We start from the raw sequence: 72,089 nt of genomic DNA on the forward strand, positions 1-72,089 counted from the left end.
TAAAAATGGGAGTTCAGTGAGGGGCTAATGAAGACATTTTAGGGGTTCAGAAGATGGACTTTTCAGTTTAGATATAGATCAATAGAGGTGGCTGAATTACATCACTCTGTAAGTTGTCCAGACAGACTATTGTGAGTCATCTCTTCGGTAGAGATAAGGAAGGTGAAGGGGACCAGTGGAGTGAGACTTTCATTTGGATTTCTTTCTTGGAGGGTGCCGGAGTGACTGAAGAGACTGTGTGCAAAATGACAAACCTCTCTCTGGGGGAAGTCACCTAGAACAGGTCTCGAAGCTAAAAATCTCAATCCCTCTTGCATTAAACTCACTGATCCTGTAGCGCAGGGAATGGGGAAAGTTCAAGGGAGAGCAGGGCCCATTGAGAGAGGACGTCACTAGCGACTCAAAGGACTGAAGCTCACAGTTGCGGAGGACAATGTCAATCTGTCAGTCAGAGCCAGGGAAGAAAGAGCATTTCAAATGGAGTTCCTTCCTGGAGGAACTGCTAGGAAAAACCTGCTAGGGAAAAAAAAGAGCAAGCCCAGATGGCCAGAGCCTAGGGGAATATGAGATGGGACGAAAGGAAGTCAGGCAAAGGAGATAAAATAAATTCCACATGCGCTGCTTCTTATTACCACTTTTGTACAGTTGCTATGGGAACTGTATTTCGGAAGCTCTCTGTGCAAAGCACCCAGTGCAAAGTATTTGGGGCTGAAATGACCAGTCAGTTTGAGCCAACTGGTTTAATTGATTTATTTCCAACTCGTGTTCCTCCCCCTCACCCCTCAACCCCAGTCAAAATTGCTGGCTGCTTAACTAGATTCAGTGGCAGCTTGCGGCAATAAAATTGGTTTACCTGTTATGTACATTTGTGTTCTAGCTTAATGATAAGCTTAATTGCAACCTGCCTTCTGTACTAGGGTCCCGCTATTTCTGAGATTATAAGCAGCTCTAGGACAGCTTGCATACTGATTGGGAAGGCAGGGAAAGACTATCTGAATAATTTATACACTGATGCCAGGGATCTAGGTGTACACACACACACACACACACACACACACACACACACACACACACAATAAAGCACTGGACCAGAGCCCAGGCAGCAAAGCCCAAAGGAAGCAGGAGCAAGCCCTGTACAAGAAAGGATGGTACTGAGATGCTGGTGGGAGGTAAGGGTGTGCGGAAGACTTGAGTCCTTGCATCAGGCTGATCACAGGCCAGAAGCTGCTTATAAGGAGGTCAGAGGACAACCTCAGTACTCTTCCTTAGGAGCCTTGTTTATTCAAACAGGGTCCCTCACTGGCCTCGAGAACACCCAGTAGGCTAGGAGGACTGGTCAGTGAGCTCCTGGGATCCATTTGGGTAGAGATACCTAGCACTGGGATTGCAAGCACATGCCAGCATGCCTGGATGTTTCTTTTTTCCTCAGTTTCTGTGTTCTAATGGAAGTCCTCATGTTTGTGTCTTCATGGTTCCTACATGTCTATCTGCTTCTTCCCACAATGCCAGACAGGCTGCTCTGAGGTCAGAATTCTGGGCTAACTAATGATCAGAACAGTGTCTCAACTTTGATCCACTTCTATCTCTGTCTCCTCTCCATGCTTCTCCTCCAACAGAAGGAATAAAAGGGAATGAAGTTTTATTATCAGTGAGAACTTGTAAAGTCAATATTCATTTATCATTTTATGGGTAAGGAACTCTGATGCTAAGTGAACCTTTACAAACAGAACTGCCTTTGATGTCATTAGGCTTGAAGATCTTTTTCATTGTTGTTATAGATTGTCCTGCCTCCTAGTCTCTAAGACACTGTCTTGTTCTCTAATTCTGGGCTACTCCACGTGACTCCAAGCATGTGGCTTGCAACTCAGATAGCTTCATACTGCCATCACTTCATTCCTTTATCAAATGAGCTGTCCCTGCGCCTATTTCTTCATAGTCAGATAACACACCTTCCCCAGTAATGAGTCCATGAGGGTCTCAGCTTTGGAAAAATACCTTAGACCTGGAAATAAGAGACTGTCTAAATAAGAATTCTTAATGAGAGGTCAGAGAGATTGAAGAATCAATTCTCTTGTTCTAAAATGTGTTTATTTCTTTTTCTAGAAGCTCAAATGTGTACCCTGCTCTAAAGAAAGTCAGGTTTGTTGTCAGTATTAGAAAGGGTCACCAGTGCCAGGTGTGGTGGCACAGGCCTTTAATCTCAGCCATAGGGAGGCAGAGGCAGGTAGATCTCTGAGTTTGAGGCCAGTTTGGTCTACAGAGTAAATTCCAGGACAGCCAGGGCTAGACAGAGAAACCTTGCACTAAAAGAAAAAAGAAAAGAAAGGAAAGAGAAAAAAGGGTTCACTGATGATTAATCACTAACATGTCCCTTGAGTTTATGAAGGCCTTTAAAAAGATTGTCTCCTTGATTTCTACCTCAACTCATAAGGTAGATAACTTGCTTTAGTTTTGCTTTCTGTTGCTGTGTTGGACACAGACGAAAACAACTTGAGGGAGGAACAGGTTTATTTGGCTTTCAGGTTATAGTCTGTCACTGAAGAAAACCCAGGCAGGAATTCAAATCAGGAATCTGGAGGTAGGAACTGAAGCAGAGACCATGGTGGAATGTCGCTTGCTGGATCTCTCTCCCTGGCTTCCTCAGCTTGCTATTTTATATAATCCAGGACCACCCGCCCGAGGGTACTACCAACTACAGTGAACTGGGCCTTCCACATCAATCATTAATCAAGAAAATAACCCACAGTCGGGTCCAGGGGAAACTCTGAAGGAGGTAACTCCTCAGCTAGGGCTTCTTCTTCCAAAGTGACTCCAGCTGATGTCTAGTTGACAAAACTAATTAGCAGAGATGTTCTACTCAGCAATTAAGAATTTAAAAACTTAAAAAATCTAGCCTAAATGCTCAGACTACAAATTCCACCTTCTTGCTATATTTTAATAGGAGCCCTGGCCATTTAAATCTGCATTTTTCTATTGCTCTAGCTGGTGGTTTTGAAGGCATCAATTTTCCTTTCTTTCATTTTCTACATAACTGCCCGATAAACTATGAACTTAGAGTTGGATTCGCATCTAAATAATGAATTACACTTACATCTACTAAAGTTTCTCTTATTGTTAATAAAACATTTCAAACCCCAATCTTGCATAGAAAGATTATTTTAAAATTCTACATTTCTCCCCCAGTACAAGACAAGATCTCACACTGAGACTGGATATCCAAGGGCACTGTGTACTGTGAATAGGTTGGCTAATTGATCTCTGATGGTATCAGGTCATTGTTCAAATGGAACTACATACATAAATTGGGGCACTAACTAATGTAGTCTCATTGCTAACTTGTGTTTATTTCTCTCTCTGTGTGTGTATGTCTGTATGTATGTATGTTTTTTGCGTGTGTGTGTGTGTCTGTCTGTCTGTCTGTCTGTCTCTCTCTCTGTGTGTGTGTGTGTGTGTGTGTGTGTGTGTGTGTGTCTGTGTGTGTGTACATACACATACACACATGAGTGCATACATGTGTGAGCACTGGCTGGGCAGGGATATCAAAAGGGTGAGCGATGGGAAACATCATCCTGTCCCTTTGAGTCAATTCATGTGTTAGCCATGAACGAACACTGTCAATGCTCCCAGGATTTGATCCCTGCTCTTTCATATTAGCATAGATACTAATTTTAAGAATTTACTTTGGCAGATGATTGATTCGTAATTTGGTTCAATCACTTGTGGCTGTTATTTTCACACAAAACCAATTAATAACCATTGGAAATGTTCTAATTTAAAGCCAGTGTCTGCCCAAGAAGAATGGATTTCTCCGTGAATTTTCATAACGATTTGATTATGACTAGAATGGGACATATCCTAAACATCTAATTCAGCGATATAATGATGAACTGCCAGGGTGCATGGAGAGGAGAGTACTTTACAAATGGAACACTCTTCCTCAGGACAGGCTTCACGGCATTAGCGGAGCACTGCCACCAACTCTTCCTTGGGGCTGGCTACAAAAACCAAACAAACATAAGGCAGGTTTTCAGATGCTAGAGAGGAAGGAATTTTACAATCCTTAGGGTAGATTCTCCTGAGGCATAAGAGCTAGGATTCTAGATCCTAGTGAAGAAATAAACATGATTTTCTTCCATGAAAAACTAAGTTAATCTGTACGTAGTTCCAAACTGAACTAGTTTGGGTCCTGGAGACTTGGAGTGTTCTAAACTGATAGAATCAGTTTGCAGATTAAAATGACAAGCTTGGACTGTCTAGTCTGTGGTTATGAGGTTCTTATCAATGGGACAAAGGTCTAGATTCCAAGGCCAGTTTTGAAAATGGTTTAGTAATTCTTCCTTTTCCTCCCAGGCAAGGGAAGGCAAAGAAAAAGGTCACGTCTCTACCTTCCAGGAAAGGACTAGCAGACCCCTGAATTCAGCCCCTTACACAAGTTCACAGGCTGCCCTGACCCCAAGACACAAATAACTAAGGATAAGCATGGTCTGCTGGCAAACTCAGGGCAAGAAAATGGTGAATAGGTCCAGGGCATTAGAAAAATGAAAAGGACATCAGGGAACCTCTGAAACTGAGGACAACAGGAACAAATGTAGGCCGTCTTCAGGCCTGGCTTCTCCTGGGTCTTCAGTTCCAGTGAGACACAAAGAGGAATCAGGCCTGTGATTGACCATAGTTCGCAGACAGAAATCAGGCCTGTGATTGACCATAGTTTGCAGACAGGCATCAGGACTGCGATTGACCATAGTATGAAGACAGGAATCAGAGCTGCCATTGACCATAGTATGAAGACAGGAATCAGGGCTACGAATGACCATAGTTTGCAGACAGGAATCAGGCCTGCGACTGACCATAGTCTGCAAACAGTATCATGTCTGTGGTTGACCACAGTCTGCAATGTAGTGCCACTGCAATGCATCTTATTCTCCGATCTGCTCTCCTGACCCTTCCGGAACCTGTTTCTTGCATCAATTAAATGCAAAAACAGAGATCTCTTAAATAAGAGTTGGTGTTTTCCCAGTGAAACTTAACTGGCTCTATGGAATTTCTACCTTGTGACCAACATTGTGAGGGACACAAAGTCAATGGTTTATGAACCTGTCCTGGAGGAATGAGATGAGTACTCAATAATATTTGAGCCAAGATAGAAGACAAGTGTGGTAAGCGAGATGCCCAGGGCCTGGGGTGGGGATGGGAGGAGGTATATCTCAAGTGGAGGGATAGGAATTGCACCAAACAGTCTCACTTCACCCTACAGAACAAACCAACTTTTTCAGACTTTCCAGGGTGATTTCTTTGTTTCAGTTGTTCAGAGTAGGACGCTAATCCCTCCTGATCCGAGGGCTCCATATCCACAAATTCAACCAGCCTTGATCAAACGACAGTTTTTGTGATCGAATTTGAAAGAATACGTATGATAACCAGATAGCATGTACATAATAATTGCATTGTATCAAGTATAGTAAGAGGTGGTTTACAACAAACAGAAGGATGCGTGTGGTTACAGACAGACATGATGCCGATGACATTTTTTTTAAATAAAAAACTGGAGCAGTCTCAGATTTCGGAATTCACAGGGACTCTAGAACCAATAAATACACTGTGGCTATGGAGGGACAACTGTCTTACAAATTGTTCCAGATGGTAAGGATGGCAGGGTCTAGGCGCCATTCCTCCAGCTGAGAGGAACACTCTTAGAAGGCAAATTGCACATTTTGCTTGCCACTTTGGAGAAACCTCCCTCCCCTTCCAACTCCTTTCACATCTCTGCTCCCAAATTCATGACCTTTTCTTTATTGCTGTTGCAAGTATATGTGTGTGTACATGTATATACATGTATTTACAACCTACTGAATCCATCTAGCATTGCTCATATGTGTAATGTTCCAGGGATGACTACTGAGAATTGGTTAACCCCGGAGAAAACTGATTCTCTGCCATCTGTATGGACATATTTTTCTTTGTATGGGCTGCACACTCTGCGCTACCCCGTGTCTACACCCTCAACCCCACGTGTCAAGAAATTGACCCATCAGACAGATATCCTAAACTAAGACTTGTACACAGCAATCCTCCCCAGCAAAGTTTAAACCTCATCGAGGGAGGGAGAAGATGATCAAAGATACCATTCTACAAATCTAAGTAGTTCTTTCTTACCCAACCCATCATTCAGCATGACCAAGGCATGGGGTTTTCTCCTGATCATGAACCAGTGGCAAACACCACCACAACCTCTCCTGGCTCCTAGCAATGGCTGAGAGAAAACTCACTGTTCTCTTTTCTGCCAAACGAGGATCAGGAAGGTGACAATCCACAGAGACAAAGTGGAAGCTTTTAAATGTCCCCTCTGGTCTCATTTCCTACAGAGTGACTTTTAACTGCTGCTTCTTTCTGTCCAATTTTAACCCAAATGTTTCACGTATCCTCTCTCCGACTTCCCTGAATAACTAGCCCTTCCATAAATAACTAGCCCTTCTCTGCCCTTCTGTCCTCCTTATTTTCACCTCTTAGCCCAGATAGAAGATGCTTTCCAGAACATGGTTGGAAAAGGAGGCCAGTGCAATATATGTGAAATTTCCATTTCCTGAAACAGCAAGTTTGGCCCAAAGCAAAATAAATCAGTATACTCTCTTGGCCTGAGCTTCCTTCTAGGGGGTCCTTCTCTTGCTCGATGCTGACACTGCAGTGAGCACACCCTGGAAACTTACTCAGCCTCCATGCCTTTTGAACTTTCCAGCCTCTTATTTGCCTAGTAAAATCTTTATAATTTATTTGACTTCTGGTAAGTCTTTGTGATGCTCTTAACACACGAACTACAATGTGTTATATATATATATAATGGGGATTTGTTAGTTCTTCCTCTCATGTTTTCTAAGGTTGTGGGGGTCAAGCAATTCTAGGTGTCAGAAAACAGAAAAGGAACACTCCTGAGCAAGGTAAACTTTTCCTAGGTTACTGGGAAAGAAATCAACTGACCTTTTCCTTTTTCTCTTTTGCTTCCCAGGCTCCAGAGAAGCCTTCAGTGCTTACCATGAGGTTTCATTAAAATAAGCCCATAACAGAACAGTAGTACAAAAATACAACGTGGTCAGTTTCCCTCGGGCACATAGAAAGGTTGGCTCTCCACCCATCTCACCACCACTACCCTCAAATCATCATAATGCTGTCCTCAACAAGGGCTAAAGGATGCAGAAAATCCAAACTCCAACTCCAACTGACCAGATGGGGAACCAAAAAGGGAAATGGAAATATTTATCAGTCTCCCCAGTCTCCCAAATAATCCTACCCATAGATCAAACCTAACCTGAGTAGAGCCAAGGGAGGGAGAGGCGCCTCAGGGCATAAGAGCCACTACCATCTTAACCAGAGAAACTGAGATCACACCCAAGGGACTGTCACAAGATGATCAGACTTACTGATGTTCCCTCACAAAAGGAGGGGATCAGGGAAGGGCATTAAACCCTCGAGTGAGATTACAGATACTCACACACCCCTGCCCCAACCCAGGTCTCAGCGTTATGGGAGCGCCTATGAGGTACCAGGTTAACTGGGTGGGGCATGAGGCGGGGGTGGGGGGATGGGGGACTGCATATAGGTAGCTTTGATGCTGCAGCTGTTTAGGGTCACTCAGGTTCCTGTAAGTAACCCCTCATCTGCCTTAGTAAAGTCAGTGGTTCACCAGGCTAGACCAGGGTGGAATCATCTTTAGTTTCTATTAATGCTTTCTCTGAGGTAAATACACATTTGTTGATGTCTCCATAGGAAACATTACTATAATAAAAATTTCATCCCAGGTAAAAAGGCCCAAGCCATTCTCAAAAACCAGGCTTTGGGACAGGTTATTTCCAGAACTGCAGGTCACATGCTAACTTCTACTTATCCTCAGCCATCTTTTCAAGGACATGCACAAATTACCACAAGTCCAATTAGCATAATGAGACGGTTGCAAATTAAACACATCCCTAGAACATCGTCTGTAAGAGCCACTTGTAAACGTCTTGTTTCTTACTGTGCACGCTTGGTTTCCATAGAAAATATTTTTGTTTCCTTCAAAAACATTTGTAACCAGTACACACTCAGCTGATCAAGTTGGAAGGATAAAGAAACCAAAACCATAAGCTTCTTATACTTGAGTTTCTCTCCCTCTCTCTCTCTCTCTTTCTCTCTCTCTCTCTCTCTCTCTCTCTCCCTTTCCCTCTCCTTTCCCCCCTCTTTCTCCCCCCCCTCTCTCTTTCGATTATTCCATAATTGGTACTTACTAAGACCTTTCTACCAAAATTGTTCAAGGGTTTTCTGGTTCTTCGTCTCTTAGATTCCTGTGAAACTCAATAACCAATCATTGCTAAATTCCTCCGGAATGGTTTCTATTGTAGCCTGTATAGTTGACGTGATTATCTCCTGGGTAATACTCTCCCCACCTCCACCTTTCATCCGCTCTGTGTAGGTGACTGCTGCTTGACCCAGGTCCTTTTCAGCTGTCTTATCTCCATGGCAGAAGCAACTTCAGTTTTGTTTTTGTTCCTTGAAGTCTGGGTTCTCTCCTAAGGCTGTAGGTATACTTTGCAAGGTTTTGCTGCTGTCTGTTGCCGCCTGAAGCCTTGAACAGCTGATACTTCTTGCTCATCTCCTCAGCAGCTCCAACAACATCTCCTCCACAGCTCCGTCTGCCACTTCTGGTTCCGTTATACGACATTCAGGATTTCTAGCTGTGAAGCATTTCCTGACTTCACTGTAAACAGTACTTGGTGTATTAAATACTAAACATTTAATTTTCCTTGTTTTGCTTTGTTTCTGGGGAAGAAAAGAGTAGGCCCCAAGCTAATCTTTCACGACTGTGCCCAGACAGCCTGCCTATGTGGAGCTATGGGGAAAGCAAGGCAGAGTCCTCTATATACTAAAATTACTTAAAGCGATAACATCTTCTCTTGGAGGGTGAATTGTGCAGGGGAAGAACGGCTCACTCGATGGAGCAGAGAGAGCAGGTAAAGTGTGAAGAGGTGTCGTTGAACTAAGAGAAAAGGGGCTGCTAAGGCACATCCCACCCTCTCCACTTCCGAGGGTCTTCCTGTGGTGCATTGAGATGAAGTCCTCAGCTACCAAACATGTCAGCTGATGCAGCCAGCTGTGGCTCAGAACCTGACAGCCCATCAAGTTCAGCATGCAAGGGCCTGTTCCTGTGAGGGACAGATTCTGTCCCTGCTTCTCTGAGTGACTTACTCCGTTCTTGGCTTATTTCTTCCATTTTACAAAGTAAAAGGCAGTGCTTGCTTCGGCAGCACAGGTACTAAAATTGGAACGATACAGAGAAGATTAGCGTGGCCCCTGCACAAGGATGACACGCAAATTCGTGAAGCGGTCCTTATTTTTGCATGGACTGGCTTTGTGGGAGCCTGGTTTGTTTGGATGCTCACCTTCCTAGACCTGGATGGAGGGAGGAGGACCTTGGACTTCCCACGGGGCAGGGAACCCTGACTGCTCTTAGGACTAGAGAGGGAGGGGGAGTGGAGGGAGTAGGAGGAAAATGGGAGGTGGGGAGGAGGTGGAAATTTTTAATAAATAAATAAATAAAATCAGAAAAAAAAGTAAAAGGCAATAAATATTCTGCTCTCAGTACTCAGGAGTCCCTTTACTTTCATATGCTCTCATGGGGCAAGTGACTCAACACTCTACTTCAGTTTCTGCTGTTTTTCCATATGTATTTGAATTATTCATAATATATATGAATAATATAGATATTTCAAGAGTTTCATACATGATCATGCCGTATTTACATCATTTCACTGTCTCACTCTCCCACCTTGGATTCATGATCCCTTCTATAATTATTGGTATACACACACACACACACACACACTCACTCACACCTACTGACTGCATTTAGTATTGCCCTTATATATATGTGCTTTGTCTAACCAGCTAGAATTGGATAACCTACCAGGCTATTAACCTATCAGCTTCACAGAGTAACTTGAAAGAGGTGGTGGGAAGACCAGAAAGGACAAAGGATCAGCACACCTGCTGTGAGAAGGTGACATCTTTTGTGTTCATAGTCCACCTGTCCTTCCCACTACCTGTTGGGTGTCCCTAGTAAGGTTCTGCAAGCAATCCTGACTGACCACAGTTAAATTCATTAGCACAGTGGAATCTTCCATGATGAACATACTTTTCTCAATTGTTTTATATAGTTCTTGAATAAAATTGAACCATTATTTTTCAAAAATCTGGGTTGCAACAGAACATCACGTTAATCCAAGTCTGCTAGTCCTCATTAAGAGGTTGAAATAATAATATACATATACTTGTACAGCCAATATGCTAGTTGCTCATGACTATAGATGAGTATTTATTTGGTTTTTGATTTTGTTTTTACTGCTACAAATGATGCCGGGATAAGCATCATTATTCACACTCCTCTATGCCATCAACAGAATCGTCAATAGCAGAACAACCAAGAATGCCATGATTCCCTTGGCTTGTCTTTACTTCTCCATCCAAGTCAGTACCATTCCTGTCCAACCTGAAGACAAATGTCCCCACGGTCACCACCACCTGCCACAGCGGTCCTGTGATCCTTGCTGTGGTTCTGACACCCACTCCCTCTCGCCTGGATGATGGTAGGAAGTTGACTCTCCTTTTAAAACACATTGGTTTCGGAGTGCTACATTACATAGCATTGTCCCCAAATATCACCAGTCCTTTAAAAACTGTGCCTTCTCTAAAATGAGGATAAGGTATGCAGCCTTCCTCAAAATTATTTTATTATAGCTTGGTTTTTTGTGTGCATAGCAAGTCTTACAGGTAAGTATAAAAATGATTTGGAAAGTGTTGTTCTATGTGACTCACCATAGCCAGCTTAGTAGACTTTGTTCTCACTTTTTAAGGTAAATTCATGTCACATAGACACAGTCATACATCTCTACTTAGCACTTAAGGACCACAATCCAATACTGCAGTTGAAAACTATTATTCTTAGGTGTCCATGGTAAAATAAATTGAGTAAGCCTTAAATAAAATGTCACAATTTCAGGCAACAATGATGGGGAAGGAAATTGAAAGGAGCATACAGTTATATACAATAAGACATAAGCCATTCAATTTCATACACAATGCAGAATTACAACTCCTAAATAGTAGTAAAATATATTTAGCATGACTGTATCTATGTCAAACCAACCACTTTAAAAGTAAAAGTTACTATTCAAATAGATCATATCATATAACAAATACTTAGGAAAGAAATAAAAAGAAATAAAAAACTTTTAACGAACAGAGAAATAAAATAACAGAGAAAATAATATAGCAGAGAAAGAAATAAAAAACTTTTAATGAACAGAGTCTCTTCCACAGAAAACTCTAGGTGGTTGGCACACACAGCAATGCTTGTTTCTAGGTTCTTTCTTGTTCTTCCCCTAGAATCTTCTAGACTAGGAACTACATTTGCTTAGGTTCTTTTTTATTAGGCAACTGGCTGTACCTGGCTAAGGAAGGGGCTGGTAACACAGCAGAGAGAGGAAATAAGGAGGAGACAGAGCAGAGACCCCTCTCTTATCTGTCTTACTAGCTGTCTTCAGCGGGTGTCCCAGTGACTCAAGCCATTATGTGGAGAGCACGTGCCTGGGAGGCCTAGGTCCTCTGCAGAGCTTTCCTGGACTCTGTGCATGGTCCCCACCCACTGTCTTTGCAACATTAGAGTAGTTACAGACTCCTGCTATTGCTGATCTCCAATTTCCTTGCCTTTCTCCAGTTCTTTCTTTCCCACACCTGAACACTCTCCTCACTAACACCCCCCAATATGAGATGTCAAAGTGGTCCTACCCATAATAGCCACTATAATGGAAAATGGAGTGCATGATATATTTTAGGAGATTAGTGAGGAGTCATGTCATGACCCAATATACCTTATTAATGATATTATCTCAATGTAACTCTGATTCTCAAATGATTAAAATCACATAAATATATGACATATAATAAAGAGCAGGGGGAACAGCTAAGTTGTCATTGATGAAGAATGATGTCTGTTTACATGCTAATATGGACACCATGAGTTCTATAAGTCTAGATAAAGAATGTTATCATGACATTAAAATAGAATGAGTCTACCAGCATGATGATGAAACTAGAGCTATAGAAGCAGTCTATTTGATATAAGGCTCCAACTCCTTGGCTTATTGGATTCAGGGCTAAAATTAAGGTACTATCTCTCTTGCTTTTGCATTCCCTCATCTATGAATTAATTAATGAATTCATTGACATAGTAAATTTTGTGATTGAACCCATGTAGCTTCTTATATGTTTCAGGGACTGCTTGCTATAGAGATTTGCATTGGTATGGATGTTGGTTTATTGATACAAGCTTTAGGTCAGTTTTGTTATAAGTATATTTCTGCTTTTGATTAAGGTACTATAATTGTGCAGTTAATTTAAAAATGTAATGTATAATTAAGAAATATGTTAATAGGTATTATAATAAATATAATAGTTAAGCTTGCAGTCATGTTAGTTAGATTTTCTAGATGTATAGAGATATATTTCAGTTGGATAGGTATTCTTCAAATCTTTCAGAGACCTTCAGAATATAGCATTTAAAATGTTTTAATAACTTAGGATTTTCATGACAGTGAGACACAATTGCTCCTGGCAGCATTGCTCTATTCCCTAGAGAATGTTGAGCACCGAAGACACTCCACTCCAAGTTTGTTTCCTTCTTGGCAAAATTGGTCTTTGGGCAAGGAACTGCCCATCCCTCAACCACTGACAAGGTACGTGGTATCCAGAAATGGAAAAGCAGGACACAAGGAAAAAGACTGTCAAATTTTGCCAAGACAGGGTAATATGGTATTGAAAAATTTCCTGCCTCTGAAAATGGTCTGTCAGTTAATCTAAGCCTTAGTCAAAGTTGGCTGCTTCAATGTTGCAAATGAAATTTTGGATGATTGTCCAGGTAGCCAGTTGTATCTATCATTTGTTGCACATTTTGGAAGTTGCTTGATTGCACTTCCTGCTTACTCAAGTAATATTATTTCCCTTCTCTGGTTTTGATGGAGTTGAAGACTAGATAGTTGTAGGTACTTTCCTCTCATGACTTGGCCAAGTTATTTATTATACAAAATTTAAACTCATTAGGCTAGGATAATTATAGAATATATTTGTTCTTATTGTATATAATTTTGTATTAGGCTTAGAACTCTCTTATTTAAACAAAACAGGGAGGTAGTTTAGGAAATCCTACAGCTAGTATTCTTTAAGTTAGCTGCCCACTGGGGCGTGGCCTCTTATACTATTTATGCCAATGTAGAGCATGCATCTGGCCTCTTTTCCAGCTGTGGGATTCGATTGCTGTTCTTTGTTCCAGCAGAGAATATAGATTTGTGAGTCTACCCCCGGAAAATAACCATCTATTATTCTCAATTCTGAGCTAGTGTGGGATTTCTTTTAAGCGTCCTTCTTCAACTGCTCACTAACTATGGCCAGGTTTGACCACTGTCATCCTTTTTATTATTGTTAGTTCTAGGTTATAGAAGCTGTGAGAGTCAAGAATAGAATCTAAGATACATACAAGGAAGTATTTCTGTGTGAATCAGGGGTCCCCAAAATAGCGCTTTCTCTTTCTCTCTCTCTCTCTCTCTCTCTCTCTCTCTCTCTCTCTCTCTCTCTCAAATAATCTTAGAGGTGAAAATTGTCTTTGTGCAGCATGAAGACATCATTTTATCCCTATAGTCTTATAGAGCTTGTTTTATATTGGGAAGGGAAGGGAGTGGAGTGTGCTTGTTTTTCTTCTAAATCTGGAGTGAGATTGAAACAGTGCAGCAAGACCTTCTGACTCTGATCTTCGTTTGTTTTGCAGCCCTAGGGCTTGAACTCACAGCCTGGAGACTGTAGGACAAATGCTCTACCACTGTGCTACATCCCCAGCCAAGACCCCCTAGGGAAACACAAAGAGGATTTTGTTTGTTGCGGTAGGTGCTATTGCTGCTTCCCCAAATACTTCCAGTTTCACCTCCATATCCCGATTTGGTGGAGCCACATAACAAGACTTGGAAAATGCATTTTGATGGATGATACGGTTCGGTTCATTCGAGGGCCAGAGCTGAACTGCTGCCGCTAGGGCCTTTTTCTCTCTAGGGCCACAGTCAGTCTTGGAAATGGCTGCTGTTTCACTTGTCTGAGTGATCATAATGACTGGAAATGGAACACAAGAAAGACACAAGCTTTGTGTGATAAGTCACTGGCATTTGGAGGCTATTTACCACTATACCGTGACTGAGTCTGTCTGATAAATTTAAGAACTAAAAGAAGTAGCAAGAAATATAAGCACAGATTATCATGCCCAAAACCATAATGCATTCATCACAGCTGTAATTATTTTGGGTACCTAATCATTTTTTCACATTGGCAAGCAATTAAGCCTCTTGTACTAAAAAGACCTGTGGCCAGGTCAGAGAGAAGGGGAGAGATAAACTCAGATGTGGCCTTGCATAGTGTTTCACATTTTGAGACTTAAGGATTTAGGACACTCAACTTACATATGCAAATGTCAGGAAGGCTGCAAACTTCCAAGGTACAAGACTCGCCACGCCCTAGGAACATTTTCTTCTAATGCTTCAAGGAAAGAGAAAAGTAAATTTAAAACTGAGTGGTGGTGGTGAATACCTTTAATCTCAGCACTCCGGAGGCAAAGGCAAGAGAATCTCTGTGAGTTAGAGGCCTGCCAGTTCTACAGAACGAGTTCCAGGACAGCTGGGACAACACAGAGAAAAACCTGTCTCAGTAAAAGAAACAGAAAATAAAAATACAAAAGACTAGCCAGGCAGTGGTGGCGCATGCCTTTAATGCCAGTACTTGGGAGGCAAAGGCAGCCTGATCTACAAGAGCTAATTTCAGGACAGACTCCAAAGCTACAGAGAAACCCTGTCTCAAAAAACTGTGACAGTACCTGATATATTTTATTTACAATGAAGAAAAAGAAAGTATTATTTTTAAACAAACAACAGAATTTAAAATAATTGGGTCCTGTGTGATAGAGGAGTTACTTCTGTGTCCCCAGTATACTTCCTAATAAAAACTGAGGTTTTAAAAGCTCAAGAGCTTACAATAAAAACATAATAATCATTTATAGATATACACCTTAAGATGGAGGCTAAGAATGTCATGATAATATACTTCCAACTATATGGCTGTGGATCCATTTCTTACACTGTCTTTTACCTCGAAAAGTAACTGTCTTCTTGAATCGAATTTCATCATGGCTTCATGTCCCATAATGCATATCTTTATTTCATCTCTACACATTTGCAAAACATATTTAAGTTTTCATTGTTTTAGTTTTATTCAAAGGGTATTACTTGCCATTGAGAAAGCCTTGACATAAAAAAATATAAATCATCAGAATATTCTGTCTGCCCATATGGAATCAAACTAGAGTTAATAACATGAACAAAACCAGAATAAACTTAATTACATGGAAGTTGAACAATATACTTATATAAATTATGATTAAAGGAATTCCCAGTTTGTGCTGGGAATATACCTTGGCAGAGTGCGGCTCCTTGTGCACCAAGACCTGGATTTGAACCACAAAGTTTGAAGACAGAAGGATCAGGAGTTAAAGGTCATTCCCATCTACATAGTGAATTCAAAGTCAACCTGAACTACATGAGATCCTACCTCAAATTACAAAAAAAGGAAAAAAAAGAGAAAGAAAGAGAAAACAGGAGAAAAATTAAAGAAAATAGAACGCATTTAGAACTGAATAATGGTAAAGAGAACATTTAAAATAAATGCTGAAAGTGGGGAGAATGTCCACAAACACAGAAGCTACAGATACCTGAAGAATGTCAACCCAATCAAAACTCCAGCATGGATAGGAGAGGAACTCAAGAGCTCCTACCTCTAATGGCTACTGGCAATTGATAGCTACTGAGGAGGGGTGGATAATTTTGAGGGTGTGGTCACTAATAGGTTGTCCGTGTTCAACTGGATGGTCCTACACTCAAGCACATATAGGTAGCACTTAATGGACCTAGAGGGCTATCAAAAAAAGAAAGAGGACATGAAGTTAGGAGGTAGACTTATGGGGAAGATTTGGGGAGAGTGGAGAGGGAAAATCAAGGTGGATATGATCACTGTTCATTGAACACACATATGACATTTGTAAAAAATAAAAAGTTTAAAAGGAAGTAAATAATAAAAATAAACTAATCTGCTAGAAATTATAAGGTAATTAAAACAACAATCCAAATATTTTCTCACAAAAATGATCAGTTCGACAAAAGAAAAAGATAGAGAATCACAAATGGAAGTGAAAACAGAAACACACAATTTCAATTTCAAATATTTTGGAAACTATGTGAAAGAAAGTGCCAAGATGATGGCCCAATCAGTAAAGCTTTTGCTGAGTATGCATGAAGTCCTGAGTCCAGACCCCTGGCACCCACATAAAAACTGGATGTTGTAACCTGAGCACCTCTGTTGAGTGAGGGATTCTACCTCAAAATACAAAGTAGAGCGGGAGAATGGAAGACATTCTATGTAGACCTCTGGCCTCCATATACACAGGCACATAGACACATGTGCACCCTAGGGCATGCATATATGCACAAACAGTGACACACAAGTACTACACACACACACACAGAAAGAGAGAGAGAGAGAGAGAGAGAGAGAGAGAGAGAGAGAGGTACACAAGTCATGTTTAATTGGAAGCATCTTATGTAACTAACCTTCATGCAAAAGAGATTAATTTATTTAAGTTTCTCAAACATAGAAGCTATTAAAACTAAAAGGAAAATGGTAAAAGTCTTAAAAGTTTTACATCTATTTAAAATAAAAGACTATTTATTTAAAATCCAGACAAAAAGAAAAACTCACACCCAAATGGGTTTGTGGGAAATTCTTCTAACTACAGAAGAAAGCAATAGCAGAATCTCGCACATGGTCCTCAAGCATAAAGAGAAGTGGTAAGATTCTAGAAAAAATACAAGAGAGCATTTCCATGCCCTTCAAGTAGTCACAGACTGCCACGACAGAATCCAAAAAAGTACAACTCATAAAATAAAATTCTGATAACCTAGACTTCATTAGAATTAAGATGTTCCATTTGTCACAAGATACCATCAAAGGAAGGAGAGAGTAAATTCCATAACATACTAAAGGCGTATAAAGTATCTCTCTATGTAAATATATGTCTATAGAGACACGTATATAGATATGCCTGTATAAAAATAGATCTGGAAAGGACCTGAAATCTATAACATATAAAGAATTTGTAAATCAAAACACAAATACTGAAAATCTAATAGAAAAACTAAGCAAAAACTTGAACAAATTCTTCAGAAATGATGCTGCTTAAAAAGTCAATTGGCAAAAAGCATAAATGGTCGCACAGTCAGAGCAAATTTACATATGTCAGATAAGCACACAAAAGGATGCTTAGACGTCAATCACTGGGGATCACAAATTGAAACCATGGACAGTAGCAAGATGCACTGGCAAATGACTAAAATGTAAAAGCAGGAGTATCAAATGCTGATAAGGATGTGGGAAAACTTATAAGCCACTGGGGAGCTGTAAACTAGGGCAACCAACTCTGTAAAGCATTCTGAGGGGTTCATGACAGGCATTTATATCCAAGGAAATAAAAGCTTATGCTCACCCAAAATGTGTACGCAAATGTTCAGCATGACTTTATTCACAATAGCCCCAAATTGAGAGCAACACAGCTGTCCATCAGCGGGTGAACGGCTAACAAAGCTGTGGTGTGCACATACCACTTATCATCACTGAGTAGTGGTATTCTTAGGGAAGCAGAGCCTTCTCAGGAGGTTGTCACTTCCCATGCAAATTAGTAATACAGAAGATCACCATTAACACACCCTCTCATTATGTGGATCAAGACAGTTATGGGGAAAGGCATCTAGACATGACGGACACAAAAGAATGCAGTATTCTGGCAACAAAAGCAAGCACTAGGGACATAAAGTGCTAAGAACCAACACATCTCCTTTATTACACTTTTGGCAGCAGAAGTGACAGTTCCAAGCAAGGACCAGAGCACTAGACTTGAGGACTTGACATCCACAAAATGTAAATGACTTGAAAATTTAGTTCTGTCACTTGTCGTTATGAGTCCTCCCTTCCTGCTCCACTTCATGCAAATCTTTAAGCCACACATGGTCCCTTGGTCTTAGTTAGAATTTGTTTTGCTGTGAAGAGACACAATGACCACAAACAACTCTTATAAAGAAAATTTTAATTGGGGTGGCTCACTTACAGGTCAGAGATTCAGTCATTATCATCACAGTGGGAAGCAAGGCAGTGTGCAGACAGACATGGTACTAGGCAAGGAGTTGAGAGTTTTACATCTTGACTCACAGGCAACAGGAAGTGGTCTGTCTTACTGGGTATGGCTTAAGCATAGATGAGAACTCAAAGCCCACCTCTGGTGTGGGAGGGCCTCCTGTCTATGTGTTGCTTTTATTGGTTAATGACTGAAGAAACTGGCTTTGTCTGATTCGGTAGAACTTAGCTAGGCAGGGAAAACTAAACTGAATGCTGAGAGAAAGGAGGCAGAGTCAGAGAGAAGCCATGTAGCCCCACTGGAGACAGACACCAGAACTTTAGCCTGTAAGCCACAGCCACTTGGCAATATACAGATTACTAGAAATGGGTTAAATTAAGATGTAAGAGTTAGCCAATAAGAAGCTAGAGCTAATGAGCCAAGCAGTGATTTAATTAATACAGTTTCTGTGTGATTATTTCAGGACTGAGAAGTTGGGAACCAACAAGCAGCCTCCTTACAACATACCTCCACAGTGACACACTTCTTCCAACAAGACCACACATACTCCAACAAGACCATGTCTCCTAATAGTGCCACTCCTTATGAGTGCCATTTTCTTTCAAACCACCATAGTGAGTGAAAAACCCCATTCCTTCATAGAATAATGGAGAGATGTTTGGGATAATAAAGAAAGTGACCGTATATCTCTGGAAGATATTGAAGCAAGGCTGTTTTAGATTCATTTCACGGCAGATGAGAATGGTTTCTTTGTTAACTAACATGTCAGAAATGAGTTTGCCCAACTGAAGAAAATCTAAAGAAGGAAATAAACCACTTCGACACAATGTCTCTGCAAAGTCTTACCCAAGCAGCAACTATCAGTTTGTAGGATCTAGAATCGACTTTGATATAAATTCTGAGTATGTCTGCGAGGGATTTTTTCTAGATTAGGTTAATTGTCATGGGAAAACATTTCTAAATGTGGGTGGCACCATTTCCTGGATTGGGGTCCTGAGTTGCATAAAAAGAAGAATGCTGGCTGATAACAAGCATCCTTTGCTCTCTGCAGCCTCACCAAGGACACCCTCGCTGCCCCAAACTCCAGATGCCAAACGTTTCATGCCATATTGGACTGTAAGATAAAAAACCATTTTTTCTCTAAGTTACATTCCTCGAGTATATGGTCATTACAATAAGAAGAGTAACTAATACACAAGCCAGCTGAGATTTGTACTAGAAATTCAACATAAAACCTGAAAGGCCAGGTTCTCAAGGTTAGAAAAAAAGCAAACACCATGCTCCATCATTCACCTAGAACATTAAAAATGAAAGGAAATGACTGAAATGCATCCCTGCTCCCAGGCCAAACTTATTTTCTATATTGTTTTGAGTCCTCTCTAACCCCGGTGACCCTTTAAGAGTTCAGATGTGTCAGGCATGGTGGCACATGCTTTTTAATTCCAGCACTCAGGAGGTAGAAGCAGGAGGCTCTCTCTAAGTTTCTGGCCTACACTGTGTGTTCTAGGCCAGTCAGGGCTACATAGAGAGAGACACTATGTCAAGACAAGACAAAACAAAAATAAGCAAACCAAACCAAACATACAAATAAGAATTCCAGAATTAAGCAGGTGAATTTCAGAATATTATCACTAGACAAGGTTCTAGAAATCACAGTGACTACGGTGAGTGCTGAGCACGCAGCATCTACTGTTCAGACAGAGAAACTTTAGGCAAGAGGAGAAAAGAAGACCATGCATGTAAAACGGCTCCGAGGTATGTAAAAGGCTCCAATACCTTAGCTATACTAATTTAGAGTATATTTGAAAACAGACTGAAGTCATCAGCAGACAGGTTTACAATAGAGCTTCAGGGAAGCCATCAATAAGGTCATGGCTGAAGCAGACTTAAGCAAAGCCAGTCCCCAGCCATCTAGAAGGGACACAGCAAAGCTCGGGCAAAATTGAGCCATTGCATCTTCTTCCTTAATTTATGCCCTACCAGGTCACCTTCTGCTTTGCTCCCAGGTTTCCCGTTATAAGGCTGTTTACACCACTTTTTCCACAAGGGTGGGAGAGCTAGCAAAAATGGAGGGGTTATTAAAATATTAGGTGGGAATATGTGATAATGAAGCCAACCACTGGTGGGCCTCTGAAGGGAAAGCCAGCTGAGGGAGTCTATGACGCCTTGTAGAAAAAAAAAATTATAGAGGAGCGGCCTTAAACTCTAAGCCACTGTTAGGTAAAATATGGTGTCCCTCCCAACCCTATGATCAATCTGGACAATCTGCTTTTGAAGTCATTGACTATGACATCCCATCTCAATCTGGGCAGAGACTTCAAACTACAGTATAAGTTGCAATGCCTGTGATAGAAATTATCCTGCAGGAATCGGTGTTGATGTGAGACAGTAGAATTCAAAGACGCAGTCGATGACTTGAACAAGTCCCGCCCCAAAAGCGACAGAGTTGCCGTGAGGCTCAGCTGACTTTTATGTTGTTGAACATTGAGTTCTACAGTCAGAGGAAGAAATGTGTTACGGTGCTCTTATTCTTCCCGTGAGTATTTACCGAACGAGCATCTGCTGTCTGCCAGACACACCCTGCGCTAGGTGTTAGAACACAAGAATTCCAACCAAGCTCCCGTCCTCTTGGCAGCTAGACTCTGAGAGAAGGAGATGAAATTAGACCAATGATAATTCTCTTGCTTATTAACAGATGGGGCGAGCCTAGTTGGATCACTTGGAAGGAGGAAAGAAAAAAGACGAAGCTGAGGGAGACGCTCCAAAGGTCAGCTGGGGAGGTGAGTCACAAAGGCAGATGGAGCAAAGCGTGTACTACGGAGCAGGATGGGGACCAGGTGGAAGGGCTGGCTCCACTGTCTCGGAGGTATGAAGTATCAGAGCCTTCCCTGGTGCCTCTGTGTCAGAAGGATGGCCGCAGGCCCCACGCCCGAGCTCTGTAATCATTGCGCGAAATATGCTCACGGCACACATAGCACTCGCCAGCGCTGCTTGTCCTCCCTTCAATATTGACAGTGACTACTGCTAAAAATAGCTGTCTCAACAGCAAGCCCAGTGCTTTCATCTCTGCATCCCTCTGCCTTGATATCATTTTATTTTTTTTCCTCCTCTTTTCTTCCTTACCATAAGAAGTTTCCTGGAAAGTAGGTCAGACTCCAGCAAACTCTCAGCGCTGTAGCTTCGAGATGAAAGAGGGGGCACAGGGAGCCTTTCAGCAGCTCTGGGTGCCCATCCAGGCTTCCAAGGGATGACAAAATATTTCCATGAGGATTTATTTAATTTTGTCCCCAGGCTTGTTCATAATTCTGACCATCTGGTACTGGAGGTTTCTCTATTTTTAATATTTCTACTTTGGGTGTTGTGCTTTTTTAACCTATTCTAGGATTAGTCGCCCCCTTCCAGCCACCCCCACGCTCTCCACCAACCCCTGATTTAATTTGCTTGAATGTGTTCTTCTATATGACAAGTTTGCCACAGCCTCTCACTCTGATAACCTCAGAGCTGTAAAGCAGAGGCATCGCAAGTCACATGAAAGGTCACTGCAAAGTCAAATGTCATCCTTGACACCTGGGCCACTGTTCTAGCAAGACCACCCCAAGGGCACATGCTGCGAGCGGGGATAGAACGTCCTGGAAGGAAGCGCCCCTCTCCCAAAGTCTTAACAATCACTCTCATCAGCGCTGGTCAGGTGGTTCTCCCAGAGAGAAGCAGCCTGAGCTATTCACACAGGTCCCTATAAGGCAACTGTCCTAGCAAGACTGCCCAAACGGTCACCTGGAGTAGTACTGTCTTGAAAAAGTCGATTTCCCCAAGAATAACTCTATCAAACGAGGCCACTTTTTTTCTGGCTCATCATTTTATTGGTTCAGGGTTGGACTCCTTAAGAGTCCACAGATAATGACTTTGGAGAGTGATAGAGAAATGTCCCCTGTCTAGGATGTCACAGTCCCTTGTGCTCGCTGCTCCCTGGCTGTCATCTGTTCTTCACACATCTACTCAGTCATTTCCTTATCAGTCCCAATACTCTGTATCTCCGTGGGGTTTCCATAAAAATGTTGGCGTAACAGAGGGGAGTGGCTGGCAACCAAGTGTCGAAAATATCACCGAAAATCATAAAGACAAAGAGTGCAGAGGACTATAAGAATCTTGGAAATGGTGGAGGGCAAGAAAAGCAACGGATATCTGAACAAAACTCCCAGAATGAACATGGCCATTCTCTTTCTCGGCCACCCCCACAGGCTTCGTTTTTCTTTTTCTTTTTTTTTTTTTAGAAGATAAGGTCTCTTTTTTCTTCCCCTTGTTTCCTGCATTTTCTAAACACTTCTGTCTTTCATTTATGAACCTGCTAGCCACCAGAGCAGCAATATACATGGCAGATATTAGTCCCATTTCACCAATAATGGAACTAAAGATCTGAGAAGTGATAAAATGTGCCCGAGATCACACAAGTGGCAAATTTAGCAAGAAGAATCTAGATCTTTCTCCTTTTTTTCTCCCATCTGAGAGGGCACCCTGGTTTGCCATGCTCATTTTTTAAGAGGAATGGTTCAGGGCACTCAATAACAAGAACAGAGAGAATGTAGGGTTTGGAGTGTAAACTCCGACCTCGAAGAGCATGTTGTTTGTGTTCCTTGGCTTCTGTCACTGTGACAAAACCCTGGAGAAAGCATCTTAGGGGAGGAAGGATTTATTTTGGTTCATAGTTTAGGCCCATGGTCACTTGGCTACTTTTTTCTGGACCCACATTTGATACGACAGAACATCATGGCGAAAGGGCGTGACAGAGAAGAGGTCTCTCCTGTGACAGACAGGAAGCTGAGGAGGACAAACGAAAGGACAGCGCCGGGAATAAGATACAACCTTCCAAGGTGAGTTCCAGTGACCCCAGTCCTCTAGCTGGGCTTCGTCTCCCAATAGTACATTGACCATGACTTAATCCATTTATGAATCTACCAGTGAAGTCAGAGAACTCGGGAGTCAACAACCTCTCCAAGGCCCAGCGGCTGGCAGCCAATCCTTCAGCACATGTGTCCTCAGTACACATGTTTACAGTCAAACCATAACATGGCTTTGTTTCAGCCCATGCTTGCATAAGATTTACATTCCTAGGAAACAACTTGAAAACTCCTGTTACGAAACACACAGTGGAACTTGACAAAATGCACCATTCTTTTAACTGTACGACTAAGCTCTTAGGAAAGTAAGAAACATCCTTGGGAGCCAAAAACCAAACATAAAACCGAAAATCCTGAAAGTGTGCAGCCACACTGAGTCAGTGGGGCTCAATTCTTACCACATTATGTCATGTGTCCTTCTATATATACAACACAAGCATTTGAGGGCTCACATATATCACAGGCACGCATATACAAAGTTTATTTTAAATGGCAATAATAGCGCATTTCAAGGGTAAAGTATGGTTAATATCAGCAGAGTGCTTCAAAGGCACATAAAATAACAATAGGACTTATTAAAAGGTATTACCTATATCTGCTATGTGCTATGTTTAATACAAGAATATATATATATATATATATATATATATATATATATATATGAGACAAACCAAGTATATAGGTAGATCTGAAGTGATTCTAAAACCTATAAGGGCAACCTAGAAGATATCAAAGGATCAAAGATTTGCAACTTCATGATAGAAACGTTCGACAACACCCTACCAGTCTACCATCCCCCATGCTGACCTTGTCAAGTACACACTGCCACAGTGTCCAGTAACTGAATTCAGAGGAAGGAAAAGTATCAGCAAAACTACTGTGGGTCCTCCCTTGCCTTCAGTTCAGTTGCAGAAGACGGCAGAAACAATTACACCTTTCAGATCCATCATCCTAATTGCTGATTAAACAGAATCAGGTGACGTCCCTTTCTCCTGGGAACCTGTTATAGTTAACAAAACCAACACAGCTCTAGTCAGCAGGTCCTGTCTAAAAACAAAACAAAACAACTCCAAAGAGCACAGTGGCAGCTCAGTCCAATAAAAGAGATTCTAAACACATCGATCGACGAGGGGCCAGGCTCCAAGCTTCGGTAATTCTCAGGCCAGAGTTCTCCAGTTCTTAGCTTCTGCGGGCAAAGCTGCTGGGATTGGACAGGCTTCTCTCTCACGTGGCTGTGTATTATTCCATCATAGTACTTTCAAAGTCTATTTTAAAGAAATGCAAATAGCCACTATTTTAATCTCCTAGTAAATAGATATTTTCTCCCTCAACAGAAGCAAGCCTAGCATTTTCACAGCTTCAGGTTAGATTAGTTCCAAGATAATAACTGTTCCCTATTCCCCTTCTTCTGTGCTTTTGAGGATAAACCCACGAATTGAAATAACAGAATAAAAGGCCCAGTATCAAGTAAAATTTTTTTTCTTCTTTTGACAGTGGATTTCTTTCCTGGGAAATGAAATACCTTCGCATTGAAATAACAGGCCAAGGTGGTTTCTCTTCATGAATGGAGCGTTGAAAAGTCCACATTCAGAACCTATTCAGCTCTTATTTATCACCATTGTTGCCAGGGACGAGTTATCAGAGTCAGTCCATCTCCTCAGAGCTACTGCATGTAACCAAAAAGCTCAGTTTGGAACCAGGGGACTTGTGTTTAGGTCTCAGCTCTGCCAGTGTCTGGCCATATGACCTCGAGAATGTCACTCTAGGTCTCTGAGGCTTCAGGTGCCCATTGCACAAAGGTAGAATGTGAGGTCTAATGGAGGTCTACGTCCCCTTCAGTGTCCAGGAGTTCTTTATCTCCTGTTCTACAGCATGTCCAGAAATACTCTGGGGCCTAACTTCTTCTTCCAAAGACGAGGTATCAAGCATTGAAGACATATTTATACAGCTCCTAGTCTATCTAGCTAGATGATGTATTTCATGTCGGACAAACAAAGAGATATAAAACAATGTCCTCGCTGTCACAGGCATACAACCCATAATGGCAGATAAACATGTTGAGAAGAAATTTCAACCAAAAGGGGGTAAGCAGGAGTTGTGAATCCTTTTCACAGAACCGCCGTTTGGAATGCTGAAGAACACAATGGACAGGATGGGGTGTGTGCTGGAACTTGAGGCTGAAGCAGATGCTCGTTCTGAGTAGAAAATGTCCCATTTAGGTGATAAAGGAAGGGTACAAACCCCCACAACCTTTAGAAAGCCTCATATTTAAAGTAATAAAGGAATTGTGTGAAATACTAAAAGCAGAGGGATGAAGGAAGGCAGGCCTGCACAAGGAGGAGCACAGGAGAGAGCTTGTGACTCATTAGACTCAACTGCCTTCTCTTATGGATGAAGAGATGGGCCTGGTCAGCCTGCTGGAGGGAAAGTGAACTGGGAGCAGCTGAAGGTGTCTCCTCCTACACACACTGTGTTGAGTTTTAGAAAGGGTTGAGATAATACAAGAATGGGCTGAGGTCCTTAAAAACGGAATGGGACCCTTCTCCCAAATTGCTAAGTATAGATAAATGAAAAGAGTTTCCCAAGTTGATCCCCCAGCACCAAGTAGAAGGTAAAATTAATCAATACAGTTAGCCCCAAAATTCCAGTGAAGGACACTCAGCACAAGGGCAGTCATAGACCTGCTCCACGGCATCACTGACACCCTCTTTCTGGGGAATCATCAATACAGCTTTCTTTCCCTTTTTAAAATAAATACTTCTTTTTCTTTTGAGATTCAAATGCAATTACATCATTTCCCCGTCCCATTGCCATCCTATGTAGTATCCCTCCTGGTTGTCTTTTAAATTCATGACCTTTGCTTTCTTAATTGTTATATATGTATAAGTACACACACACACACACACACACACATTCCTAAGTACATATACACAACCTGATATCAGTCTATATACTATTACTAGTATGTATGATTTCAGGACTGACTCCTTGGTATTGAAAAACCAATGGGTATACTCTTCCCTAGGGAGGACTATTTCTGCCAATCTCAGCATTCCTTACACCTCTAGTTCCTTGAGTAGGGTTGAGGCCTCACACTCATTTCTCTGACCACTTTAGCATGTCTACTGTTGTCCTCGTTCAGTTCGTGTTGGTAAGACTCTATGAGTGTAGCTCCCGACAGTCCTAGGAGACACAACTTAAGGCAAACTCCCTGATTCTCGGGCTCTTCTAATCATTTGGGTCTCTTCCACAATGCTCCCTGAGCCTTAGGTGTGGGACTGTTTTATATACACACATATATACATATCGAGATAGGGTTCCATGACTGCATTTTTATTGGTTGTGCTTTTCTGTAATGATCTTCATCTGCTTCAAACTAAAATGGGTCGTACTGAGTGAGGTATCCCAGACTCAGAAAGGCAAACATCTCCTGCCCTTCCATTTTTAATTTGCTCGCTAGTTTCTTCTGTTTGTTTGACTTGAGACAGGTATATGCCAACCTGACCTTAAACTGGGTACAGCCTGGCCTTAAACTGGGTACGTAGCTAAAGATGACCTTGAACTTCTGCTCTTCCTGCCCCCACCTCCTGAGCCCTAGGATTCCCCTCCTTTGCCTTCTGCAGCGCTGGGAGTCAAGCACAGGGCTCCTCGCCTGCTAGGCGTGCACACTACTAAAGCTACATCTCCAGTGCTATTCCATTCCACACTGGTGAGACCATGGGAGATAAGCCCTGTGATCTCATATCTCCATTTTCCCTGCCAGGCATCAAGGAAGTCCCTCATCCTATTGATAAGTCTGTGGCTCCTTCTGCCACTCAGAGCCTTTGGACAGGAGGCAGATGCACTGTGCGCAGCCCTTTGCCCCACATCTCTACAGCTCTGGGGTTTATTTTGTCCCAGCGCTCGTACTCAGCCTCTCTAAGCATCAGAGAGGAGCACCCGTTGCCTGGGAGGCCCTGAGCTAGACTCTGCCTTCAGATAAAGCTCCCCTCATAATAAACTAGAGCATCCTAGCAGCAGCCACGGTGAGAGAAAGGACAAGAAGAGCAGAACCTGAAACCTTATAATGCTTACCTGTCCCATTGTGACAGGATGAACAAACAAACCAATTTTAAATGCTAATACTTCCCCAGATTATATTATGCAAAATGAGACTGCTAACTGCCAACCACTCACTATCTCCATTCCTCACAACCTTCTGAAGGAGGCACTACTGGTGTCCACGCTTTAGAGAGAAGGCCATTCTACCCCAAACAGAAAACAACCACATTTGATAGCTCACGAATGATGGTGTCAGAATGCAAAGCCATATGAGTCTGTTTCTAGAATACACATCGCTTAGGAAACATGGTAGTTTGACACCACCAAGGGGAGCGAGCAGATTGAAAACCAGAGAATGAAATCCTCTAAAAGACACTGCTGATGCCTAATACGTTAAGATGCTCTGTGACACACTTCCATTCCAGTTTCCTGGCAGAGAACAAGTGTCAGTCTCCCTTAGGGTTTTAAGTGACAGTGTGTGTGTATGTGTGTGCACATGTGTGTGTGTGTGTGCGCGGTGTGTGTGTGAGAGAACAGAGAAAGTGCATGTGTGTGAGTGTGTAAGTGTGTGTGTCACTTTCAGTACTTGTGTAAATATGCTTCATTCTCTCTTCCTTCATGATGTAATGAATGGGGGCCTTGTAGTCAGGGCATAGACAGGAGCAGGCAGTCAGGGAAGAGGTCAGAGGGAAGAGAGAAGATAACTCTCTCACTTAATGAGTCGATGAAGGTTTCTATGGTTACAAATCACAGAAACTATCTCCAACTACCTTATACAAATAATTATTTATTAAAGGATATGAGTTCATACACAAAATCTCCTGGAAGGTCAGAGAAACAATAAAATGCAGTCACGAATAATGGCAAAGTCATGCCACCACGCTGTTTCACCGGGAGCATCATCTAACGCCACTCTGGGCCTGAGGATTGAGTCGTAGCTTCAACTCAGTAACTAATGCTCAGTATGGCATGGAAGCTTGGAACCTCTGACTTCAGGAGCCTGATGTAACACCACCACCCTTGCCATGGTGGTTTTCCCACATTTTTATTTTATAGAACTGGCTTCCGGTTGAGTTTGGCCCAAGTATCCTCCTTGCAAACACTAAACCCACATGCAGAAACACGAGTCACAGGGGAGACTGGGGAGACAGATATATTTGTCTTCCACAGTGGAAGTCTGACTTTAAGGCCACAAGTCAACCTCACATAGGAATATGAAAAGATGCTGACTGACAAAAGCGTAGCCATAAGATAACCATTCATCTGGTCACCTTCCAGAGAGAATGAGGACATATTGATTTGTCTGCATGAAAGTATTGACAGGGACAGAAACCCAGAATGGCCCACAGTGGAATTAATTACTTTCAAAATAATCAAGGAAGAAGAAGTAACCAGTACCAAACTACTAATTCCCTCTCTTCAAAACACATGGTCTACCTCTATTTTTAAAACACACTCAAGTCATTTTAAATAAAATAACATGAGCTGACTGTCAAAAGCATTCTCGATGGAGTCCTTTTGCGAAGTGAATAACTGCCTCACAGTGTGTTTATAAGCCCTGGTTGGTTTACTCTAAGTGGGACACAGGCATTCAATTAATGAACTAGAAAGAAAAGGATAGTGGTTATTAAAGATGCAAAGAGTATCTGGTGAAGGATAAAGTGTCTTTGGCTGAAACTTATGACCTGGTTATTTAAGAAGACTTCCTATGGGGGGGCCCTCTGGCAAAATACCAAGGTTCACAGAGACCCTGGGAGACTCAATGGTGGAAGAGGGAACCGTCTTATCATACCAGAAGGCCCTTGAATTAAATCCCTTTCAATAAATGATTCAACACCTACGCCCTATCAACATTTCTGTGTCCCTTTGACATACAAAACACTGGCCCGGACTCACCACTGCAAAGACAAGCAATCGGCCCAGTTCCTGCCCATAAGGGCATCTGAGCTCAGTTTGAAAGATGAGAAAGTAGAACAGGGAAGACAAAGGAAAAAGTTACTACAGTGCAAAGGGACAAAAGTGTATTGTGTACCAAGGCAGCGAGAGTAAAGTACAGTGTAGGTCTAGACAGCTGAACAGGAACAGACTAGGGACCTACAGGCAGTGACATACAAACCACAGGACACACACGAGAGTGGGGGAGGGGCAAGCATGACATTGGGTCTATAGGTGTTCATCTATACAATGAGTATACTGGCCACCCTGACCCTCACTATCATACCGTGGCTTATTTCTGGTAAATCAGAAAATACTTTTGAGCCCAGCGGTAGCAGACATCCTGGCTATACGTTTGCTGAGGAGCTGAGAAGGACAAGGAGAAAGAGTTGTAGAATAAAACCAATGTAAGAGTTAGCTCAGAGGAAGTATGAGCCCCTAGTGGGGCGGAAGTAGGGAGAACAGGAATTGGCCTAGGAGAGCAATAGATGATCTCATGTAGGGTGTACATGTAGCCACTAGGTTGAGTTATGTTTTAGACTACATATGCAAGCAGAGGCCAGAACCTAAGCATATTACAGAATAAAGACTAAGAAGAAATTCTAGGCTGGGCCACTGTGGATCCAGCCTCAGAAGTCCTTTGCCTCTACCCCGTAGACCACAGGGTCATATTTAACACCAGAAAGGACTCCATGTTGTACGATTACAGTATGTCCTGCCCCAAACATGTGCCCTGCCTTTCTGTCACTACCGCCTATGCCTCCACATCTAATTCATGCCTCTAGATCTCTGAGACTTCATTTTGCTTCATCCCCTCTCAACTACAATTCAAACACCCCGGAAAGGGAAGAAGGCTTATATCCTTATCGGTCTCTGCTCAATTATGCTTCTCTTATCAGAAGCTCTCTTATCTTCGCCAGCTTCTCCTGGCGTCATCTTCATAGACCTAAGCCTTTGTTCATCTTTGCTCTCCCATCCCGGTTTCTCATCTTCTGAGGGCAGAGACCGGCTGTGTCTTTTTTCATCTTTGGCATCTCAACCGCTAATCCCATGCCCTGTATACCGAGTGATAGATATTAGATGGCAGATCTTCCATGAGGAGCTGAGACCTTAAGCAAAGTCATTTAACCTCTTGAGCTTCCTTATCTCTAACCTATCTGCCAGAGGAAAGCATTAAAATCCACTCCTCGGGTTGTTAAGAGGCTTGTATGGGAGCATAGCTGGCAAACTCTAAGTCACTGTACAAAAACAAATCAACATTTGCAAGCTGCCAATGTAACTCCTGGTGAGTAAGGGTGCGTTGATCAGGTGAAGGAACAAGGGCGCATCTCTGTTCTCCCCTTTCCCTCTTCCTCGGGAGGGGAGAACAGAGAGGCGTCAGAGGCCAACCCAGGATAAGGACATTGGCGTCACAGACAGGCGGGTGTATCTCCTTCTGATGCTGAAGCTTAGAGGGAATTGCATCACACTCTGGTTCTGGGGCCTTTCTTGGGGAGAGACATCAGGCGTGCCACACTGCCAGACCTCAGCTTCTCAGGCAATCTCCAATCTTTGCCACCTCAGACTCCCTCCTTCCCTGCCCCAGTCAGGGCTTACTACTCCTGCGTCAACCGTGCTGCCCAGTTGCAACTTATTTTCATTTACCGGGATTTGGTTGCTTCTCCGGGCGTCTGCATCTGTTTCGCTTTGAATCCGTTAACTAAATATATATCTGCTGAGCTCCAAGTATTTTTACTTCTTTTCCTTCTAGCTCCCCAGCCAATTTTGAAACCTGCCTCTCTAAAACAGTCCATTTATAAGTGGGTTGATTTGGAACATCCTTAAGCAAAGTTCGCTCTCGTTATTTCTATAAACCCATTCTCATTATTTCTATAAGCCCCCTCATTCCTTTCTGCTCTTCTCCCTAAGAAACATCAGCTCCATGTAGAAAAACAAAACAAAACAAAAGGCACACACAGTGTGAGGGCTATGGAGACACGATGAAGAAAGTCATGGAGAATGTGGTTAGTAGGATGATGCCCAGGAACAGATGTCGGAACTGAAGGAAGGAAGGATGGCAACAGGGACTTCTCCTGAGGCATCAGCAATCACCCCTAGAAGAGGAACTGCAATAAAGCAGTCATTTAGGAGAAGTAACCTTTGCAGGAACACTAGAAATTATTAGATAAGAAAGCAGTGGAGGACCACGGGTCAATATAGAATAGATGCTTCAATTGTCACAGCGTAGCACAGGATGCCCTCCAGAGGACAGACAGCTCTGAGCCTCCGTATTGGCATCTTTGACTATAAACTGAGAATTAACGGCAAGGGTGGCCACATCTTAGCTCAAGTTAGCTCTCCGTCCGTCTGTTACCACTTATCTGGGTCAGTGATAGTTAAGAATTGAACAAGTTAGAAGGAAAATTGTCTAGCTTGGTTTGGGCCTTTTATTTCCTCTTCCAATTGCAGATAAAGCTGTCATGCACCTGTACCACAGAAGCCTTTGGTAGCAGCCTGGAAACCTATGTATAAAATTTAGCCTCTGCACAAATATAAAGCCATGTTTAAGTCTGATTGCCCAGAGATCTACAACCATTGCTACGTTGGTGAAGCCAAACCAGGGTGAAATAAACATTTTGTCCCAGAAGAAAACAGTTAGATCTAAAATAAAGAATTGGGAAGAACTAACTGAAGAGAAGGAAAGCTTTCTTTCTTTCTTTCTTTCTTTTTTTCTGGAGGAGAAGCCCATGCACACAATGAATAAAGTGAGCCCTGGCTCCGGCCTTCAGGCTGATCTCTAGCAAGGGTTTCATATCCGCGAACAGTGTGAGCATCTACCCTGCCTCTCAGGAGCGTGAAGCGTGCCTGCCTGCTAGAGTGGGGGCAGATGGCTGCAGCCATGCACATACACGCTTGGGCTTCTTCCAGACGGCAAAGAGTAGAATTTAAAACCCCTCAGAAATAGATCAAACCCAAAAAAATTAGTGGCTGGTCAGGGGCATGGCTAACCTGTCAGAATCCCAAGTTCTTCATTTTACAGGAGGAGGATAAGACTTTTGGTGCACACCGCTGTGAGGATTAGTACAAGGGTGTGTTTGTCAGTCATCCTGCCCACAGAGGAAGGGCAGCGTCAGGATAGTGAAAGACTAACGCCTGTTGGTAGCTGCAGCACTGATGGAGAAAAGAGTGAGTGAGAATATGGAGGAGGAAGAAGAAGGGAAGACAAATCAACCAGGCCTAAATTCTTGGAAAGGGAAGGAATAATAACATAAAATCAAAACACAAGTTTGGGCTTCGACAGCACGTGTACTGGAAATGGGGCGATGCCGAGAAGATTAGCGCGGCTCCTGCACAAGGATGGCACGCAGGTTCCTAAAGCGTTTCCTCTTTCTGTGTTTTATTTCATTTTTCCTTAGATGCCTGTTTGTTTTGTGGCGAGAGACAGAAGGTTGTGGATCTGGATGGAAGGGAGGTGGGAAGGAGCTGGGAGGAGTAGGGGACGGGAAACCATAATCAGAACATACTGTCTAAGAAAAATCCATTTTAAGTAAAATAATAAATAAAGAAAAATTAAGAAGTAAAAGGCAAGACTATTGTTGAGAGCTAAAATTGGTACAGATACTGTGGAAACATTGTTAAAGTTCTTCCAAAATCTGAAAGAGAAAGTACCACATGATCTGCTCATGTTATTCCTGTGCATGTGCCCAAAGAAAATGAAGTCAATATTATAAAATCTATAGCTGCATACTCATGGCTTTTTGTGACACTATCCACAATGGCTAAGACAGGAATTCAGTCTCTATGACCATTAACATATGAATAGAATATAGACACACAGATGTATGTATGTGTATGTGTGTATGTATGCATATATGTATGAATCCACCCATAGTGGGGTACTATTCAGTCACACAAAAAAAATAAGATCCTTTTATTTACAACAAGAAGACACAAGTTAATCTAAATAACTAAATAAGCCAGACAGAGAGGGACAGCTATCACATGATCTTTCTCATGTGTGAAGTTGAAAAACAGAGCTGAAAATGAATGAGAAATTATGAGGGACTGAGAAAAACACTGAGACTAAAGGAGGGTGGAGGGACACCAAAAAATTACCTACATAAAAATATAGCAGTGAATCCCATTAATTTGTGCAACAAAGAGACGGTAGTCATTATATATTTTATATTGAGTTTTGATATATTTAAGTGTGTTCTTACATGTAAATACATACACCATGTGCACACTTTGTGCCCACAGAGGCCAGAAAGGACATAAGGTCCCCTGGGACAAGAGTTACAAATAACTGTGAGCTGCCAAGTGGGTTCTGGGAACTGAACCTGGGTCCTCTGCAAAAGCAATCAGTGCTCTTAACCACTGGGCCATTTCTGCAGCCTTTAAATTATTTATAAATGATTTCTAAAATATGTAAATAAAAACCACCAAGGAAGAGAAAGTGGTGGGGGAGAAGAGAGGGAGGAAGAAAGGGAGGGAGGGAAGAAAAGAGAGAGTATTCTCAGGTGAGGGCTTCTTTATAAAACTCCATTCTCTTCTGTCTTACATAAAGTGATTTTTAAATGACCAAAAGAGAGATAAGTGCTTACATATTGAGAGACAGCATTCCTACCTCCTGAGAAGGCTCCAGAATTTAGAAGTGTTTGTTTGTTAGTTTTAAGGCATAATTTCACCATATACCCCTGACTTGGGATTGTCTAGATAGATCAGGGAGATCCGCCTGTCTCTACCTCCCAACTGCTGTGATTAAAGGCATGCACCACCACACCTGACCATGTTCTTTAAAAGAATCATTACCAGATGTGGCCTATTGCACATATTGTCAAATCTGCTCCAATTTTATTCCAAAAACATTAATGAAAACACACTAAGCACCAGGCATTATACTAAGGGCTATGCATCTAAAAATAAATAAAGAGAAAAAAGTAGTTTGTTACAGTGCCATTTAATGCTATGGATATGAGTACTTTGTATTATTATGGATCTTGGTCTATTGATACAAATTTAAGGTCAATTTTGTTTTATATATATATATATATATGTGTGTGTGTGTATTTCTGCTCTTGATTAAGGTATTGTGTTTGTGCAGCTCATTTAAAATGTAATGTATAATTGAGAAATATAGGTTAATAGAGAGTCATCTATAACAGTCAAGCTTGTAATAATGTTAGTTAGATTTTCTAGATATATAGAGATATATTTTAGTTAGATAGATAATCTTCAAACCTTTCAAAGACCTTCAGAATATGGCATGTAAAAGTTTTAAGAGTTTAAGACTTTTCATGACAATGAGACGCATCTGCTCCTGGCAGCACCAATAACTTCAAGAGGATGATGGGCAACCCTATGGCATTGGTCAGCTATTTGGGCAAGAAACTACTTATGCCTGGACTGCTTGATGCTATGCTATATGAACTGGACATGCAGGACCCACAGAGAAATGACTGCTGAACTTGCCTAAAGGTAAGACAGCTCTTCAGGGATTGCTTCATGAAAGAGTCTGCCAGACATTCTGTAGGACACAGAAAAAAGGGACTGACTAACTGTCAATATAGGTGGAACTTTCTTTGAAATTTCCTGCTTTGTGGAAAAGTCTACTGGATACTATGGGCCTGTAGGCTGAATATGAGTGCTCCAAAGATACAGAAGAACTCTGAGTGATTGTCCACGCAGCGAGATGTCTCTGTCAATTCTAGAGTTTTGGAAATTGCTTACAAAGCACTTCCTGATTACTTAGGTATTATTATATCCTTCTGGAGTCTTTGATGGAGTTGAAGAATAAATAGTTATAGTTTTCCTTAGTTATAATAAAAGATAAAGTAGATATAAATATTGTAACTTTAATTCTTGCTTGATAACTCTTTTGCTATATGTAATTTTACTATTTTAAAGTTAAAACCTTTCTTTTTATTTAAACAGAAAAGAGGAAATGGTGTGGGATGTCCTCCTGTATATGTGTTACTTATATTGTTAATGAGCAAAGAAATTGCCTTGGCCTGCTGATAGGGCAGAATAGAACTAGATGGGGAAAACTATACTGAATGCTGGGAGAAAGAAGGCGGAATCAAGAGACACCATGTAGCCACCAGAGGGGAAAGACGCGAACTACCAGCTAGAACTTTGCTGGTAGGCTGCAAGTCTCATGGTAAAATATAAAATAATAGAAATGGGTTAATTTAATATGTAAGAGCATGCTAGGACTATGCTATAGTGATTGGCCAAGCAGTGATTCAACTAATACAGTTTCTGTGTGGTTGTTTCAGGAGTCTGGGCAGCTGGGAAAGGAATAAGCAGCCTCCTACAATGTAATGATACCACAGAGATATTGCAAGCAGCAGCAATTGCTGTAGTTACCTTCCTGGCAGAGAGAGAGGGAGGGAGAGAGAGAGAGAGAGAGAGAGAGAGAGAGAGAAACGCACCAATCAGGGTTGGCAGAATGATCAGAGCAACAAGTATCTGTATGTTCCTTTTGTGGGGGTTGTCACCTCCATACTCAAGAAACACAATACTACCTTGCACTCATAAAAACAATTCTTGGCAAATTTGGCCATCTGTTGTAACCAGAATCTGTAGTCTTATCCTTCTGAGAAAAAAAAATTAGCTTGTTCAAACATTTCACAGTGAAATGCCCTTCGGTATTTATGGCATTATTATTTTTATTATTTCTGGAAATATACTGATGTAAAATTCAGTTATGAGAATTTCAATCATGCTGATGAATCAGGTCAAGGGCAAGGCAGAAGTTGGGGAGATGGATCATTTGGAGCTGAGCGTAACATTAGCGCAAGCATGTAGACACGTCTTGGTAATTTCTTGATGCAAAGCCATGTTGGAACAGCTGCTGTAAGAAGGAAAAAAAAATCTATCATTGATTCTACACACCCAGAAAAGGATATGAAGGAGAAAAGGGTGGGTTTTTTGTTTTGTTTGTTTAATTTTGTTTTTGTTTGCTTTTGGTCTGTTTAAATGTCTGTTCGGGAGCCTCATGCGGGAAAGGGAAGATAGATTGCTTTACGTCATGCAAAGCTCAGAGCACTTGAGCTTGCAAATGTGATTTGTTCTTTGCTCCTGCTGTGGTGGCTAAGATGCTACTAGCAGTGTGACCAGTTTAGGGTGAAGATACTTGGTGAGACCATGTTCATCAATGTAGTGTTCACAAAATGTCTGGCAATTGTGCAAGTGAAGAGTCTTCCTGATTCCAAAGCCAGCGGTGTGAAGTGGAGTGGAAGAGCCCAAAACACCATCCAAGAGTGCACCTCCATCTGGAATTTACAGTGCACCGTGGAGGAACTGGGCCAAGATTACCAATCCTCAGAAAACTCTTTACTCATACCGAGTGTGAAAAGACAGAGACAAAATTGGTATTTTAAAGAGAAGGGGGGGGGGAAACTTTTGGACTACATATCAAACATGTAGTTCATATGAAAATTACAAGCTAAATACTCACCAAACCCCATGTTGAGCAGCTATAGTGTGCAAAAGAAAAGGTGTGCCAACTGCAGGGCCCTTTGTCCTCACATGCAGATAACTTCAAATGCATAAAAAAAGACTAGGAAGTGCAGGGCACAGGAGCAAACATTAACAAATATAGGTGTCCTGGGGCTGGAGATGTAGTTGAGTTCATGGATTGTTTGCCTAGCATGAAGAAAGTCCTGGAATCAATTCCCCACATAGCATAAAACAGAGTATGGTGGCACATAGCCATAATCCCAGCATTTGAGTGGTGGAGGCAGGAGAATCAGGAGCTCAAAGTAAATCAAAGTACCATCATCCTTAGCTTCATGGTAAATTCAAGGCAACTTTGGACTAAAGGAGACTCTGCCTCAAAAAATGAGTTGGGGGAGTGTTGACTAGCAAATGAAACCAGGGATTCACGACCTAAATCTCCTACTTATTTGCTGTGAGGCCCCCTGTACAACTCGTGAAGCCTCTATTCTCATCTATAAAGCAAGAGGCTTCAAATACATTAAGGCCAGAAAACAGATTTGCAGTTAGGCATTGACTCCGACCAATCAGTCTGCAGGGAGCTGTGGTGATACGGGTTCTAAAACTACACCCAGGTTCAGTGGGGGAAGTGCCGCTCGCGATTAGCAACAACTACCAGGAATTTTAAAATGCAAAACGTTGGAGGAAGAAAGTTGTCCATATGCTATCCCTCTGAGCAGATGATAAGGATGCCTTCCAGCTCCAAATGGAAGGGGCAGGTTTGTTTTCCGGCTGCTCGCACACCTCCTGAGAATCTCACGAGTGAGATTTGCCACTGCTCTGCACCTTAGCACGGAGCTAATCGCAGAGACCCGGCATTTATAGAGCTTGAAATATTTTAGAAGCACAACCCCATGTCCTTCTAGAACACAGTATGACTGTGTGGTTATGTAACTGTCCACCAAGTGCTCCTTGACCATAAAAGGGAAGATAACACTGCCTGGGGATATGGTCCTCGGGACTGACCTTGAAGAGTAGTGAGTGGCTTCTAAGTGTAATGTGCGGATAGAGTTGCACGCGTGTGCAAAGTGCTCCTCATGCTTAAGAAAAAGCAGGGAGCCCAGTAAAGGCGCAATATCAGGTTTTGCTCAGGAGTAACAAGAAATATCCCAGGAAAATTAAATCAAGACAACGTGGCACACTCTTTGTAGGCCAGAATATAAAGGGTATGCTAATCAGGCAATGGGAAGTCCAACAAGATTTTTTTTAAATGAGACGTAAATACTTGAACTTAAATGAAAATGTTCTATTCCTCCAGAGCCCAGTGAAGTCCAGACTGGATGAGCAGTGCAGGCTTGAAATTCTGCATGTGAGGCGAAGGTTGCATTTAGAAGACTTCTACATAATACTACACCAGAGAAGGGGACCAGGGTTAAAGCAGGGACACAAAAAGGCTCTTTGGAAAGAATGGCAAAGGAAGAAGTAAGTGTAAGAGAATTTCAACTTTGATAAGAGGGGAGAAAAACTTAGGTTGATCAGGAAGAAGTCCATGAAGAAAGTTGATGCTGAAACTGGGGTTCTTCAATGACTGGGTATTCATAAAGTCAAGCTGAGAGCAGCTAATGAGACTATTCAAGTCCGTGGCTCTTTCTGTTTAGCCATTTACTTCTGTCTATTTAGTACTTGGTAACATAATGCGTGTTCACAGATTTACCAAGTATTAGTAGGCCTAAGATTATCAAGATCACCTGGGGATTGGGTGGGAGAGGTACATGTCTTTAATCCCAGCATTTCAGAGGCAGGTACAGGCAGATCTCTGTGAGTTCGAGGCCAGTTTAGTCTACAGAGAGAGTTCTAGGACGACCAAGGCAGTTACACAGAGAAACCCTGAAAACCTGTCTCAAAAAAATAAAAAGATTATTAAGGTCCGCATTATCCAATTTAAGGTCATTAAAAGCATTAAAGGTCAAGGTAGACAACTGAGTGGGTAAAGGCACTTGCTGTCAAACCAGACAACCCAAGGTCAACCCCCAGGAACCACATATTAGCAGGATAGAACTGACTCCCAGAAGTTGTCCTCTGACCTCCACAAAGCTGCTGTACCATGCGTGTGTATGCATGTACACACACACACACACACACGCACACACAAAAACATGCACACACACTAATATAAAAACTAATATTAAATAGGATTATTTCTATAGGGCCTTGATGAGTCTCTAATATATTATCAGTGTGCTTGTGAGCCCAATAGCCATGGGATGCAGCATCCAGGGAGCACCCCACAGGATGGGTACCCACAGCAACCGTAGCCCAGGACCAGTTGTCTGAAAGCACCTGTGGACTGTTTTAGAGAGCTTTCGATTTGAAGAGACATAGTTTATTTTTATTGTCATTTTTTTCACAAAGAAGTCCTTTTCTCTTTCATCTTTGAGGCGATGCGGTTGTGTTTCGAAGGACGATAAAGCACATACAGACAGAAAGCTCAAGTGGAAATCAGGGAGCAGAAGGGATGAGTCGCTGGGGAGGGGACTGAGACAAAGCGCACACTGGTGCAGTTAGCAACACCTACAGAGGAGCTATTTCTAGGGAGATGGAGGGGATGGGGAAGCGATGAGAGGAACAGGAAGCCAAGTGTGGGATGCGCCACACACACCGAGATGGGTTCTTCCCATCCCTGTAAGTTCCAGCACCGCATTTCAACTACAGATTTGCCTTTTGCTGTCGACCAGCAGCTACTTCAGTCTTGAAGCTACTTTTGATTATCAGTTCTCCAAATACAAACGTCCCTGGGCTACCCACCGTCTTAGCCTATTTGGGAGAAGAGTTTGACTTCATATTCAACTTTGAAATACCATCAATATGCAAAGTGGGCAACGCCAGAGCCAGCTCACTGCAGTCTCTGTGAGGATTAGAGATGGGTGTGCCCTCGGGCAGGTACACAGCTTGCTGAGGAATGGGGCTTGGTAGAAACCGGTCAAAGGAAATCCTTTCTCCAAGCAAATAAACCAGCTTGGAGAGTGTGTGGCCTGCAGGCAGAACACAGAGTCTCGGTTCACACCCACACCAGCAACCTATCAGTCCCTAGGCAGTATGCAGTCAGAATAACTGTGGACAGAATCCCTCTCAGGCTTAGCATGTCCCTCTGAGCCCCACGGCAAATGCTCCAAAAGGGAACAGGTTTTCTTGCTCATCTAGCTGAAGTGTCCTAAATCAGAATTTTGTCATCTACCAACTGTGAAACTGTGACCAAAAAAGATGGAGATATAAAGATGTAGTGTTAAGTAAGAGAAGCTCTATGTATTCTCATCCTCCTCCTCCTGTTCTTCCTCCTTCTCCCCCCTCTTCTTTTAGGGTGTTAAATTCCCCTGGAGGTAGATTTACATGGAGTTGTGCGCCCTCTGGTCTAGGTGACAGAAACTGAACTGTGGCCCTCACAAAGAGCAGTCAGCTCCCTTAACTGCCGAACCCTCTCTCCAATCCCAAGCTTGGATTTCTCTGAAGATTCTTTTATACTTTTAACTACAGAGCCTGAGCGTTTGAGAACATCAAGGACAGTTTATGAAAACCAAACATGCGATCTTAAAAGCGAACGTGGACCTAAGTACCTAGAAGCATCCACCTCTGCAAGGTCTGTAACAAAAGTTGATATGGATAGAGGGAATAGTTTCAGTGAAGTAGTTGACAAAAGAGCCATGTCAGAACTGGCGAAGTGACAGAATCTGTACATCCATCAAGGTCATGATGCAAGAGTTTCTGTGCTTAATGATGTTGAAAGAGAACATGAAGCTCCCTTTGTTACAATAGGGATCACATTAGAACAATGAATCACCAGGAGCCCTGGGCCCTCTTCTCACCATTCAGGTTAAAGAGTCCCTTTGTTTGGCAGGAGTCATATTTTAGATGGATCTTGTAGATCTCAAAGTCCTGGAAAGGAAGGGAGCACCCACTCAAAGGTAATTTAGCCTATGATACTTGACACTAATCATTTGACATATATGTGTATATATGACATATATATACACATACATGCACATGCATATATAGCACACCCGTGCACACATCCATGTGTATGCACATACACACATGTACACACATATACATATACACACACATTGGCGTTCATTTCAACCAGAAGAGATAAAAACAGTAGACTATCTTGGAGCAAGAAACGTCAGATGAGAAAACACAAAGAGGGCCACAAATCTGTACGTAGTGACCTTTGATTGTAGTTTCGCAGAGCTATAAAAGGAACGAACTCCCCTGAAGAACTGGAAGATGTTTCCTGGATGTGACAGGTCACTCTTTCCTGGAGGACCAACAGATGGCAGAGAAAGAATGCACAATGGGAGACTAAACACAGTGCTTATTCTGAGATTTGTTCAGGTGAGCCCCCCTGTCTGCTGTGCTGTGAGAGAAAGGGGGTTTCAAGAAGACATCAAGAACAGCACTTTCGTCCCTCCGTGATCATCGAGAAGAAACAAGCAAAAGCTACTCAGGGCGGGCTTGGTTTTGAAGGGTCAGACACTGACATTTTTAACTTCTAGATAATCTAATAGACTGAGTTTACAATATGTCCAGGTCTAACTTCATTTTATTTCCCCCCGTCTCTAGTCAAGTATGTAAGCACTCTCAGTGACTTGTCCATGGGAATAAATCACCCAAACAAGGATCCATTTCACAGCTTTTGAGAGGCTAGGGTTGCCCCTTAAGGAAAGGACAATGTTCACATAGGGAACATCTCCCCATTCACTGTAACACTGTGCCCTCTCAGTAAGGCACCGTGAAGCCTGTTGAGGATTTAGAGTGAAAACACCTCTAGGACACCATCCTCTTGCCACCCTATAGTAATAGTTGCCCCTGTTTTCCTTCTGTTACCTGCCCACTCAGCTCTTGGAAAGCAAACAAGAACCTGGCTGGAGCTAGTCAACACCTCCACTGTTTCGTTCCAGTGTAATTGGTCAGGAATCGAGAATGCCTCGAGATCACTGAGTATCAGGTAAATCTCCTGCTAGGACAGAAGCCCAAGGCAAGGAGGGTTCCCTGATCATCAGTGACCTCTACTTCTACTGCAAGGATGTCAGTCTTCACAAATGTACAGGTCCAATCATGTTGGCTTTGGATGACTTCCTCGCTCCCTCGTCCACAAACTTCTGCAGTCAATGTATGTTGAAGATCCAGGCCTGCCAAATTTACTGAGTGTTGTCAGCCGTTTTCTGTCCTGCCTGGTTCCCACAGTTGTTAAGTCCCAAAGAAATCACACAGAGGTCTACATTAATTATAAACTGATTGGCCCATTAGCTCAGGCTTCTTATTAACTCTTATAACTTATATTAGCCCATTATTCTTATCTGTGTTAGCCACATGGCTCAGTACCTCTTTTTAGCGGTGTAGTCACATCTTGCTTCTTCTGTGTCTGAACAGGACTGCAGAGGGAGCTCCCCTCTTCCCAGAATTCTCCTGTTCTCATTGACCCACCTCTACTTCCTGTCTGGTGGTCCTGCCTATACTTCCTGTCTGGCTAGTGGCCAATCAGAATTTATTTAAAACATAATTGACAGAATATAGACAATTGTCCTGCACCACTGGTGTGTGCCACCACACCCAACTACCGAGGACTAGATGGACCCGATTGGCTATATTTAGTTAGATATAACTGTTCAGGGAAGAGATTTTAAAAAGTTACCATCACATTTGGTTGCTATGGAGGTCTTTAAAGGTCCCAATTGCCTGCTTTTCTGGTATGGGCAGGTTCTGGGCTCTGGCTGATAGAATCCGAGGACCTTGTGCACCTGGGAATTTTGTTTCCCTTGCGTCCCCCTTAACTTCAGGTTAAGTTCAGTCAGAAGGCCTTGCACCAGACAGAAAGTTCTGCACTCAGAGGTAAGCTCTGTACCCCACCACTCACATGACCTACCCGATCATCCCTTTACACTCGGTACTACACCAGCATGTGCATACATGTGTGCTTCAGAATATCCCTGTTTTTTAAAGCACACCAGCCATGTTGGATATAAAATACTCTGATACCATATGACTTCATCTTAATAACTATATGCAAAAATCTTACTTCCAGATAAGACACATTCATATGTTCCAATGAACATGAATTTGGGGGAAAAATCTATATAATTCAGTATAGTACAGGAGACTGAGGTTATCTTATTGTCACTGTTACCCTAGCATATGGCTAATGGTAGATTATATATTTTTCCATTATATATTTAATGTGTAGTTCCATATGTGTACATGTACATGTTTTCATATATGTTAGCCAACCAAGTAACCGTCTTAATGGGGAACATAAATTAAGAGTACATTTAACAATAAATCAGTTAATCTGATATAGCAATAACATATTATAAGTAGCAGGCTGGGAATACAGCTTCAATTTCTGAAGTGGAAATATCCAAATACCTCTAATGGAAATATGTAAGAATTTCTGTAGCCCTAAACCCTCACCAATGCTTAACATGCATGATATTTTAAAAAATGTTTTCAATTCCAGTGTGTATTGGTATCTATTTGTAGGTTTTCAATTTATATTTCTTGTTATCACTAATAAAGTTTAGTACCTTTTGGTTATTGAACATTTTTATAAATCCTCCTTTTCAAGTGTTTCATCTGTTTTTTTTCTTGGATTTCTTAGTGTTCTTAACTATCAGAAGTCATTTAGACAATTCTGCTTCTGTGCCCTTTGACAGTTAGGTAAATTGAAAATACTTTCTCAGACTCTATAGCTTTTCTTCTTATTGCATGTCAAAGCTCAGCCTTCCTAGAAGGCAGACAAAATTTAATAAGCAGAATAATTCTTAAAGAATCTTCCCATGCTCAATAACCGTGTCAAGGAAAAGCCAGAAAAGGAACAGAGCACCCAGGGAAGCAAACTTGCGATGTAGGATTTGGCTAACGGGAGCGGCCTCAGCTAGGACAGGCAAGTCCGCCCTTTGGATCTGACACCAGTAGAGACAGACAAACAGTCTTGTGCTTCTCTATTAATGACCTCTGCAATGAGATCACCAAAAATTGTGTGCCCCAGCAGTCCAAACAGTAAGCTCTACCAACCTCAGCTTGACGCTTTTCTTTCCAGGGACAGAAATTCTTGATTTTAGCATTACCCATTTTAACGAATATCGCTCTTTATCTTTAATGCCGTTTAAAAGGATTTTCTTACTTCAATTCATGAAGACATTCTCCACGATCTCTTCATATTCAGATACACGAGCTCCTTGAAAGTTGACCTTTTTATATAGTATGAATCAGGCTTAACTTTTTCCACAGTTATTTGCAATTCCTCTCAGGATCAATCAAGAGAATTGATCATGGTTGGTCAGCGGAAAGCCAAGTGACTCTTATGTATTCCTCAGATACATAGGAGCCTGAGAGAATGCTCAGCAGAAATATTAATTTGAGCCAATTCAATTCTACTTGAAATCTTTTCTCGTGTTTCAGAATCTTGACAGCTTGTTCTTATAAGCCAGTTAAAGACACTTGCCTATAAGGTTTAAATTAAGAGCTAAGTGTGAAATGATAATCACATTCTGGGAGCTCAGTAGATTTTTGCTGTTGCTATTATTCCAGGGCTAGGGTCAGTCCCAACACATGGCTTGTTCAAAATATTAAGAATTATCACAGTTTCATTTTAGTAGAACATATTCCATGATTGGTGTGTGTGTGTGTGTGTGTGTGTCTGTGTGTGTGTGTGTGTGTGTGTGTGTGTGTGTGTGTGTGTGTGTGGTTTAATTCAGGGAAAAATCCTTACCATTCATCTCATCAGTCTTCTTTTTATGATTCCTTCTATATAATCAGATGAACCTTGACCAGGAGCCAGACGACACTCTCCACAGGATGTCACAACACCTGTTTGAAAGCAGATGCACAAAGTGCTACCATTTCCAGGAGCAGACAAATGGCAGCTCACCCAGTCCAGAGTGGAATGTGGCCAGCAGAGCTCCTACCACCACATTTGCCAACCTTCAAACACTCTGCAAAATAAATTCTAAGCCGCTCAGTAATGCAAATAATTCATGAAGAATCTGTGCTCCAAAAACACATATGCACACGAGGAAAGAGCAGCCTCAGCTGAACTGCATCTTCCTTCACTAGAGTAGTGTCTGGTCCAGATCTAATGTCTGAAGAACACAGGCATGGGTGAGAGCATCTCCTGGACCATGGTGGTTTTGAACTGGCCATCTAGTTCCAACGGCAACGGCCTCTTCAACATCACAACTTGATGTTGTACCTTTAGTAGTTTAAAAATAAAACAAATTGAAAATATCAGAAAGTGTGTGTTCAACATCAGTAGCCGCAACAAAACCATCACACTGTTTGCATCATCCTGATATTTATCATTTATTAATATGGAGTTGGAGGGGTGAACACGCTCCATGGCATCATCAAAGACCAGAGACCTTTTCAACACCCCACTCCACTGTCTTTGGAGTATTGACTTGCATCCCAAAGCATGCAGCTCTTGGTAGCAAGGGGATGCTCACCCTCCACGGTATCTGGTGTTCAGAAGCATTTTCACCTTTTTCATCAGAGACTTAAAAAAAATTCCTCAGGTCCTTTTGCTCCTCCATCACTCTGTTCTAGGAGATACTCCCACGCAGGTCAGTGTCCCAGGACACTCATCTCCTTTTAGTTTTATCACTGGTGAAGAAGAAAGAACTGTTATCATTGGTTTCAATCCGTCCTGATGATAACCCTCCATTTACACCAGGCACACCACTGCTCAACAGGGTTAGACTTTAAGAAAGGGGAATCTAATAGGTATGAAACCAGCGAACCACCTACACTACACCATGATGTAGGTGGGCCATCTGTCTATGTGTTACTTTCATTGGTAATAAAGAAACTGCCTTGGCCTTTGATAGGACACCAGCTTAGATAGGCGGAGTAGACAGAACAGAATTGTGGGAGAAAGAAAGCAAAGGCAGGCAGTAGCCATGACTCTCCTCTCTGAGACAGCCTCAGGTTAGGATCTTTCCTGGTAAGCCACCATCTCGTGGTGCTACACAGATTACTAAATATGGGTTAAAGCATGATGTGAGAGTTAGTCAATAAGAGGCTGGAGGTAATGGGCCAGGCAGTGATTAAAAGAATACAGTTTCCGTGTAATTATTTTAGGTAAAGCTAGCTGGGCGCCGGACCACAGCCTGCCGCTCCCACCACTACAATACCACACTCTACAGCACACAAACACTCACTTAGAGCGGAGAAAGGCCTACCCCAGAGGATAATACCAAGTCCAAACAGTGGCTCTCTCTGGGTGCAGAAGACTGTGCTGGCTAGGTTTTATTTTGTCAAAGTGACCCTAACTATTGTCATCTGGGAAGAAGGATTAACTGGTTAAAATGTCTCCATCAGATTAGCCTGTAGGGAAATCTGGCAGGGCATTTTCTTGATTAGCGGTTGAGGTGGGAGAGCCCAGTCCACTGCAGGCCATGGCACCCATGGGCAGGTGGTTCTAAGTTGTATAAGAAAGCAGGCTGAGCAAACCCTAAAGGCAATGCCCTCTGCTTCAGTTCCTGCCCCCAGGATTCCCTGTAGGCTGTAAGATGAAATAAAGGCTTTCCACCTCAAGCTGCTATTGATCATGAAATCTACGGCAATGACTAATTTCAGTGTGTTTGGGACATGTAAGGGTAATGTTTCTTTCTCTTTCTAATGTTCCATATTTGTATTCTACAGTAGCTCAGCACTATTTTCATAATTAAGGAAAAGGCTTAAGAATAAAAGCACTTAGAAGCTCCATTACCTACAGAGGAAACCAAAAACAAATATCTTAATTACAAAAAAATTGCCCTGAATCCCCTGAGGAATGAATTTGAATGGAAAAGGAACTTGATACGTTTGGCAAGGCCCCTCACTATCAACAATACCTGCTTGAAAAAGCAGGCTCTTTCTCGTACTCTCCCTTCATCAGTATTTTGAGAGACTGTGGGAAACCCATAAGCTTAAGTGTTCATTTTTGTGACCACATGTTTGATATCAATATCCTTTCAGAGAATAATTCTTGTAATTTTTACCATTTCTCTGAACAACAAAACCCTAGATGGCTTTATTATCAGGACGGCATTGCATGAGACTAATTTCACAAAAGTCCTTGAAACCGTTCACTGTGGTTCCACTCCTGAACCCTGCCCCTGGAATCCTGAACACTGCCTGGGAAGGATCTTGTGCTGTGTCGGTTCCTTGTGTCATGGAGGAGGAAGTGGAAAAAAGAAGAGAGAGAAAGTCCCTGGGCTTCTACTGTCACTATGGGGGTTTTGTGCGTGCCAAATGATACTGAAGCCTCTAAAGAGAAAATCGCTGAGTATCTGATGCCTTTATAAAAGGTAATTCTGAAACGATGCCAGAAATCTTTATTCTGCAAGGCAAAGCACAGAATAAATACAAGGTATTTATCACTCATTCATCAACTAAAGCATATGATGTATTATTACCTGGAATACAGCACTACACCATCACTAATAGTAAAAACAATTTCATTTGTTTAGTTTGAAATAACTCTCCAAAATTTGTTCTAAGATCTTTACATAATTTATCATATTTAATCCTCACATAAAAAACAGAAGCCATTGCCATTATTTTACCAATGAAGAAAGAATTTATAATTTTGCAACATCACAGGTTAGGATGTAGCTAAACCAAGTTTTGCAATCTTCCCAAATTCCAGATTCCAACACTTCCTTCCTGCTGCCCCCACATCAAAGCATCTAGCAAAGAAGACAGAGAGATAGTGAGCTGCTGAAGCCAAAGGGAATCTTCAAAACGTGAAAAGAGTAAATTCATACAAAAGACCCCAGATCATCGAGGCAATCCTAACTGAGAAGAACAAAGCTGGAGACATCATATACTTAGTCTTAAAGCATACCATGAGGCCATAGGACCCCAAACAGCACAGAACTGGCATTAAAACTGACTCACGGATCAAAGGAACAGAATAAAGATATCGGAAACAAACCTATGCACCTGTCCAGTTGATTAGGCAAAAATGGCTAAATTGCACTGGAGAAAAGGCACTCTCTTCAGGAAATGGGAAAACTGGATACTCAATACACACGGTTAAAAACTGATTCCTACACAAAGGTCAACTCAAGGTGGATCAAAATCTGATACTATAAAATTATCAGGAGAAGACAGAAGAAATAGTTCAAGACATCAGTATAGGCAAGTATTTCTTAGGCAAGAGTCCAAAAGCACGGGAAACAAACAAATGGGCAAACAGGATTAATTAAACTCTGCCATGCACATCAAATAATTAATCAACAGAGACTAGAGTCGAGCCATGTAATTAATGTAAAGAAAATATCTGCAAACTATTCTATTGCCTAATATCTGGAATATAAAAGGACTCAAATATCTTAGCAGCAACATACTTTACCAATGGGGTGATAGTTTTAGTAGACATTCTTAAAAGAAGAAATACAAATGGCCAACAAGTTTACAAAAAATGCTCAAAACCATTGCTCGAGGGATCAGGGCCACTTGTTTGAACAACAGGTGGTCACAATCTTCTCGGTGCAGACTTGACACAGCCATCCCAGGTCATCAAACCATCTGGAGCAAGGCTCCCAGCAACGACAAGTCAGAGAGATGCAAATCAAAACACAGAGCGACATCAACTCACCTGGGGTGAAATGGCTGTTAACAGAAAAGGCAAACTTGACACGTCCTGGACAAGAATTTGGAGAACACAGAACACTTACAACACGCTACTGGTGGGGATGTACAGTCATTCACTATGGAACATTGTAAGGAGGTTTGTTCTCTAAACAATCCAAAGCAGATCCCCTAAACGAGCCAGCTATCCTGTTTGTAGGTGTACATCCAAAGGAAATGGAATCAGCATATGCAAGAGATGTTGCGCATGTATATTCCATCATCGGTCACAACCACCAAACTTCACACTATGTTTGTCAATGTGCAAGTCAAGACTGTGAGATTTAATGATCCCGGGTACTATTACTTAGTCATAAGAAAGAATCAAATCCAGCCGTCACGGCAAAGTGTACAGAGCTGGAATTTATTGCTTTAAAGTATCTTCTTTCTTCCACTTTGTCAGACACAGAAAGAGGTATATGGCATGCTTACTCTCACATGTAGCAGCTAAAACACATGTCTATCTGGGTATAGAATAATGATTACTACTGGTTACACGTGGAGGAGAGATGAAAGAGAAAGGCTGATTAATACAGAAGAAACTAGTTTTAGTACTATTCAACACAATGCACTTGCTGACAAATATCTGTATTAGCTAGAAGAGATTACACCAAAGCTTTGGGATACGGTTCGGTGGCAGAGTGTTTTCCTAATATCTATAAGGCCCTAGGAACAGTTCCAGTCCTACAAAATTTTTAAGTAAACACAAAACATTGAAAAGGAATTGGAATCACTAATTACTTTGACTCGATTAGTACAGACCTACATGGACAAAAATGCCATAATGTACCCCCATATAAAAACAATTTTAAAAGAAGAAATGCGTAAGACTTTTAGATGAAATTAGTATAGGAAAGGCAAGGAGGCCTGAGGGAGCCTAGCATTAGCACTCCCCAGAGATTAAAATGTAAATAAAACAATCATGTTTCTTATAAGAGCGATGTGTGTATTAGCTCAGGTTTGTCAATATCCCTGATATTGATAAAATAATGGTTCATACTTACAGGCACATACTTAATACATTCACACCCCAACATTAAGATCCTACAGACACATAGTTAACATATACACACCCCAACATTATGGATTTACAGACTTAAATCCATACTTAACACACACACACACACCAACATTAGGGACTTAGGACCATTCTATTATCTGGAGATGGTGGGACAGAAAGCTTCAGGTATTAGATTATATTTTACACTAACAGTGAGGTTTTTACAGGAAATAACTGCTTCTCCTTCCCAGACATATGAATTAGAGTAACAAAGCCATGACACCGGCATGCTGCCCCACGGCAGTTTAGAAATAAACATCTCAGACGGTGAAGCAGAGGAAAAGCCACGATTCAGGGCCGATGACAAAGAATTGGAAAGAAAAGCAAGCTGACCATCGTGCTGAGGTGCCGAGATATCTGTATTTGCACTCAAAATCTATTTTCTCCAGAATCCTGGTCTGCCTGAGCACATCCCCTGGCCGCTTAGATGATTCTTCACCAAATACAGATTTAACGCTTGATGGGTCCGTCCCATTCTGGGCACTGTGAATAGAGAAGACTGTCAGACTAAACTGTACCTCTATAGCACAGGTAAGACTCCCTATTTCAGAAATACTAAAATATGCTTAAGTTTGCATTACTTTGTGAATAAAGATGACCACAGTTTCAAGAGATAAAAGTCGACTTTAAACTTCTCTTGCCTCCAACCTCAGCCAGGTAAAGACTACTGGAAGTATTCCGACACATGGAGCTGGAGAATGTGGAAATACATGTGGAGCACAAGACCAAAGATAATGAGGTTGGGGACTCAAACAATCAAAGAAGGAGAAAAAGATCAGGACGAGGCAGGCACAGTGGGACACACTTATATCCTCCGTATTCAGATGTCTGAAGCAGGAGGATTATAAGTTTAAGGCCTACCTGGGAAACATAGTGAGTTCCAGGCCAGCCTGTACAAAGTCAACCAAATATAGTTTCAAAAAATAAAAATGGATAAATCAAATTGAGATAATGCTGGAACTTCTATTCGGATACATTACTCAAGTAATGTTTGATATATCACACAGAGACAGGGAGAACATGGAGTTCTCATAGAGGTAAGAGGGAGAACAAAATGGTAGAGCAGAAATTTCATTTTCTCACAGATGTATGAGAAGGTAACTATAAGCCAGATACAATAAATCTACAAAAGTTCTAGAAAACCGCCAAAGTTCTGCAGGCATGAATTAAACAATCAATCAAAAAGATGTACTTTCCAAGCAGGAAGAAATCTTCAGGATATCTCTTCTGATCCTTGTCCCATCCATGCACTGTCCTAGTCTGGAATCAGCCTAGAAGAATTAGCATCTCAGTTCTTCTTTGAAGAGAAAGGACTGTGTGGAGGAGACCCCGTTGGAATGCATTTTACCTGAGTCAGATCTTATACAAGCCAGTGTTCAATTATGTATATATTACAGCAAGATGATGGGCCACAGTTGCCTGAGTTAAGATATTAGCAATGAAACACAATAGAACATCTAAGACCACATGGAGGATCTAGAGTGAGACTTGGAGAAATAAAGGTGGTTTAAAATAGCCACACAAATTAGGAAGCTAAAAAATGCACACATAAATGAAGGCAAGAGGCGTGCGTGCTCAAAAAACCTTAGAAAAGCTAAAGCCCCTGCCTGAAGCCAATCCTTCGACTCAGAATATGTCCAGCTAATGAATGAAGAACTGCCTAAGCAACACAGCCAGACTTCCAAGACTGGTAGATCAGGTTTCTCTGCTCTGTTTGTTTTTATCTCAGTAGCAACAAAAATCACAAAGCATACAAAGAAACAGGAAAGCACAGCCAATTAAAACGAATGAAACAAATTGGCAGAAAACGGCTCTACAGATGTACAGGCATAGAATATCCTAAAATATGTTCAAAATATGAAAGACCAATGAACACACCACTAAGGGAAATCGGGAAAACTATGTTGAAACAGAATAAGAACACTAACTGAAGGGCAGAAGTCACAAAAAGAACCAAGATGTGAAATAGATACATTGAAAGAATTACTAGAGATCATCAACCGCGTATCTAAACAGAAGAAAAAGGATGAACGTAGAGATAGAATATTTGAAATTTGTCGGAAGGCCTTGCTGTTCGGAGGTTTCAGTCTATCATGGCCTGGCAGCTTTTTCCAAAGCTTGGCAACATGGGACCCCAGCTCCCCAGCAAGATTTTCTACTCTCTATCTACCTCTATCTGGAGAATGTCCCCGGGCCTGGAGGACTGACTTTATCTAAAAGCTGTCTCTAAGCCTGGATGCCTGATTTATCGTTAGCATGACCCTTGGCCAGTCCCATGCTAGAAGACTCCCCTCCTGTACATATGGTAACTAAGACTTGTACTAGGAGATTTGTTATAGGACCGTGCTGCCACATATGAAGCCTTATGGTAGGACCATGCCCCTTAATGCCCATTAGGGTTTGTCCCCAGGCTTCCCAATCCTACATGTTTCCTATACTCTGGAATAAAGCTGGGCTGATTCACTGAAGTGGTCTCCCGGTAGGCTGTCTCCATCCTACTCACAGTTATCGGAACCCTGTTCCCTACTTCTGCTCCTTCCACCACTTGAACCAATGCACAAATGACCTTGAGGAAGAAGCAGAGCCACAGAAACTGATCTGGAGAACAACAGAAAAGAAGAAAGAAAGCTGAACAGAGTCTATGGGACAGAAAGAACACTGTCAGTCAGTCACACTACTGTACATCTGTATACTGACAATCCGTAGTGACAGTCTCAGTGGGAGAGACAGGGAAAGGCAAGAGAAATTACTTTTTGACACAGTGGTGTAAAATTTCTCAAAATCTAAGAAATATTAGAGTTTAGAAACCCAAGAACCCCTACAAACTCCAAGTGGGATATTCTAGAGACATTAGCAACCTGTCCCATTAAAGTCAAACTGTTGAAAATCCATAGAAAGAGAACATTAAGTGGTGAGATAAAAGCAATTCGCCAGTGTCCTAGTACCCTGGTGCTCACCTGTAACCACAATCCTTGTGAAGCCAGGAAGATTAGTGGTTCAAGGTCAGCCTGAGCTAAGGAAGTAAATTCAAGGTCAGCCTGGATATCATGAGACCTTGTTTTAAAAACAGAGAGAAATGTTTATTTTCTTGAACTCTTAACATATTTTGAAGATCTGTCTCTGTTCAATGTGGGATTGGTGAAGATCTTATCCCATTTTGTAGGCTGCTGTTTTGTCTTACTGATAGTGTCCTTTGCCTTACAGAGTTTCTCAGTTTCAGGAGGTCCCATTAATTAATTGTTGCTCTCAGTGTCTGTAACTACTGGGGTCATATTTAGGAAGTGGTCTCCTGTGCCAGTGCGTTCAAGGCTACTTCCCACTTTCTTTTCTATGAGGTTCAGTGTGTTTGGCTTTATATTGAGGTCTTTAATCCATTTGTACTTGAGTATTGTGCATGGGGATAGATATGGATCCTTTTTCATTCTTCTATATGTTGACATCCAATTATGCCAGCACCATTTGTTGAAGATGTTTTCTGTTTTCCATTGTATAATTTTAGCTTCTTTGTCAAAAATCAGGGAGTCATGGGCATGTGGGTTAATATCAGGGTCTTTGATTTGATTCCATTGATCCACCTGTCTGTTTTTAAGCCAATACCAAGCCATTTTCAGTACTGTAACTATTGTAGAGCTTGATGTCAGGGATGGTGATTCTTCTGGAAGTCCCTTTATTGTATAAGATTGTCTTGGCTATCCTGGATTATTTATTTTTCCATATGAACTTGAATATTGTTCTTTCAAGGTGTTTGAAGAATTGTGCTGGGATTTTGGTGGTGATTGCTTTGAATCTGTAGATTGTTTTTGGTAGGATTGCCACTTTTACTATGTTGATCATACCTATCCAAGAGAATGGAAGATCTTTCCATTTTTTGATATCTTCTACAATTTCTTTCTTCAAAGACTTAAAGTTCTTGTCATACAGGTCTTTCACTTCTTTGCTTAGTGTTACCCCAGGATATTTTATGTTATTTACTGCTATTGTAAATGATAAAATTTCTCTGATTTATTTTTCAGCCCTTTTATCATTATATTTATCATATATATATATGAGGGTTACTGATTTTTAAGTTGATCTTGTAGCTTGCCACATTACTGAAGCGTAGGAGTTCCCTGGTAGAATTTGGGGTCACTTATATGTACTATCATATCATTTTCAAATAGTAAAAGTTTGACTTTTTCCTTTCCTATTTATATCTCTTTCATCTCCTTTTGCTATCTTATTGCTCTAACTAGAACTTGAGTACTACATTGAATAAATATGGAGAGAGTGGACAGCCTTGTCTTGTTCCTGAATCTCTTTGAGTTTCTCTCCATTTAATTTGATGTTGACTGTAGGCTTGCTGTATATTGCTTTTATTATGTTTGGATACATTTCTTGTATCCCTGATCTCTCCAAGACCTTTACCATGACGGGTATTGGTTATTGAATGCTTTTTTAGAATCTAATGAGATGATCATATGTTTTTTTTATTCAGGTTATTTATATGGTAGATTACATTGATAGATGTTCATATGTTGAACCATCCCTGCATCTCTGGGATGAAGCCAACTTGATCATGGTGGATAATTTTTTGAAGTGTTCTTGCATTCAGTTTGCCAGTATTTTATTGAGTATTTTTGTAGCGCTGTTCATGGGGGAGATTTGTCTATAATTCTCTTTCTTAGTGGTATCTTTGTGTGGTTTGCGTACCAGCGTAACTGTTGCCTCATAAAAAGAGTTTAACAATGCCCCTTCTGTTCCTAATTGTGTGGAATAATTTAAAGAGTATTGGTATTAGTTCTTCTTTGAAATTCTGGTAGAATTCTGCACTGAAACCATCTGACCCTGGGCTTTTTTTTTATTATTTATTTATTTATTTATTTATTTTGGTTTGGAGACTTTTGATGACTACGTCTATTTCCTCAGTGGTCATAGATCTATTTGAATTGTTTATCTGTTCTTGATTTAATTTTGATTTGTGGAACCTGTCTAGAAAATTGTCCATTTCCTTTAAATTTTCCAATTTTGTGTAGTAAAGGTTTTTGTAGTATGACCTGCTGAGTCTCCAGATTTCCTCTGTGTCTGTTGTTATGTCCCCCTTTTCATTTCTGACTTCATTAATTTGCATATTTCCTTTCTGCCTTTTGGTTAGTTTGGATAAATGTTTGTCTATCAATTATTTTTCTCAAAGAACCAACTCTTTGTCTCATTGATTCTTTGTATTGCTTTCTTTGTTTCTATTTATTGATTTCATCCCTCAATTCGATTATTTTCTGGTATCTACTCTTCCTGGTTGAGTTTGCTTCTTTTGTTCTAGAGCTTTCCAATGTGTCGTTAAGTCACTTGTGTGGGATCTCTCCAGGTTCTTTATTAGGCACTTACTATGGTAAACTTTCCTCTTAGCCCTGCTTTCAAAGTGACCCACAAATTTGGGTATGTTGTGCATTCATTTTCATTGAATTCTAGGAAGTCTTTAATTTCTTTATTTCTTCCTTGACCCAGGAGTAATTCAGTTGAGCATTGTTCAATTTCCATGAGTTTGTAGGCTTTCTGCAATGAGTGTTTTTGTTTAATTCTAACTTAGGACATCATGATCCAATAAGATACAGGGAGATTATTCCAAATTTTTTTGTATCTGTTGAGGTTTGCTTTGTGACCAAGTATGTCATTAATTTTAGAGAAGGTTCCGTGAGGTCCTGAGAAGAAGGTGTATTCTTCTGTGTTTGGGTGAAATGTTCTGTAGATGTCTGCTAAGTCGCTTTGAGCTATGACATTTGACTTGAGGAAATGGGATGCTCAAGAAGGGGGAAGGACAGAGAGGGAGTGAAAAGAAAGAGCTATCTTGATTGAGGGAACCATTCAAGGGCTAGCAAGAAATATGGCACTAGGGATATCCCCAGGAATCCACAAAGATGGCCTCAGCAAATACTCCAAGCAACATTGGAGAGGACACCTGAACTGGCCTTCCCCTGTCATCAGATTGATGACTATCTTAATTGTCAGCATAGAATCTTCATTCAAAAACTGATGTCAGCAGATACAGAGATATACAGAGAAGTACTGGGTCAAGCTCCCGGAGACCAATTCAAGAGAAGGAGGAGTGATAATATGAGCAAAGTGGTCAGAAGCATAATGGTGATATGCACAGAAACAGCTGACATGAGCTCACTGACTCTGGACTGATAGTGGGGGAACCTGCATAGGACCAAACTAGGCCTACTGAATATGGGTGACAGTTGTGAGGTTTGAGTAGCCAGTGGGGCGATTGACAGTGGAACCTGTATTAATCCCTAGGGCTTGATCTGGCATCTTGGAGCACATTCTCTTTGGATGGATACCTTGCTCAGCCTAGATATAGTGGGCAGGGCCTGGCCTTGCCATGAAGTGAAGCATCAGACTTTGTTGACTCCCCATGGGAAGCCTTGTCCTTTCTAGGGAGTGAATGGGGGGTTAGGGGTACAAGGGACAGAAGGGAGGAGGGGAGGGAGTGGGTATGGGGATAGCTATGTAAAATGAGAAAAGATTGTATTTAAAAAAATTCTTAACTAAAAAAGGGGGAAAAAGAATGGGTAGATTCATATAAATGCACTTTTTGTATGTAAATTTTTAAAATTATAGCTAATGTGTCACTTTTCTTATTAAACTGATAATTCTTAAAAAAAAAACAGAGATGATAGGTGGCTTCAGGTTAAGGACATTTGCTGCTCTTCCAAAAGACCAAGATTCAGTACTCAGCACCTACATGGAGACACACAACCATCCACAACTCCAGTTGAAGGAGATCCTGTGCCTTTTTCTAAACTCTGTGGGCACCAGGCACAAATTTAGTTCATGGACTTACATGTAGGCAAAATCTAATATACATAAAATAGAACAAATAAATCTAAAATGAGCAAACAAACAAATTAACAGGCAATTCCTCACAAATAATGGGTTCACAATAGTGTATCAGCACATTTCTCAATGGTAACCTTAGAAGTCAGGGGGCAAAGAGATGATATTTTGTTGTTATTTCTAAGGTTTTTTTAATTTTTGGGTTATTTTTACTTTCTGTCTTGTTTTGTTTTGGGGGGTGGGAGTTAGAGATGATATATTTAAATTTCTGAAAGAAAATCCCATTGTCTGAGAATTCTATATACAACTATTGTGTTTTATTAAACTGCAAAACCCAAACATAAAAGAGAATTCCGATGAAATGACTCAGAGAGTAAAGGCATCAGTGCCAAGGCAGACAATTTGAGCTTGATTTCATGAGCCCATATGGTAGAAGGAAAGAACCAGCTCCTCAAACTGTCTTCTGACACCTACATATAAATAAATGTATATGAACATTCATTCAACTGGGGATGCAGCTCCATGGCAGAGCATTTGCCTGGTGTGTCCAGGGTTCTGGGCTCAATTGCCAGTACTTCACAACAAAAAGCCAAGATTCACTCAAAATTAATCAATATGTAGGAGCTGGAACTATAAAATGTCAAAAGGAAAACACAAGATGAAATAAAGCATGTGGTGAAATCTTCTTGATGTTGAATTTGGCAACATTCTAGGATGCAATTCAAAAATCTACAATAGTCAAAATGTGAAACCAGACTGCACCTCATCAAAATTAAAAGCTTTGCCCATCAAGTGATATTAAAATATAAAGGAAAATGAAACCTAAAGAATGGGAGAGAATATTAAAATTGTGTGTCTGTTAACAGATTGGTAGTCAAAGTATACAGGTACGCATGCATACACACACACACACACACCACTTTATTGAAGCAGAAAAATAACTCAAATGAACATTTCTTCGAAGAAGAAATACGAAGAGCCAATAAGCACATGAAAAATGCTCAACATCACTAATCCATATAGAAATAATGTCTAAAACTGCATGAGATAACACTTTGATGCTGAGAGTTATGGTTGACAAAGTTTGATCTAGAGTTCTGGATAGTGTGATGGTTGCATATATTATGAATATACTTAATGACTCTATACTGTTCACTTATAAAAGGTTAAAAGTATTAATACAAGATTATGTATTTTTCCACAATAAACACTAAAGATTGAAGTGATCTGAGGGGAAAATGAAGTGCATCAAAGCATCTGTCAGAACTACTTAGGGAAATACTAATAACAAAAAAAGAGTCAAGACATAATACAGAAAATACCAAGCATCCAATCAAAACTTCCTAGATTTGCAATGCCCATGTGAGAATACAATCTGTAATTTGAGAACAAACAATCCAGAAATAATGATTATTATGTAATGAGCGGAGTAAGGTTTTAAGAGTACTTTTATAAATTTGCTCAAGGATTTTTTTTTAAAAAATGTAGGAATTTAAAAAGAAAGAAATCAGACATAAAAAAGAGTCAAATGAAACACAGATAAAAAGATACATAAATTCTGAAATGAAAAACTCACTAGATTGGGCAGAATATAGTTCAGACATAACAGAATTAAAGGTCAATGAATTTTAAGACATTGTCAGAGGAACTATTCAAAAGAAAAGTTGACACAGAAAGTGAACAGAGCCTCTGTGGCCTGTGTGACAGTCACAGTGACTTAATATGTATTCACTGGAGCCCCAACATGTGAGACACTAACAAATTCAACTTTCCCACCCCAAATCAATTAAGCCTATAAAGTCATAGATCCAAACAGGTTAAAAAAAAATCCCTGCAATAATTGCTATTTTAAAACCTGTTCCCAAAACACCACAATTATTGAAAACCAAAATAAGCTCTTAGAAGCATCAGGCAAAGAAGGGGGAGGTAAATACAAGGATTATGATGGAAAAAATCATCACTCTTCTCTCTACAGAAATGTCACAATCCAGAAGACAATGTGATAGCATTTAGAGTATTCTAAAAGAAAAGGCTGGGGAATCCTTTTAACCTCTATGTCTGGGGAAAACACACTTCCAAAAGGGGTGGCGGAGCATAGTGTCTTGTTTTCTAAATACTTTGGAGCCGTCCCAAATACGGTTGGCTTCACTGATAGGTCAGGAAAACGCAATTAACATAGCATCTGATGGCAGAGGTGGAGAAAGAAGGGAAGAGGAGGGAGAAAGAGAAGGAAAGAGGAATGAGACCATCATCAAAGAGTATTGGAACTGATCAGGTTTTAAATGGTCAAAACTGGAAGGAAAAAGTTATTAGAACAGTAGATTACAGTGCAAAAGATAAAATATCCAGGAATTCATACCAAAAATAAACAAATGATTATATAGAGAGTAAAATTATTTCTACAGAAGAATTCAAATCAATAAGTGTAAGAGGAATGGCCATAAAAAACCTTTAGAGAAGCATAATTGCAGAAAGCAAGACTCAACAAACAGGAAAGCTAAAGGATGAAAATTGAAAGAGAAACAGGGTTGTTTGTATAGAGTCAAGACATCATCTCCAAAATGTTTATTATTAGGGAAGCCAGTAGCCACACTGGTGAATGTTGCCAAATCACCTTAGCCAGATGAGGAAAGCGAGCCTTATCAGTGATGAGATGACAGACGTCACCTGAGATGTCACACACTCCAAGTGCCACGTCACCATTCTGCTATCATTGCCAAATATGTACCAAAATCTAATCAATAAAAAATATCAGGTTCACATCAGTCAGAAAATAATTTAAATAATGTCTGACCAGTAAAGTTCTAATGGCAAGTTCATAAAACACCAGAAAGGGCTGATGAAGTTGTCATAGTTAGAAGGGGACGAGGGAGACATTATTACAGCTTAACCATTTGATGCAACGTTATATGTGAGGTTGGACCTTGGAGCAGACAAAGGATACTGAGGAAAAGAACAGGAAATCTCAACTAAAGTCCACAGCTCAGCAACAGTATCATACTCATATTAATTTCTTAGTTTTCTTAATCATATTATGAAAATGCTCTAAGAGATCAACATTTGAAGAAGCTGGGTGAAGAAGGCACAGGAATTCACTGAGAATTTTCCTTCAGCTTTCTGAAAGCCTAAAAGTTCTTCAAAGCATCCACCTGAGCTGAGTTCTGACCCTGCCCCCTTGCCCATCACCTGTTCCATCAGAACTGCCTCTTCTTTCTAAGCCTCTTTCACCTAAAACAATAACAATGGCACTGACCTCAGGTATTTCTAGAGAGTAACAATTAAAGTAAGAATGTAAAGCACATGCAGGCTTCAAACACTAGCTATTATTAAATACAATTGTTTTTGTCCTACAGCAATTTCAATTGTTTTTAAATTTATTTATTTATTATGTATGCAGTATTCTGTCAACATGTAACCCTGCAGGCCAGAATTGGGCACCAAATCTCATTACAGATGGTTGTGAGCCACCATGTGGTTGCTGGGAATTGAACTCAGGACCTCTGGAAGAGCAGCCAGTGCTCTTAACCTCTGAGCCATCTCTCCAGCCCCAGAAATTTCAAATTTTAGTGGCTGTTGAGTTTTATTTTACTTAGTCAGATACTCCCCACTCCCTAGCTATAAGAACTTTTCCTATTTTTTTCCTGAGATTTTTTTATAGTTCCTCTTTTATTTTTAAGTCTTTGCTCCATATGGAATGTATTTTAATGTACGAAGTGAATTTAAAGCTTGCCTTTATCTTCTTCTTTCTTTCTCTCTCCTTTATATCCCCCTCTGCAGATGGCCAACCATTTGTTACATCATCGCTTATGAAATAGTCCATCTTTTTGTCATAAGCCAGCCCTCTCGCTCAACAGTACACGAGGAGACAAACCTTTCAGCTACTTCTTCTGGTTTCCTTGGCCTACAACCTGAGTTAAGGAAAAGCTCATTGAAGTGTCGAGAAACAAGTCTGAGAAGAGCATAGAGCCCCAGGAAGAATGGCATAAGCATCAGGATATCCACAAGTACAGCTTTTCTCACAAGCATGCAACTATCTTCCAAGGGTGCTACCATCCACCACCCTGACTCCTGACACTTGCCAGTCTTTCTGCAGTACTTTGGCTCCAGCATCTAACACAGAAGTTAGAGGCATGTTGCTGTCCTCCATAGACATTGATGAGACGTGATGCCATCTTGTCCTGATGTTTGCTATCCCTCTCCATTGCTTCTGTTACCTTATATTCTAAACACCCTTCCCCCCTCCCCACCCCCGCTGAACTCTATTTGCATCTCTTCCTGGAAGTTCTCATCCATTCTCATTATAAACTCAGTTTGGATTACAAAGAGACAGGAAATGAAGCTAGGGTTCTTGCTAAGTGATGTATTTGTAGTCAATTTCCATGAGAAAGGGAGTAAAGAAGTTAGAAAAGGGGGAAATCCTTGACAAGCACGTGGTCGCCCCTGGAGACCAGCGGCAGCCTCTTGAGTCAAGGTGGCCAGCCTCATATGCCCCACATGATGCAGACACCGGCTTCTGACTCCAGCAGATGGATTGGAGACATATCTTCTGGGCAAGATGGGTCCTGTTCAGCAGAAGGCAGGTTTCTAGAATAGGTTATTAGCAAACATCTAACAGTACTATCAGGTTGATGCACTAGTGTAGGAGACCAGGGCAAGGCATGGTGAATGATCTCACAGTTACTCTGCTCAAATCGACTTTCATCTCATGTGAGTTCTGCACTATCGTAGCCTACCTTCTCTTAGACTCTGGTTAGTCAAGGGACTACTAAAAGAAAGTTTCATGGTGAGAATGACTGCTCACACTGCTCTATTTCATCTTGAGAATTGACAACTCCTTCCCATCTTGGCTAGGGCTCTAATTGTGATTGCAGGTCTAGGGCCATGACCCAACTCCTCTTCCCGAGAGTTTTGGGCCCCCTCAAGTGATGGTTTCAATTAGAACATAATTCACTAGGCTTTCCCATTAACAGTGAAAGATGCCTCTACTGAACACTTAAGTTCTAAACATGTGTTCCCATAAAATGGCAATGGTCTGGGCTCTTCATGGTATCAAGTTCAGCTATCCTGAAACAAAACTAAACAGTGGTATTCCTTTTGTTTCCTATCCTGAAACAAAATTAAGCAGTGGTGACCAAGAATGCACTGTATATTGTTGCAAAAGGAGTGGCAGGCTGCGTTCCCGCCAGGATCCCAGTTAGTTTACTCCCGAAATAATTACACGGAAACTGTATTCATTTAAACACTGCCTGGCTCATTATATCTAGCCTCATATTGGCTAACTCTCACATCTTAATTAACCAATATCTAATAATCTGTATGCCACCACAAGGTCGTGGCTTACCGGCACGAGTCTAGTCAGTGTCCATCTCGGGAAAGGGAATCACAGCATTTGTCTGACTCTGCTTTCTTCCTCCCAGCATCCTGTTCTGCCTACTCTGCCTATCTAAACTGTTGTCCTATCAAAAGCCAAGACAGTTTCTTTATTAACTAATGAAAGTAACACATAGACAGATGACCCTCCTACATCAGTGTATGTCAAATGCATGGCACTCACATTGTCCTCTGAAGAGGTACAACACCTCCAGAATACACAGGTCTAAAGTCAGAGATGAGGAACTCAACACTCTCAAATGGGCCACTAGAAATAAGGGCAAGTGAAATTATTTCTCATTCCACCCCTTGATTATTGGATCCATGTATTGAGGACATAGCACCATATTTAATACCCACATCCCTTTTGTAGGAAAGCCTCCTGGAGATAGAGATGTTTGTCAGTGTCAAGAGCATTTGCTGAGTGTGGCCCCAGTCCTTTTGCTAGAACTGCCCAAAACTAACAAAAGCCAAAACAAAACAAAACAAAAACTCCACCTATATCATGATCCAGGTAGATCTTCTGGCTACCTTCCTACTGTTGTGACTCCTTGAATATGAACTGTCCCTTGGTCTGATCACCATCCCATACTGGTAATATTTTTAAGGCTTCTCATGGTCATGCTGGGCTGAGGCACTGAAGGCAAGAAGGCAAAACCATACCCAGTGTGTAAGTCCCAACCAAGACAAGATGTTCTTTCTAATTCAGGGTGGAATTGATTACTCAAACTTGCTTATGCTTATCTAGATGATATCATTATGATTTGTTACTACACTGAGAGGCTCACAGCTTAGGTTCTATTACAAATAAGTCAGGAACTTAGCAGAAATAGAAGTTACATCAGCCTTGGTAAGAAGGGTCCCATGCTGTTAGACTATTTGTTATCTCTTTGTCTATCATCTTCTCATTCATAAAATTACTGTGCAAACACAGGAAAGGCAAAGGTCATCTGGTTTTTTGGTGTTTTGCTAAAAGAGAAGCCTTCTAGCAGGAATTAATATTCAATACAAATGTGCTCTTATTGTATCCACCTCTACAAGTCACTCGATATTTTCTCTTCTCTTCATTCTCTGGATGCTCTTGTCTCTAATCTCCTTCATACTGATTTCTGCAGGAACTCCATCAACCACCCAGTTCATTGACCACTTCCAGGAAATTTCTGAATAGCCATATCTTGGACAACTTCTCTCTTCACATACAGTTCATGGTCAAGTGCACCACCCTCAGCTCTATTCACTGAAAGAGTGTTGCCTTTGCTAACTGTCCCTCGTGGACACCACTGAGAGAGACCAGAGTGGAGCATCAGTCCATCTTCAAGTGTATTTCTGAACCCCAGGCTCACCTCTCTATCATTCACTCAGTATAACCCATTCTGCCTCTCCATTCCTTGAAATTGAATCTTTATCCATTGCCATGTCTTTAGTTCAAGCCCTCATTGTTTCATTTGAGTAACAATATCCATATCTCAAAACGAGCTACTCTAATTTTATATTGTTCTAGGGTTCAGAAGCATATGCATATTCCCATAACTGGGGTCCCACAGACATTGTACCATGCTATCTTAAGTCAAGCCCAACTTAACTCAGAAGAGTACATATCATCCAAAGAGTAAAGCTAGCTTAGTGCCCTATAGTGCAGGAACTTGATTTCATGCAGTGAATGGAGAGGGCCATCCTTGAGAGTCAGAAGTCCTGAGTGCCTGTCCTTTGGGACTAAAGGCATGCCCAGTTGTCTATAAACTCATGCTGGTGCCAACATTGAAAGAGGGTGCACATGCAGTTCCCACCTCTTCCCCACCCCCATACCCTATATGCGCATGCAATGCAAAAGGGCTGGAAGTAAATATGGCATTCCCACTGCTGCTTCACTCCTGCAGGCTGCTGAGAGGTTGAGAGGAAGCCTCATCTCACCCCCATGCTACTTTCAGGTGAATGTTGTCCACAGGGCTTGAAATTGACATGTATTTCCTACCAGTACCTGGGTACACATTGCTCAAGTGGCTAGAGTTGACACCATGGCTCCTGATGCCACTGAACTATTGAACAACACTATAGTATGTGTGAACACCGAACAGAGGGTTTGGAGGCACTGTGGTTTGGGGCCAGACGCCCTTGCATGTTTAAGAAGCCTCTTATCATCAGTATCTGAAGAAACAGCATAAGCTCATTAATGTCACTACTCCCTTATAGGAATGGCCACACAGTGGGCACCCCCACCACTACCTTCTATACATACTTGCATGAGATGCTCGAGTACCCCAATCCTGTGCAGCCCTCACATAATGGTTCTTTCCAACTCTATAGCAGTACACATTATATCTAAAGTCATTAATTATAACCAGTAGCATTGTGAAAAGATCACACTCCAGTGTCCAGAAGGAATTAAAGTCAAGAGTGTACAGCAAGCTGATACCCTAAGCAAAGTGTTAGGGGAGGGCAGCTTACCCTGAAGGCTAGCCTGTTAACGTGGTAAGAATAACTGACCCACTAGATGTACAAATCATAGCATAAGAACACAAGAACTCTGCAACAAACTCTAAGGTATCTTGATGCCTTGAAAGGAATAATGGAACTCTGCAGCAATCAATTTCAAAGAAAATGATAGGGTAAAATGTATTGATTTTATATAAATATCTAGAATCCATGAGCGTGAGAGTTCTAAATAGAGAAATTACATAGAGAGGAAATATTAGTACCCTTATTTGATCTGTGTGTACATGTTCAAATATCTCACTGGACCCAACAGAAAGGTTGAAGGAAAACACTTAGAAGGGCTGGAGAAATGGATCAATGGTTAAGAGTGAGCACTGCTCAGGCAGAGGACGCGAGCTCGGTTTCCAGTGTCCCTGTCAGACTAATCACGACAGCCTGTAACTCTAGCTCCAGGGAATCTAAATTCCCTGGTCTCCACAGACACCCATGTGTCTGTGCACATCCCCCTGCACAGGCACACAGTTCTCTTATCCAGCCAATGGAAATGTTACCTACTCCATGGTGTCACTGCTAAGATGAAATAAAAAGATGCACTGTAGAAGCAGCACACAGGACTGGAGAGATGGCTCGGCTACTATGAGCGTGTACCGCTCTTGCCGAGGGCCTGAGTTCAGTTCCCAGCATAAGTTACAGTCACCTGTAACTCTGGCTCCAGGTGAATCTGATACCCCAGGCCTTAGCCGGTACATGCATTTATATGCACCTACCCCACACATGTACTAAGTAGCACACATTGCCACAAAAAGTCGGTATTACATAACTGGGAAGTCTAAATGTAAACATCATTTATTCACAAACAAGACCAGGAAAACAGCCCACACCATGTATCTCTTCCACAAAAACAAAGACCGAGGAAATGGGATAGTGTTTGAAAAAAAAAAGAAAAAGTCTATCAAGAACAACCAAGAGTGGATAGGAAATGTATTACAGAAGCCATCACTAGGGGACAGTGTTAGAAACCCCGACTCTTCACTGCTTCTGGCTCTTCTCCAGGATATCTTCATTTTCCTGGCCATTATCAGAGCAGTCAGGGCGTTCAATCTCATTTCTGACATCCAATATTGATTGATGAGTTTGGACGGCTTGCTGGCATCTTGCTGGCAGGAGTTACTGTTTACCCTCAGCTCTTGCCTCTGAGGGCCAGCGCAGCCCTTCCTGAGTCCAGCACTGAATCACTTCCAAAGTAATTTGCTTAGCAAAAATGGGCTGTTCTTACACGCTGCACTCAGCTTGAGTTCACCTTTCTAACCTTCAAATATTAAAACTCACTCTGTAGAAAATGATTCTGGGAGGCTAATCAGAATGCCTGCTCTCTGTTCTGAGGTACACTCTTTCTTCCAAGCACACATGTCTTTTCAGGAGACATTGCCCTCAAAAAACAATTGACTTCCAATGATGCTTTTTATTTCTGTTTCAAATGAAAAAAAAATCCAATGTATTCCAAAAGTTCAAGAGAACAGTCCTAACAATTACAAGAAAGTAACATTTTTAATAATGGTGTTTAAGTCTTTTCTGCAATAAGATTTTTTTTTTTGGTATCACCACAAGAAGGTGAGTGGGGGACAACTTCTATTCATTCATTAAAGATGTTAAATTTATTCTATTTATTTCTATGAGTTCAAAGAAAGACAATGAGGTTTATGCTTTAAAATAAGGAAATCCAAAATGTATAAAAATAACTGAAAGTGGTTCCCTGTCTTCTCCAGAAATGTTTGAAATCCCAGTAACATTTACTTGAGCATCTATTAGCTGCCTGCTATGTGCCGGTCATTCTGTTCAATGAAATGGAGGCGGCAGATGACATGTACCATGAGAAGCTTGCTTTCAATAAACTTGCAATCAAGTTGGATGTAGAAAACCTACTGTGCATGAAATTAAAAACAAATTAAGCAATTAAGAACAAATTTGGTATTGACTAAAAGTATCAATGGGAGATTAGTGGGGAGAGAGCACTCTGTGGGCCAGATTAGCTGAGGGAAGATTTATGGAGCTTGCCTTCAGAGGGAGGCTCTCAGGAGGTAAACAGAGGGTGTGGATCTGCAGAAGGGGACTGCAACCTATCCAGCCAAGATACCAGCAGGGCATAAGAATGTCAGCAGTGAAGGGCATACACAAGTGGAGGCCAGAAACAGGCCTTGATAGAGGGTGTTACATTCATAAGCACAATGAAAATTAAATTGGTTCTCAGTTATTGGGTGGAGAAATGAATATAAACACAGAACTTTAAGGAACCACATCCTTAAGGAAAATAATTCCTTCTCCTCTTGAAGCCATCAGCTGTTCATAGTTCCTCAGTTAGAGGTGGGGCATGTGAGCTCCACCCCTCTCCATGCTAAAAATGCGGTTGGCTTGATCTCATGTAGGTCTTCTGCAGGCAATCACAGCTGCTGTGAGTTCGTTAGCACAGTGGGTTGTCATATCCAGGGAACACCGTTTTACGTCCATTCGTCATCCCCAACCACTGGCTCTTACGGACCCCCTGCCATGTCTTCTGTGATGATTCCTCATCCTGGGATGATGGCTCACTGACCTTTACAAGAGGCGCATGGATCAGTTGTGACTCTATGCATTAATTGCCACCCAATGCTCAGAGAAACTAGCCTAAGGAGGATGAACGCTGGCAGACTTAGCAAGAACATAAATGTAGGAGGAAGTCAGAGGAAAGGTTGGGAAGTAAATTGTCAAGAGCTTTTGAACTTCTCTTAATGTCCAAAGGTTTGAACGTGGAAGGTAAAGAGCGGGGATGACATAAATGGAGAGGAAATCGTTATGGGAAGAGGCTGTAACAGGAGAGGAGACAGATGAATAGATCCCAGACGAATGTGTGTCCTTTAAAGAGGGCTCCGTTCAGTACTAGATTAGCCAGGAGTGGTATAGGAGCAGCTGGTAGTAAGTACAGCATCAAGCTTCTGAAGACCCGGAGTGGATTATGAGGCGAGGGCCAGGACTGATAGGTAATTTACCAGAGTTGGTAACAAATTAAGCTCAAATCTGCCATGGGTAATTTGAAGTGTCTTGAAGCATTCCAGTGGGAAGGGAGGGGTCACTCTGCAGATGCCAGGTCAGAGAAACACACCCAGGAGTGACCCCTCCCTTCCCACTTGCCTGACAGCTGCCCACATCTGGAGATACCCAGGGGTCACAGCTGCTACAGGAAGAAGGCAAAATTAGCATCACATTGCTAGTAGGTAAAAGGCATATTGCTAGACACTATATAATACATAGGATAAGCCCCACCCAGCTCTAAACATCAGTCAGAGCAAGGTCGAGAGATTCTGGGGCAGGAGATAAGCAGTTGTGGGACATTGACTGGCATCCATATTACAAAGCTACAGCACAGTACAAGTGTAGAATGAGGGGGAAATCATCGTTTTGAGTCTGGAGAAATATTGACTGCCCATATGGAGGAAGAAGAGCCTGGAAAGACAAACTAAAATAAGGAGAGGCCAGAGAAATAAAAGGAAAACCAGTAGGTGGGGGTCACAGCAACCGTGTCAGGAAGTATTCTGAAGTGAGAAGATACTTATCAAGAAGGGGAGTAACTATAGCCATTGGGTTTAGAAAGACAGATAGCCACCAAGCTTGGGGAAAGAAGCCTCTGTGCACCAGTAATAAAGCTAAATAAGAGTGAAGTAGAGTGGCACTGGGAGCCTTCTGAGCTGTGGTCAGGGGGCTAGAGACAAGGGAAGTGACTAAAGGGAGCTTTGTTCATGTTGACAAGGCTGCTTTTAAGAGAGAAGGGCTTGCTGACTTAATTTTATTTAAAACTGAGGACCCAACTCAATGACGCAGCATGAGTGTCTAGAACACAACAGTGACCGAAAAATCAGCAATGAGACATTAGTGGATCATAAAACCTATTTGGGGAATTAGAAATGCCACTTTATACCCAAAAGTGGTATTTCTGGGTCTTGAGGAAAGTTGTTTCCCAATTTTCTGAGAAATCACCATACAGTTATCTAAAGGGGCTGTACCAGTTTGCACTCCCACCAGCACCCCACAACTTCTCCAGCATAAGTTGTCCTCAGTATTTTTGATCTTGACCATTCTTACAGGTGTAAGATGGAATCTCAGAGTTGTTTTGATTTGCATTTCTCTGATGACTAAGGATGTTGAACATTTCCTTAAGTGTCTTTCAGCCATTTTAGATTCCTCTGTTGAGAGTTCTCTGTTTAGGTCTGTACTCCATTTGTATAAAACAAGGACATTGCTCAACTATGTTCACAGCAGCATTTTTTGGCATAACCAGAACCTGGAAACAACCTAAATATCCCCCAACCAAAGAATGGATAAGGAAAATGTGGTCCATTCACACAATGGAGTACTACACAGCAGAAAAAAATAACAACATCTTGAAATTTTCAGGCAAATGCATGGATCTAGAAAACATCATATTGAGTGAGGTAATCCAGACCCAGAAATACAAATATCATATGTACTCACTCATAAGTGGCTTTTAGACGTAAAACAAAGAAAATCAGCCTACAATTCACAACACCAGAGAACCTAGACAACAATGAGGACCCTAAGAGAGACATACATCTAATCTACATAAAAAGTAGAAAAAGATAAGATTTTCTGAGTAAATTGGGAGCATGGGGACCAGGGGAGAGTATTGAAGAGGAGGGGAGAAGAAGACAGGAGAGCAGAGAAAACTGTATAGCCCAATAAAATCAATAAACAAGAAACACCACTTTAATAAATGAGATGGAATAGGATAGAAAATAATAATACTGCATACAATAAAATATTTTATGGAACTGTTGTTTCAGGGGTATGTATGGATGTGTGTCCTTAGTTTCCAGTTTGGATAACTAAGTGACCACAGGCAATAGAGTTCAGTCTGGGTCCAACTCCAGATAACTTGGAAAGTAACAACATCAGAAAAGAAATAGAAATATAAGGACAATTCTCCCACACCAACGGAGTACTACACAGTGGGAAAAAAATAATGATATCTTGAAATTTGCAGGCAAATGAATGGCTCTAGAAAGCACCATATTGAGTGAGATGATCCAGACCCAGAAAGACAAATATAGTATGTACTCACTCATAAATGGCTTTTAGACATAAAACAAAGAAAAACCAGCCTACAGTTCACAACCCCAGAGAGCCTAGACAACAAAGAGGACCCTAAGAGAGACATACATAGATCTAATCTACATGGGAAGTAGAAAAGGACAAGATCTGAGTAAATTGGAAACATGGGGATCATGGGAGAGGGCAAAAGGGGAGGGGGGAAGAAGGGAAGGGAGGGGAGAAAAATACATAGCTTAATAAAAACAACAAAAAAGAATATTAAAAAATATAAAATAAAATAAAAAGAAATGAAGCTGGGTATGACAGGGCACACCTACAAGCTCAGCCTTTTGAGAATCATGAGGCTTCAATCCTAGCTGAGGAGCTACTGACAGTCGATGGCTGATGGAGGAGGAAATGTCAGTTTTCTTCAGTGGTGTGGCCCCAGAGTAGGTTACCCAGAATCCAGCAGATGACCCTACACCTAACACATAGGGGCAGCACTGACAGGACTTCTGCACTTAAAAAAAAAAAGGACATGAAGTTGGCGGCAAATGTAGAGATAGGCCCTGGAGCAGTTAGGAAGAGAAGTATGGGTAGACATGATCAAAATAGTGTGTGTGTGTGCGTGTGTGTGAAATTACCAAAGAATAAATTTTGAAAAAAAAATCAAAAACAAAAGTGAAATGAAGTAGTAAGGGAAAAAGGAGAAAATCCAGATGAGTTTTAGACAGACGTCTAACATTCCAGTGCAAACACACCCTGTGAGAGTGAGCCATCCCCCACAGAGCTGGGCTGGAGAGATGGTGTCCCTGGACACTCCTGTATCCATTGCCTTGTCACAGATTCTAATATGACCCCCATGATATCATGAGCTGCTGGTATATCCCCACCATGCAACAGAATGCCCTGCATACACTGGGGATTCATTAAAGGCCGAATTTAGTGACTACATTAACGCTAAGACACTGGAATCATAAAATCCAGAAGTCATTGAGTGACTTCATACGGGCTAACTGTAAAATGATTTTAAAACTTCTGCAGAAAAACCGTGGCAAGTCCCAGTCTATATGCTTGATTCCAGAAAGTCATTTCCATTTGAAACCTGGGTATGCACCCTTTGTCAGTCAGCTTTGACCGAAGCAGAACCTAACGTTGGCTGGCATAAGCAGAAAAATCGATTGAGTATTGGAAAGTTCATAATTGCCAAGAAATCAAGGTTTGGAAAACAGTCAAGAACAAGGGAAGCTAATGCATTAGCCTGGACCATATCCAGAACATTCACGCTATGCAGCCAGAGCGCTCAGGACACTGTCACCTCTAACCCCTCGATAACCCAGATGTAGTTACTACCAGCTCAGACATTAGTCAGTGACAATTCTTATTTCTCTAACCACTTTTATTACTGTGCTACACAGTTCTCCATTCCAATCTCTTAGCACTCCTAGTTCCTGGTTCAAGATCCATGGTGGCTACATGGGATTGGTGAAGTCCAGGCTTTGTTTTTGAGCCTAACTGCAAGGAGAGATAGGAAACTGAATATCTGTGCATCTTGCATTTTAAGTTTTTATTGAGGGAGACAGGCTAATTCATTTCCTAGCAAAAAGAAGATGCTGGTTGTCAAGCAGTAAGTGATAAATATCCGCTACATAATAAATGATATATAATCCCATAAATTCCATAGTCATTGCCTGTTACCAGCTTCCAGTACCACCTTGAACTGAACTGATTGCAAAAGAAAGCCTTTAGCTACAAACATGCCAGGGACTCAAAGTCGCAGTGGTGTGATACCTGATCAGGTTTGTTCTTGAAGGATGCATGCACACATGCTAAATCACCCTGAAGTGACAAGTGAATGACACCCCTTAATTGAAATCACTGACCCTGAGATTTATGTCTTCTTACCCCAGAAATGGTACTGTCATCATTTCAACTTGTTGGTGGATGCTTCTGGCCCCTTCGTTTAAACAGTGCCAATCACTGCAGTAATTGCTTTGGAGCCCTCACATTGCATTTCCAGTCACATGAACCCTCTGTCTTCAGTGACCTTCATGAAGACCCTCTGCCTCTCAGGCATTCATTTAAAGGACCTTGCCCATGCAAGCCCAGTTTTCATCTCTGCCAGTTTTCCAACAACACATTTTTACCAGTCCATAAACTTCCCACCCTACCTGAACACAGTTTTCTATTCACTTAGGATAAAGATGGGTTTCTACCATCCAGACACATGTTCATTAACTACTAATCCATCTATATAAAATCTACATAAAGTGTATAACGCTTGCTTTGCAAGCTTTAACACCCACCCGAATAATCCCGTGGCTGCTCATCTTTGTTTTACTCTCTGTAGGTTCACCGATAACGTCTCTTTAAAAGTGGAGTATATGATAAAATCTTTGAGAGAATGGCAAAGGTTTCATTAAAAGAATAGCCATTACCATTCAGAAAAGGTCAATAGGTCTTAAATTAACAATCCAAAATAAAAAGCAAAAATGTAACTAATTTTCTGCTGCACTGAGGAGGTAGCTCAGGTTTGAGCACTTGCTTGGCATACCTGAAACACTGGGTTTGATCCCCAGCACTGCATAAACCAGGCATGATACCATTCCTTGTAATCTCAGTACTTGAGAAAAAGAAGGAGGAGGATCAGAAGTTCAAGGTCATCCTTATCTACCTGGTGAGTTTGTCTCTATGACTAAGTATGCTTTTTTTTGCTGCTCTGTAGCAAAATAGCCCATAGCATATAGCGCATCATTGACTCCACTCCTCCTTATCTAGATGCTATATCAACCCAGACGCGTTCCTTTATGGACTTACATGAAGATGCTCCAGGAAGTTATCCCTGGATAAGATTGTTGGACTGTGGGGCTAAGGCAGGCCTGCCTTCCCCGAGGACAGCCAGATGGCTTCACTCAAGGCCCATGCCAGCTCACATCCCACAGGCATGAAGATGAATCCTGCCTCATTTCTTTGCTAACACTTGATGTCACACAATTTACACCCAGATTTAGAAAAACAATAAAGGGGTTTTTTTAATTTTCACATCTCTGGGTATTAGCAGGTTAGAGCCTTCATATCT

General features: G+C 41.4%; 2 non-coding genes across 2 annotated transcripts; both read left to right on the forward strand.

The window, feature by feature from the left end:
- The first annotated feature begins 9,256 nt into the window (after positions 1–9,256).
- LOC125389172 (U6 spliceosomal RNA) lies at positions 9,257–9,363 on the forward strand. The gene has a single exon (XR_007228409.3). It is a non-coding gene; the product is annotated as a U6 spliceosomal RNA (small nuclear RNA).
- A 23,071-nt stretch (positions 9,364–32,434) lies between these two features.
- On the forward strand, positions 32,435–32,537 carry LOC125389178 (U6 spliceosomal RNA). Its single transcript, XR_007228415.2, has one exon. It is a non-coding gene; the product is annotated as a U6 spliceosomal RNA (small nuclear RNA).
- The last annotated feature ends 39,552 nt before the right edge of the window (positions 32,538–72,089 follow it).

This window comes from Myodes glareolus, chromosome 4 (assembly GCF_982192425.1).
Source record: "Myodes glareolus chromosome 4, mMyoGla1.1, whole genome shotgun sequence".
NCBI lineage: Eukaryota > Metazoa > Chordata > Mammalia > Rodentia > Cricetidae > Myodes > Myodes glareolus.